General features: G+C 44.1%; 1 protein-coding gene across 4 annotated transcripts; it reads left to right on the top strand.

Annotated features, from left to right (window-relative positions):
- The first annotated feature begins 765 nt into the window (after positions 1 to 765).
- On the top strand, positions 766 to 48,166 carry LOC8037877 (phosphatidylinositol 4-phosphate 5-kinase type-1 alpha). 4 transcript variants are annotated; one of them, XM_029969576.4, is made up of 19 exons: positions 766 to 1,152; positions 3,102 to 3,142; positions 5,220 to 5,378; positions 6,437 to 6,567; positions 7,181 to 7,298; positions 7,899 to 8,051; positions 9,356 to 9,415; positions 11,187 to 11,426; positions 11,732 to 11,812; positions 13,183 to 13,267; positions 14,863 to 14,977; positions 16,212 to 16,344; positions 17,534 to 17,621; positions 23,954 to 24,016; positions 27,158 to 27,277; positions 29,766 to 29,970; positions 30,744 to 30,877; positions 33,252 to 33,340; positions 45,760 to 48,166. In XM_029969576.4, exons 1-19 carry the CDS (start codon positions 1,065 to 1,067, stop codon positions 45,814 to 45,816), a joined length of 2,160 nt encoding a protein of 719 aa, XP_029825436.1. In that variant the 5' UTR covers positions 766 to 1,064; the 3' UTR covers positions 45,817 to 48,166. The 4 variants fall into 4 exon arrangements, with proteins under 4 accessions (XP_029825436.1, XP_029825439.1, XP_029825438.1 ...); XM_029969578.4 differs by having other exon boundaries at positions 830 to 1,152; positions 47,814 to 48,166; XM_029969579.4 differs by lacking the exon at positions 23,954 to 24,016.
- Positions 48,167 to 71,884: the final 23,718 nt, after the last annotated feature.

The raw sequence follows: 71,884 nt of genomic DNA on the forward strand, positions 1-71,884 counted from the left end.
GTTCGCCGCGAGGGGTGCCAAGTTGTGGCAAAATAAAAAGTGGGGAGGATATAGGAAAGGATGAGGCGGGCAGACTTGGAAAGAGCAAAGTGTACGTCGGCCTTTAAGCACATGTCAAGCGTTCTTACGCCGTTCCTACAGAGGACCTTATTTCGAGGCAAATGAGTGCTCCCTCCGCGAATTTATCAACTATACTCCGTACTGAAATTCTCTTTTCGTTTGCATGACCAACAGAATGTACTTTTTTTCTTTTTAACATATCTGTAGTAGCAGTCTACGAACGGCGTTTTCATGTAAGTTTTTCAGTAAAGGAGCGCCGATTTCAAGACGTTTATTTCGTGAAAGCAGTACAGATGAATCTTTACAATGGTGATTATTAAATATCACAGGATTTAAAACACAACGCATACCTGCTTAAAAAATGTCCATCCTTATTTTTGAACAAGGCACGAGCAGATTTATCGAAAGAGTAAAACACATGCGCATCTCAGTTTTGGTTTCGGTCACGCGAAAACCCGACATTCCTGCGTGCCGACAAATACAATGAAATTAAACTACATATGATAAAAACAAGAAAATGGATCATTCCTTACCTTGCTGTTAGCGGGCAAAAAGGAAATTCCACTTGACAAGATGAGAGCTCGCGCAAAAACTCGCACAGCCGCTCAAGAACCCAAAGCAAGGCGGGCCACTGCCCGACTCCGACGATTTCGAGTCAGTTCCCGTTTAATATTTCGTCTAGTGGCGCCACCTGGCCGTTCTAGATTGGAGAAAAAAAAGTAAAAGCGGCCATAGATGGCGTTACCGTTCACATCGCTCGCCTATCGCTCGCTGGCTGCAGAAAGCAGAATTAGGCCTATTAGTACTGTGCGCTGCCTGTTTATGTCTGACGAACTACGCGACTTCAATGCTCGATAAAACCTGACCCGATGTGTGTGCACAACCGAATGTGATTGTTCGGCTGCGAGGCGGTGGGCCGGGTGGACGCAAGATGCGGTATCTGGAGTGAATCATTCCGGGAAGAGAATATTAAAACCGCACTTGGAATTGACAGAAAAATCAAGATGGCCTCCGAGACGTCTTCGGTCGCCGCTGCAGCCACCGAGATTGTCGCCTACGATCCCGGCACGACGGAACTACGGGAAAGCACCGGTACGTGCACCAGATCATTCCCCGGGCCTTGCACCACGGTCCGGGCCCGTAGCCTGGGGTCAAGCGCCCTTCCAGAATGCGGAAACGCCTTCCCCGTTCCCGAGGAACGTCGCGAGTCCCTGATACTTTTCTGTCCGTTTGCGGTTCGTTTTTACCCGCCTCCCAGTCGCCGGTACTTTCTGATCGACGCCTCCTATGGCACCCGATGCCCGCGTACCCGTGCCGACGACCGACCTAGAACGGTCAGCCGACGTTGTGGATACTGCATTCCGTAGCTCACTCTTAACTCGCTCTGTTAAATAGGCCATTTGGGAGGTACGGACTGTGAGCATAACTTCTGCTCTTGCGACCCACGAAATCAAGCAGTGTCTATGTAAAGGCTGCTTGGTGCCCGCTGCCCGTGCAGCTTGCAGTGAGAGTCGGCGTTTGTTTGCTCGAGACGTAACTTGTCCTCAAGACCAGTTTGGCGTTGAGTCATAGGCCTACACACAGCCGTCAGACTACGCGCATACCAACTAATTCAACCGCGTCCCACTTGCTTTGGTTTATGTTTTACGCATGGAAAACTTCGTTAATTGGCTTCGACCTTTTCTCGTTCCGAGCTGCGCTACCTTGGATTCACTCTGAGCTGTGATGTGTGTTGGTGTTGTAGTTTGTATGAACTTTAGACAATTCTTTTCAATGGGCATGCATTTTGCCCTGACCTCCAGATTCCGGCACATTACGTTATCCCCCCTCAGGACACGGTCTGGAAGGGTCTCTGATAAGCAGACACCTCGGTTTGATATCATCGTAGCTCTTGTGAGTGTAACTGCTAGACTATTGTTCTTCAGAAACTGATAAAGAATCAAAGTGAGTAGCGTTTGAGACCGGTCTTGTACCCCATAAGAATTCTAGGTGCCTAACCTTTTTCGCCCATCATGCTCTTTGTGGCATGTATGAGCTTTTCTGCTGTAAAAGCTTGAATATGATTTTTTGCATTATCTCCTGTTGAACCAGCTCTCTTCAGTCACATAAACTGTGCTTCAAAATTTAATGCAGTTTCTTGCCCTCGACTTTCTTTAGTTTTGTAGGCAGACTACACACTATTCTCTGCAGGCAGGAGCTCAGTTTGCCAGATACTAGGTACCTCTACTGCAAGAGCATTCACACAGTGCAAGTGCATCCTGATCCAGAAGAATGCATCAGATTTTTGTTACACTCTAGGTTGAGGGGTGAAAGGGCTGTTGATACATCAAAACAGTGACGGAAACCTTCGACTGGGCAAGAAGCATGAACTACATTTGTCCAAAAGGGTTTCAATGGCACCCATCTATCATAGGATTTTGGATTGTCAACGAATGTGACTACTACAGTCGGTGACAGGTTAAAAAACCAGTAGACGCTAGACCTCCAGCACGCTCTTGTTATCTTATGTTGGTCTTTGGTGGCGCATGCGATGAAGTGCTATTGAAGGCGCAAAGCTCATGCTCAAGGTGGAGAATTTGCTGGGTATTTTCAAATGTTAGTGCTGGTTTGCTGTATGACTGTACTATTGTGAACAGGCATGGTGTAGAATCCACTATGCTTGGTCACGACAGCATAATAAAAACAAATAATGTGCTGCCTGCTTACATCCTACAGCTATTTTCAATGTGGACAAAGAAAGTGTTGGGGGAGCCAGAATTGATGACAAAAGTATTGTTGTCAAGTCTAAAAGACATGGCTGTTAGATTTTTATAAAAGAACGTAAATTTGAAGTGCCAATAGTGTCAAATAGGACCCAGAAACATAAAACTTAAGTTTTTGTCACAAAAAAAAAAATATATTTTTTTTTTTCAATTTTTTAAAAGTTTTTTGGAAGGTAAGGAATAGCATGCAAAGTAGCTACAGGTGTACTTTGCTTTCAGCCCTAGTTTTAGTGCGAAGGAGGACATCTAATGCATCTAACAGTATTTTTTTACCCTCAGTTTCAGAAAAGCCTCCGAAGCCAAAACCACCGCCTATTGATGTAAGTGCCATTCTTGTTTACTTATTGTTTCCAGCCCCTGATGGTGACCTGGCAAGATTTTGCTGATATTAATTTAATTTTATCAACATTAACTGCTGAATGAAACAAGTTCTGGAAAATGCATAGAAATGCTTGATTCCTTGGGCAATTTATAAACTTCATGTTTGCAATACTTTGGGGAAATTGTATGCATAGCCTGCTTTATTGTTTTGTTAAAACATACATTTTTCAATGAAGGGTGTAAAGTCTTAGCTGGTGATCATGTTTCTCCTTTTGTTTGAAAACAGGGCTGTGAAAACATTATTTGAATATTATTTAATATTTTTATGTCTTGTATATCCCAGACACATTAGGTTGACCTTAAAAAGGTCTGTGCTAGTCCAGCAGGCCAGTTTATCCAAGGAGATTTTCACTCCTAACCTTGTCGCTGAAATTTAATTGATATACATCCAAAAACCATGTTTAAATTCCACCCATTGAATGTGATCGTCCAACTAGCACATAGCACACCTTAGAGGAAATTTTCCTTACACGGGTTGAGATGCAGATTTGTGAAGATTACTTGACTCTTAAGTAAGGAATGCTTGATTTTTTTTTTTTTTTTTTCCTTCGAGAGCACTAATTAAATTTCGTATAAAACTGCCAAGGTATGTATGGTTGTTTATTTGTGACAGTCTAAAAAATTGACCATACGTAGTGACCAAAGAACAAACCTCGGAAGAGAGGTTTGAAAATGTTTGGTTGTTGGAGTTGTTAATAAAACTTAAAATTTGTGTTTTTATCTTTTTATTGTAACCAGTAACACTACAAATTCAAAAAAAAAAAACCTGGAAACTCCTCATTTTTAAGTTTAGTGCTAAGGCGAACCTAGCTCCTCTTCTGATTGGAGATTGATGTGCTCCCCAACCAATATAATATACTCTAACCTTGAAGCATGTACATTATACTTTTTTGCATTGACGTTATGGGTTCTGCTTTTAGCCTGGATCAATGAAAACGGTTATTTCTGGTGCAACCCTTGCCGTCATGAGACAAATGAGATGCATTGGAGTTTTTGGTGAGGTGACACCCGATTTGTACGTCTAAAGGAGCTATTGTTCATTTTCTGCCTTTCTTTTGCATGTCCATGTGTAAATAATATTAGTTTAAATTCCTTTTGCACTCCTCTTCCCACACTGGCATTAGCTGGTTTTCTAGGAAACAAGCATGACAGCATTTGACTGAAATATGTGACATGTAATGCATCGGGTTCTTTTTTTTTTTTTTTTTCTTTTGAGTAGGTTTCAATTTATTGCCAACTCTAAAAGGGAGCAGCAGGTGCACCCAAGAAGCATAATTTCTAGAAATTGGTAGAGGACTCCCCCAAGGAAAACTATACTGCTTTAAACATGAAATAATATGTCTAGACATTTGGGGCTGTGCAAGAGGTTGTCTTGGTCACACAACTCATTGGTACAATTGCAAACACCCATGAGACATTGCTTAGCCAAAGAGCTGTCTCTTGTAGTAAAAATTCTGGTGCAAGTGTTGGAGACAAGACCTCTATGATCAAATCACAAGTAACTATATTATTGTCATGGGCAATTTTCTAATTGTCCCATTAGTGCTTTTCGAGTGTAGGAACAGTTATCGTATGACTAGTTTGATTTCTTTCTGGGATAATGCAATCATTGGTAATAATTGCTTTTGGAAGTCATCGGGATTGCATTCCACAACATAATTAAACTTTAAGAGATTGTACGTGTTTGGTCCTATTCTGCTCTTGGGCATGATGGAGAAAAAGAAATAAGACACCCAAGGAGCAAACATTTAGGAACTAGACCACCTAGCTATGAGTTTCCAGTTTATTGAACTCCACATTCACATGGCAAATCACTTGCATGACCTAGTAAAGCGATCAGAAGCATAACGGTTATGCTTGAAGCAATCAGGCCCAGTTCATTTCACCTCTAGCTAATTGCCTTATCTGGGAAGCACATACGAGGCCACCGCCCATAGCTTTTGAAAGGGCCAGTTGTCGGTCCTGTCTCAGCCTGATGGTGTATCTGACGGCTGTCTTGCCTTCTCTCCCGGACAGGTGAGTGCAGCACAGCAATACCAGCAGCCGGACAACAAGACGCCCACCACCAACCAGCCCCAGACACCGGGCAGCTCGGCGTACAAGAGCAAGCTGGACAAGGAGAAGAAGATCGGCCACCGCAGGGTTGATGAGGAGGGCCAAATAACTTATAAAAAGGTACGCTGGCATAAGGGGCTCTGGTCCACTTGGCCCCTTGGGGCAACATTTGTCCTGCTGGTACTGTCGGGACGCCCAAGAGTGGCCAGAGTTAGAATCTAGGGGTCTACGATCACGGTACGACTTCCTGGTAGGGGCATTGTCTGTTTCAACTTCTGTTACGCCCGGGGCATGTTTTTCGGCACTTGTTTGGGGATCATTTTTTGTTTGACCGATTGTAAGTGGTTTTATATTGAGAATTTTATATTTTATCTTTTATATTTTCACTTGTCTGTTTGTCAAGTTTCTGAGAGACTGAACTTCATAACTGGGGTATGCATGTCTGTGGACTGCATGCTTGCACCTCTATGTGAACATTTTCTTTTTCTCATAACTTTCTTCTTTCTTTTTTTGAAGTTTGCAAGATTGAAGTTACCAAGAAATGTAGATTTCTTAGATAGTATTTTGGAAAAATGTGCCATGCTTTAGTAGTATTATCATACACTGTTTTTCACATAATGTTGGGTTTCATTTACCTCCACGCTCAGTGTAGGGGGGAGTTGCATACTGAGCAGGCTAATCGGCGTGCAAATGTGTTTTTGCCGCATATACATTAAAAGTTTCTTTTGTCCATTTTGGGACATAATGTTAGTACAAGGAGAATGGAAGCATGTTTAAATGTTTTGAAGTATTAACAGAGAAAGTATTTTTCTAATGATGGTGAGCCATAACTGATACAACCTTAAGCGGATTCACCCATACTAGCTGACTGAAAGGTCACATGATGCAAGGCCAACTGTGGCAGCACATAAATATGTTCATCAACCTTGCCTGGACAGCCCTTTAGCTGTATAGTGCACACAGCTGAAGATGTACCATACAAGCACAGGATGATTGATTGGTTGTGTCTGTAGATACTGAAAACAAACATACGGATTATTGACAATTTCTTCAGTTCAGTGGCTTTGCGAGAGAACAGTAGTATTTGTGTTTTGTATCTGTGTTTTGGGGGATTACCTCTGTTTTAGTGACATACACGTGCCTAATTAGTTCTTCTTCTGTTTTCTTTTGTTGTGCAGATTCAAACGTCCCAAATTATAGGTTCAATTCAACTAGGCATAGGCTATGCAGTGGGCAGTCTGGCTTCGAAACCAGAACGAGATCTGTTGATGCAGGACTTTGCAATGGTAGAGTCCATCTTTTTCCCAGGGTAAGTAACAAGCTTGATTCTTTCCTACCAGTGAGGAGAGCAGTCTCAAGGCCAACTGTTTAATGTTTTATTTTATTTTCTGTTGTTAAACTGACTCGTCACATTTTTAGAGATGTCCGGTTATACTCCTTGCCTAAAGTTTGGCCTTGTAGTGCAGGTGCACGATGGTGCGCATTCATGACTCGTGCTAGTTTTACCAGAAGGGATACATCTAAAAGCTTGCAGAGGCAGTTTTCTTTCTGAACATTTGTATTCTTATTTGATGAGAGGAGTATCTGTATGCTGCTGATGGCAAATTCATACTGATGGAGTGTTTTCAATCTGCGTGGCTCCCAAATGCACAGTGGAATTGCTTTTTGTTTTCTTAAATCTGAAAGAAAATTTGTAACCAACTCAATGTTTTTTGTTGTTGTTATTTTTTTTGGGGGGGGGGGGGGGGGGGGAGAGAAGGGGTTAATTTTGTAAATCATTATCTTTGTCTTGAAATAGGAATTGAGCAATTCGCAATTCTTTTCCCAAGAAAATGCTTATATCTCACATTGTCCCATTTTTGCTGTTGGGTATATGTGGTCCTTTGCATTGTCTGAGAGATTTCTGCCCTTTTTGTTTTCAGGGAAGGAAGCAATCTCACTCCGGCACATCACTACAGCGACTTCAAATTCAAGGCGTATGCTCCTGTGGCCTTTCGATACTTCAGGGATCTGTTCGGTATCCAGCCGGATGACTTCCTTGTGAGCCCTCTCTTTTTGTCTTCCTTGGCATGGGATCAGCTTCCCGTTTCTCATGGGGCTCCATGGTTATATAATATGCAAACAGGGAGGTAGTGGAATTAATGATTAGGCTGGCAGCATGCAATCAAACCACCATTGGGGGGAATATATCCTTCAAGATAACAAGAACCGAGGTAGATAGCTACGTGAAATTATTTTATTGACATGCCGCCCTGCTGTGAATACTGCATCAGGCATTGCTGAGTGAACTCGTATGCTAAAGTTAATTGATTTGTAGAAACAAGAGTATACCACTATACAAGGCTTATTTCAAAGGGTAATTGTGCAGTTCCTCCCCAGCACTTCTGTTTATCAAATTTTATTTCCAATAGAAAAAAATGATTGAAGATATCAAATTGTTGAGGGTAGCAGTTGCTTCCAGGCACCTGAATTAATAATACTAGTCATTCTTTGCATTTAATGAATACAAGCTAGGACTGAATGTACCCAAAGTCATGTTTGTTGCAGAACTTTTACCGCACCCATTCAATCAGACTTTGACGATGAAGGAGGACAATATGATGGCTTAACATAGTCCCTCCTTGCTTCCCTGCCTTCCAGCTTTCGCTGTGCAACGAGTCTATGCGGGAGCTGACGAATCCCGGTGCCAGTGGGAGCATTTTTTATCTCACCAACGACGACGAGTTCATCATCAAGACGGTGCAGCACAAAGAGGCGGAGTTTCTGCAGAATCTTCTGCCTGGCTACTACATGGTAAGGTGCCATTGCAGCTATGTCTCGTTAATGAGGACACCTCCATGCCCCCTGAAGCACCCATAATAATGAGACAGAAATGCACGTGTTCACCCTGTTCGTCCTTGAAAATGTTGTCCATATAGCGAGGTGTCCATATTATTGGGGTCTGTATTAATCTGTGCCTTCATTTCATTTTTTTTTTTTTTTTTGAGACTGTTTACCATTGTTTATTGATTGCAATGTCCTTTTGCACCATTGGATGGGTTGCACGTGTGATTTGTCTTTTATTAGTCTCATTTTTATTTTTCAGCTTGATAACTGTATCTGACAGACATTAGTTTTACAAAAACAAATGCTTTTTAGAGCTTCTATGATATTAAAATTACCAAAGCATCCGGGGAAAGAGAATGTTTACAGACGACTGCCCCCTTGTCCAAGAAATAACACGTAGCTGCAGCAATGTTATAAAACCCAGTGGTGGTGGAGGCAATTCGGAGATTAAGCCAACATCTGGTGGCGTCTTTCTAAAGGGAAGTGGGTTACCATTATCATGCCTCACTTGTCATAGTATATCTGGGCAGGATTCTAACAAACTAGTGCATTGCCAATTTTCCCATTGGCGTAATGGGAAACAAGGATGAGACTGTGTGCATCGTTTCATTCTTTGCATTGAACTATTGGACGCAGAAGCATATTACTCCATTTGGTACTATGCAGGTTCTGCTTTCTTGGTAGGATGATAGTCAGACGAATTATGTCTGGTTTTCCACGTGGAGGGGCACCGTTGGGCATTATAGTGGTTGCAGGAGGACCTACCTGGAGGGCACTGCTTGGATTCCATTATAGTAGGATGTTGATTGCTACAATTTTGTGTAAGGACGATATGTATGTTTTTTTTTATCGGTTGTCATTGATCATTTTTTGCTATCGGGTGTTGCCTGCTTCAAAAGAACTATTATACTTGACTTTTTTACTTTGTAAGCCAAGTAGTACAAAGCTTTCACTCCTTCTGTTAGAACACTTATAGGGGGAAGGATGTCAGTTGAGGCTCAGCCTATCTCACCTAGCATGGAAAGATTGGAATGCGGCAATCTTGCTAGCACGATTGTAATAAGATTTTTATGCCGAACGCAACTTTTTAGGCATTACCCCATCCAGAATTTAGCATCTGACAGATTGCACTAAAGCCATTTGTATCATTAATTTTGTCCAGTAATTTGAGAGCAGTGTTCTTTGGCCATGTTTCGCAGCACTTTGTTTTTTGCTTGAATTCATACAGCTTATGTAAGGAAGATGCTGAGAATGCCAACCTTATTTTGCAGAACCTCAACCAAAATCCGAGGACACTGCTGCCCAAATTTTTTGGGCTCTACTGCTACCAGGTGAGGACCGTCATACCCCCCTTTCTAGACATTTAAAGCTCACCGTCGCTTGGCATGTTAATTGCACTTAGTTATCAGTTCAGTTAAGACTGCCTCCATTGTGTTGAGGTTCCGTAGTGGCTTCTGGAGTGCAAAGCGTAGGGTTCGAACCCTGGGTGGTTGCTTTTATTAGGAGTCTTCGAGACATTGCTCATAGCCTCAGTTGCTCTGAAACTTAAAACCAAAGTATTTTCATTAGTGCTCAGTGAGGTTTGAAAGGGGCGGTTAATGTAGTGCAGTTTAACATATTTATTTCACTGCGAAAGCATTAACTGTCCCATGGAACAAGCTGACGTCGTCGGTAGGAAGCGCGAAAACGGCACCTAGTTTCCGCGATTTCACCTTCGGTTCCATTGGCTGGCGTGCGTCGACGGGGCTCCCATTGGCCGCTGCGCTCGTCAGTTTCCACGACCGCTCACCCCATGGCGCTGAGCGTGCCCAGGGGAGCACCCGTGCTGACCGGCGATGAAAAGTATGCAGCAGACGACAAAGGGAGCGGACGAGCGGCTTGCATGCTTTCGCATTCATAACTCGTAAGGAATGCTGAGGCGTACCTCGAGCTTTTTGTTTGTGTGTTTGTTCAGACCAGGACTCTCAAAAACGCGGCTCGCGAGCCACGTTCATTTCCGCTCTGCTCTGTTCAAACATTTTGCATTATTTTTTTTGTAGCCAAGTATTGCTTCATCTAAATATTTACTTCTCAGCCCTTTTTCATTTAAATCGTCTGGAATGGCAATACCACTACTAGGTTATACAAGTGCGTGCTCAAGGAGGCACCTCGGCTGCGCTGACTCTTGCACAGCAGGAGCAACGCCCAAAGATAAAGCTTTGAGCTCGGGCTTCTAGCTGTTAAACAATACCCTCAAAATGAAAGTATTTTCTTATAATGCTCCTATAAAAATGCTCAGAAAAGCAAAAACAACCACATGATGAGAATTTTTCTATGCCTGTTGATCCTAGTAAATTGTGTGTCCACCCAAGGATGGTGTGCTTGCTCTCATTCTATTGAAAGCTCCAGTAAAGTGGTATGGTGGTGTTTTAAATCTTTTTATAACATTGCGCACGAACCCAAAGTAATCGTATATGCAAATAAAAGCTACAGAGACAAAACAATGAGCTTACAAAAGCAGAAAGCGTAAGGTTCGTTTTCTAAAATATCTCGGGTATCGCTGGGACAGCCAGCTGCTTTGCAACGTTAAACACCATTAGTGTTTGTTTGTTTATTTTTTTTTTTTTTGGGTGGTGGTGTTTATTTCTTTTAGGGGGGTGGAGTCCCAAAATAGCAAAATATGGTTCCTCGATTCTGTTGGCCCTTGTCCGTTCGGGGTTGTGCTATCTGACCCCTTCACTCTAATGAGTTTGAGATCCCTGGTTTAGACAGTGGGAAGTTAATCACCTTCATTGGGCTTCTGATGGGCCTGCTGTGGATGAGAAATTTAGCCAATGCATGTGCATCATGCAGTAATACACAACTGCAAGCCGATATTATGATCATCCAGATCGAAGTGTGTAGGGGTGGGAATTAAGCCCAAGATCTCTGGGTGCTGCAGCGCAAGCTCTCGCTCCCCGTGCTCCAAACTGCGGTCCATTAACACACTTGGCCACCGATCCTTCTCGGCTTAACATGATGCCCTTTTTTTCCTCTCCTTGTCTTTTCTTCCTTGTGCCCTTACTTTCAGTTTCTTCTAACTCTGTTGGACCTCGTCACGTTGCTTTCTTCCCTGGGTTGCAGTGCGGTGGCAAGAATGTACGGGTGGTGGTGATGAACAACCTGCTGCCCTCGGTGGTGCAGATGCACCAGAAGTATGACCTGAAGGGGTCGACGTACAAGCGCAAGGCCAACAAACACGAGCGGAACAAGCGCTCGCCGACTTACAAAGACCTGGACTTTCTGGAGCAGCACCCAGACGGCATCTTGCTCGAGGCGGACACTTACAACGCCCTCGTCAAGACTATCCAGAGAGACTGCAGGGTGTGTTGCCCCTTTCACTTCTTTTCCTTTTCGAGATGCCTCTGAGTGAACCTTGCACGCTTCTGCATCCGTGACTTGGTTTATAACTAGCAGCATGCATCTGTTATATATGTACCTACTACCCCAATTATACGTACAGGGAGCAATGCGCCCAACGGACGTGATACGATAAATTGGCTTCTGAATTGTTAATACAGTTACCAAGGTCTTTTTATGTTTATGTGCATACTATTATGTTTATATCACGGGGCACTCTCATCATCTTGTGTCGTGGGCCTTGACATACAAGGAACCTTTCTCCGCAGGTTTTGGAAAGTTTCAAAATCATGGACTACAGCCTTCTCGTAGGCATTCATAACCTCGACCAGGCAGCGAGAGAAAGAGCCGTAAGTGGTACCTTCGCTTCTTCCTTCTCTTATACGCTAGTTATACATGAGCACTCAACTGCCATTCAACCTATGAAAGTTGGCTCATCTGCATTTGGCCAGAGTTGCATTAGAGTGCCAACACTGCCGAGTGACTGATGACTGTTAAGCTGAGCTAATCTCACTTACCTTAGGTTAAACTGATTGGACCTTACTGGCATACAGATTCAGCACATGCGGCATCGTTAAAAAATGGCCAGCGTAAGCGAAGCACCCGCCGTTTAGGGATGCTGGGAAAGGCATTTAGAAATAATTGTATCAGGAAATATTGTGGGAGGGTACACGTTTTCTGGTTAGAGCAACTGTAGAAAAGATATTGGCAGGTTACGAGACTATGTCCCAGGGGTTAGCACAACGTTGTGAGCCTAACCTTCGCAGCAACATCTTCTCGTAAATTCTCCAAATCTTGGGAAGCATCCGTCTGGTGCATGGTTTCTTAGGAGGGGGGGGGGGTGAGAGAGAGAGAGTTGGGGGGGGGGGGGGAGTGGGGCCTACTAGCGGGACGGTTATGGTGGTCTCCACACGAAGACGAGAGAGCACCAGAGACTGCAGAGGGATGTGGTGGGTGACATGTGGCTTTTGTTTCTCGTTCTACCATCCTGCACCTGTTGACTGCCACAAGTGGAACTTGAAAATTGGAACTTTAGAAGTAAAGTGCTCCTTGCATGTAGCCCCATTGTGGGTCTGTCTCCAAGATACTGTAATATGTGTAGTCAGTGACAGGTTAAGAATTCAGGGGGAGCTCCTCCCACCTCTTTGCACTCTAGCAGAGCGAATGCTGGAGGGGAGGTGACTGCACTCCTAACCTGTCACTGAATACAAGTTCAATTTTGATATCAATTTCCTCATTTACTCACCATTGCTACGAAGACCTCAGACTCTTCGAGGTTGCAGTCACTAAAGTGGTATAGTTTTAAGTTGCATATCACTTAGTTTCAGCAGTGGGTGTATGGAAGCTTGGGAATTACCTTAAAATGTGAAAGTGAGACTTTGCTGGTGTTGCTTGATGCTAGGTTCAGGTGGTAACTCCGTCCGCCATGCGTATGTGAGCGTGAAAAAGGAATTGGAATGCAAGGACATGCCTTGTAAGGACACGCTTTGACTTACAAGGTTGCAGCAGTTGGCGACACTAAGTATTGTTTATGTAGACGTATTTAAGTGCTGCAGGGACAGTAAATGTGCATTCTAGTTTTACAACTTTCAAGCAGGCAGAGGTGAGTTCTCAGCATTTTCTCACACCATATTGGAAGCATTCTGAAGTTTCGGTACCTGGGAAAATGTTCCGTTGAGCTCCATTCATCCGCATTGATGTTGACTGGCACTGGTTGCAGGAACAGCACTTTCAGGGATCCAAAGACGAAGTGAAACTCAATTCGGCCGGGTCAGAGGAAGATGCGACGAGCTACAGGCCTACAGGTGAGACAGAGGCTCTTCCTTTAGACCACAATTTCTCAAACCAGGTTGCTAGGAACCTGGTTTGAGAAATTGTGCTTCCCCAGAAGTAAAAGGGATTCCCGGCTCCCTAATTTCTTGAATCATCCCTTCCCCTGGGTAAAGCGTTTTTCCAGTTTAAGCACTTTTTTTTTTAGATCTTAGCCACCCATGGATACATAACTACGAGCAGCACACTCCATAGTATGCACGTTATAATTTACATTCTCTGTAAGCTCGTTTACCTTTTTATTGCTTCAATTCCAAGATGGGGAGAGGTTCTTTGGCTAATCTTCGAGAGAGATTGGGGTTTCTCAAGGCCACAAAAGTTTGAGAACTTCTGCCAAATTCTTCACTAGGAGAATGCATTCTATTCTGCTCATTTGCTTTAGTTGCATCAGTGCTCGCCAAATCCCCCTAGCAGTGGGGACGGCCCAGTTCCAAGAGAAAGCATGCACATGGTGCTGTCCATCCTTTTGCGCGGCGCCGAGCTGAATGCTGTCGCCGGCGCACCGAGATACCAGATTCGCCGAGGCGGCAGATACAGCTGCATCTGCTTTCGTGGCGGGTTTCCACCCCTCCCAACTGAAGGGGGGAAAACGCCGATGCTGTTCAGGTCCAGCTGCCCAACTGCGCAAAGCCCGTCAGCGCCAAGGACATTAGATTTTTTGGGAACAGGATGCATCCCCCTAGTGAAGTATTTGGCCCAGCTTTGAATGCCCCAGGTGTTAACCACTTCGTACAAAACTGTTTGTGCATAGAACGTGTGAATCCCAAATCAATAAGATTTGTTTTCACAACACTGGAATACTAATAGCTACAGCTATTCTGTTTTTTTCTTTTCTTGTTGTGGTTTTTTTTTTTTTTTTTCTTTTTTTGGTTTGGGGGGGTTGGTTGGTTGTGTGCTATATGTGGGGTTTCGTGTTTTCAGTTAAATCCGAAGAAATCTGACCAACACTCTCCGGTAAATTTTCCGTCCAATTTGGATTTATCCGAAAAATTTAACTTCAAGGTCACAGTGACAAAAAATAAACAGCAAAAAAAGACTGAGTTTTACAACTAAACTTTATAAGAGCACATGTTTAGTGGTCCCGAGGAGATTCCACTTCAGTTTCCTTTGAAATCTAGAACTACTGACAAAAGGGGTTAGCCTTTTAGCACGTCGAAATTCTTTCTGGACAATGGGTGATGGTACCCAAACGTTATTTATTTTGTTTCTGAAGTTTTTTAAAATTTTACACGGTAAAATAAATTCAGAATTTCAAAGAATTGGGGATTTAACAAAAATAAACTCCGATAAACCCCGAACCCCTGCGAAAAATAAACTTGGAAAAACACCCTCCGAATTTAACGAGAAATAAACTCTGCAAATACGGAATCCTATCTATATGCAACTCATGTTAGGTAGTTGTATTTTTGCTGTTGCGTTGTTATGGTTCTTTTTGCCAAGAAGACGACAGACCATACCTTGTCGAGCCAATTGGCTCCTCTGTCTGCCTCTCTGCATGTGTACTTAAGGAAATAAGCTGATTGAACGATTGATTAATCCTGCCCCCTCCTCTTCCCGGGTGCCCGACCAGGGTCGGGGCTGACCAGGAGCAAGTCCGTAAACCGGCAACGGCTGGCGGCCTTCTCCACCGCCATGGAGTCCATCCAGGCGGACGTGGAGCCCATCGACCATGACGAGGACGTGCCGTGAGTCGTTCGGCTCTGTATTTTCTTCTTTCACCGCCGTGTTCGACTCCTCACCTATTGCAGAACCGCCAGAAGGCGCTTTGCGGCGCGATCAGTTTCGTGGAATCCCATGCCTGCGATAGAAGCGCTCTTGGCGAGTTGCCTGGCACAAAGCCAATGGACCCTATTCAGAAGTGTGTGTCCCCCGATTGCTGCTAGCTGCGTCGATTATCCGAGGTCACCATAGTTTGGGCATGCACTTCAAGCATGCATTGGACGCGAGTGCTGCGTTGACGCTCGGCACATACACTGGTCCACGTGTCTTCGCCACAAGTACTGCGCAGGCGCTCAGCGTGATTCTCGGATCCGGTCGCACGCTTAACGCAGAAAGGGATGCCCAAGATATGCTGGCCGCCAGTTTTGTTCGATAGGCTTTCGAAAGGGGTCTCTCAATAGGCTTTTGAAAAAGGTTGTATTGAGAACAACAAGTTTTATGGTTTTGTTTTAAACAAGCGATTAATTCGTACTGTTGTGCCAACGTCAGATTATGTATAAAACACATAATTTCACGCTGGTATGATGGTTATCCAGATCGAAACAGAAAGGGTGCATTTTTACGGCGCGAGTAGCGGCTTCACACGCTCCTTGCCGAAGTGCTGGGAGTAGCATATTAATCGCTCGTTACTTTGCTTGTCCTCCCAGCAGTATACAAACAATCAATATATGGCTCATTTTGTGGAGAGCTAACTTTATTAGCAAGTGTTAGGTACAGTATACTTCACTTAGGATTTCGCTTTTTGTTTTCATTGAATCCAAAGGTTACGCCCTCCAGTAGCACAACTCAATTATTGACAAAGGGTTGCCTTGAAGTTTCCGCAAATATGTATGAATAGCCTCTAGGAATTGATATTTTTTATTCATCATCTAGACTTGAGAAGAACATCATGCTAATAGAAGAATGTCTTGGGCCTTTCCTACGGTATTCTCGAGTCTTCACCCGTCTGGGTGTCCATAGCATGCTCTCCTCCTTAGGGACAGAGTGACGTATCTGGCTATCCTTTCTGTCACTGCAGAAATGTTATGGGCGATATTCTCAGCTGCTAGTAATTCTCTGATAAGAGCTTCATCATTTGAAGTTCAGAACTCTGACGTCATGGCTCAAGTCCGCCGTAACACTCCCTGTTTGTTTACCGGAGGGCAGGGGCAAGATGATCCGTCTTTTCCTAACAACCTGTGCCCATCCTTTCGCCACCAGAGCCGGTGGCATCCCAGCGAGGAACTCCAAGGGAGAGAGGCTACTTCTTTTCCTTGGAGTCATCGACATTCTGCAAAGCTACCGGCTCAAAAAGAAGCTTGAACACACCTGGAAGTCAATGTTTCACGATGGGGTGAGTCCCTCCAGCTTTCTGTCTCTGGGCTTCTTGCAGCCCTCCATGGGATTGTTTAGTAAAAAGTGAAATTGTTTTTGGCCTGTTAAAGAAACAAACTTTGGTTTATTCTATAGTGTCCTGTGCACATGGAAGAATGAATGTATTTGTGGTGACCATGGGAAGTGCCCTAGTTTTGTACGAAAAATTCTGGAAAATAGAGAAGCACTTCTTTTCTCAATTCTACTCAAATCGGGAACATACCATATTTGGTCGAGTAAAAGCCGCACTGTTTATGTACGAAACCTCCAGGTCTGCTTTCCCATGGAGCACGGGGATGGCAAGTCGCCGTGATCGGCAGAGAAATGGCAGCGATTAAGGGGACAGAGATAACGTCTTCACGCGAAAATGCCATCTGCTCAGATCGCAGTTTTACGGGGAATCACATCTCGACCTTGTTATTCGCTACGTTTTTTATGCAGAACGCGATAATTGACTGTATATGTGTTCTGCAGGAAAGTAAACACAAAATCTTTGTTCGCTAAAAGTGCAGCTATTACTTGATCAAGTAGTGTAATTTTTGGCTAGGGTGCCAGTGATACTACGAAATAAATGTTTGTAAGAACTTTTTTTCGGTGATGCCATTATACATCAGTGGCACAAACTCTAAACCTATTGCAAAATTAAACTACCAGAATCAGGGACACAAAGTTTAACACAGGTACGTGCTGGAAAAAGGGTTGAAAAGATGAATAGGCTGACGTGGAAATCTGAATCATTTTCAAGCCTAGTCAAATCCGATCCACGCGTCGGCGAGAAGTACAGTGCAGACAGGCAAAAGGGAAAAAAAGCTCTGGGTGAAGCAAAAGGAAGAGGGTAGCTGTGGTAGTGCGGCGTCACATCAGCTGCCTCGGGTGGCAGCTTGTGGACGTAACAACCATAAAGAACATAAAGGTAAAACCAGCGTGTAATTAATATGCAGATTCACGTGGGAGTTCCTTAGGGTTGGCAGTCGGTAAAACGCATCAATCACGAATGTGTCGACGAGGTTCTACCGTACACGAGGCGCACGCACTACCGGAAGTATTTTCGTCTTCGCGTTCGACCCAAGTGTGTCGTGCCCTTTGCTCACGTCCATTTTGAAATTCACTTTGTTTTGTTTGCACGGGACTGCCATTTTGACGACGTCCCGTTCTTTGTTCCCCGACAGGATTCTGTTTCAGTGCACAGGCCCAGCTTTTATGCGCAGCGGTTTCAGGACTTCATGGCCAAGAGGGTGTTCAAGAAGATCCCCTCTCGTGAGTCGAGGACTGCCCGTGCCCTCCTCCTTTCTCAGGCACCTTTAGTGCGTGTAGTCTGGCGCGGACCCAACGCCCCTCGCCGTTCGCGCGAGGGATGACGCACTGTGCGCCGCACTGCCCTCTAACCCCGCAGTCACACGGGTGCACGCGGCACCTCCCCTCGCTTAGCCGGCGTCCCCGTGGCGTGCTTTTCCCGCCTGCCCAGCACCGTCTGCACACGCCTCACCTTTTTTCTTCTTTTGCGGCCCGGCTCACCACGTTAATCGCTGCTGCTGTTGGCTTTCCTTAAGCTCGCCAAGATGAACATCCGAATGCGAGGTTTGACAGAAGTCTCTGAGATGCTGACGTGCTGGTCCTGCCTAGGATGCGAAGTCAAACTCCTCTAACTCAGTTAACGAGTGCCATTTGTTCAGTCGATTAACCGACTGAACAAAGTCCTTAATCTTACGAACAATTACTCTTTTCCCGCTTCACAAGAAAACGGAAATAATGGCCTGATACATAAATGGTTAACTTATTGCTCCAGCCCATACAGACAGAGTGGGTGACTTATTGAGCTATTCTGGGAGTATGTAGCGAGAATTTCACTTGCTGCCAGCCATTAGGGTACACCGAACAGATGCCCTGTTTGGGTTGACGAAACAGGCAGATAGGCAATTCTTTTTCGTAAGTGGAATCTCGGCGGGGACGTTGTCCCTATCATAGTGCGTAACCTAGTTTGTCGGGGTTGACATGCCATGATAGAATATGGAGTGGTTTGAGTCTCCTTTTAAACGTGGGTAAGCATAAAAGACAGATGCCTAAGGCTCCCATTACCTTTGTGTGCCTGAAAATGCTATATCCTTCGTTGAATTTCTACCCTAAAGAAGAGCAGTCTTTGCTTTCACATAAAGGGAACTCCAGTTGTTTGCTTGCCCTAAGTCCCAGGAACTCGAAGGCAACTACAAAAGCGAATAAGCTGCTTATTTGTGGAAGTTTGTTCCTGAGGTCCAAGCGGCTATGCAGGAATGAGATGGCCAAAAAAATGCGTATGCTGTAGAAGCAGCTCAAGAATAACGATGCCCCTCATTCTTTGAACGAGTGAAACGTTTCGTAAATGAAGATAGAGCTTAACAATTCAAGAACTTTAATCTCTGTTAAGGTCGATTGATTGAGTGGAAAGCTGAGTATAGTAATTTTTCTAGTCCTAGTTTTTTGTGCATTTCCAGAGGTAATGCACCCTCAATGTTTCGTGAAATATGCCATACTCTCCCCTTCTCTCGGGAAAGCATGCACCATACCAGAACGAAGCCCAGGGTGTCAACCTTAAGGGGCATTTATTTATTCCATATTTTATATAACTAATGACAAACAGGTGCATACCTGCCAAGTCTCCCGTATTACCTGGGAGGCTTTAGAATTTTGACGAATTTGTACGATCGACAAAAATATCTCCCAGAAAACTCAAATTAAACACCCCCCCCCCCTCCTGCCCACACTAAAATGAGTTTTTGCTGTCGAAACAAACGGCTGCAATGATAGCGAGGCCCAGCTGTTTCTAGCTAGCATGAGCAGCGCAATATAAATGAGATGAAGTCGTCTTCATGTACATTTGTTGTCAATATTTCTTTCCTAACCCCCCCCCTTCCCCCCTCCCCCATACACTTTGAAATTCTCCCGGATTTGGTTTCTCCGAATTTGGCAGGTATGGAGGTGCACCTTTAAATTTTATTTTTATTTTTCATATTTTTAGTTGCATCTTTTTAGTCAACTTTGCTTGCCATATTGCAGAACCTCCATGGTGCATCTGAGGACATTATACACTAGTAGAACTGAAGACATTGCATTGTCTCAGTTAAAAGTTATTTGGTGATCATGGAACAAGCAAGAACCCACATAGAAAGATTTAGTCTAAGATGTGAGAGTAACTTGACCAGCTAATGGGCTACTCATACTTACTTGTTGGAATCTAGTTTTTGTTGTTTTTACATCGTCTCTTTTAGCACAGCTTCTGTGGATAGGACAGTTCATTTGGGTGCAAGAAAGATGTGACATCCTCTTCACACGAAGACATTAATTGTGCAGCAAGTTTGTGTAAAATTATCTAGTGTGGCTTATATTAGCTCGGGTATTTGTAAGATAATGGTAACCGTTGCACGCGACAGTGTGGACATAACACCTTTGAGCATGTGTCTGTTGCAAGCAAACAAGACCGTAGTGAGGATCCCGGCATGGCTGTTTGACACACTTGTTGCGTTGAATCCGACGAAACTCTTTTCATTAAGGGCTCAGTACCAGTTTAGCACAGTTTGTGGTTGAGCACAACAATGCCTGTCTCACAGTTGCAATTTCCCTCTGGGGCCAGCTCTTTTTCTTCACCAGCATAGCACAGAGAGTAGCAGCATAGTTCATAGAAGTATCTGAGAACTTTGCTATCTCGTGAAGCCTGAATATTGCTGGTGGCATGGGGAGAGATGCAGTTGGTTGTCGAGGTATGCAAGACACATTCTTCTTTTCGAGGAATACCGCTCTGTAACTTAGTTCATATGAATGTTATATTCTGTTCCAATGAGGCTTCCAGTAATAGCTTTTTTAAAACTTGACGTATCGGGCAGTTTACGCATGCACGGCCATCTCGACATTATTCAAAGGCACGTCCCGTTAGATATTGACCATCTGATATGGCACTCCTCCCAGCTCTCTAAGTTGGTACACTTAAGTAAGGAGCACAAATGGCTCTCGCCCCAGTTATTGAGGTTTCTCTTAAGCATACAGGTGCACCAAAGAGGTTTGTGACCTTTCTAGAACACTACCCAGAGGAACTTAATATCATGTGTCTTTAAACGTCCTCACATGTGCACAGCCTCCATAAAAATGCAGTTTTCTTTTTTTTTTTTTTTTTTCTTAGAACTAGAGTTTATGAATTAAAGTAGCGAGATGAAAATACAAGAGTCTCTGGCGCTATAGTTGCTGACGGAGGGATGCAAAGTTGCTTTGCGGAGCGTCCGGGGATTGTTGGGGCTTTCCATACCACACCTCCACTTCGTGTCCTTCACTGCGGGCATTGTGGCACCTTCTGCGCAACGGCAGGACCCGCCCGCATCCGTGGCTTACGTGCAAGCTCGTCCCCCATTCCTCCCCCCCCCCTTCGTCGGTTTCCGGATGGTGGCACCCGTCTGCTCTTCCCTCTCTGCCTTCGCTCCTGCTCTTCCCAAGACTTTTGCCCCTGTGGCCCTTTCTTTTTCAACCTCTCTCTGTCAAGGGAACCCTGTCAGGAATGCGTGCTCCCAAAACTCTACTCGAGTGTAAACAAATCCCCACAGATTTTATTGTTTCTTTCTTTCTTTTTTTTTTCTTGGTAAAACATTTTGGGTAGGAAAAATGTCAAATATTTTGCTAGCAAGCTTTGTGGCGAGTCTGTCGTTGTAATTGAACTAACTGTAGGGTTGAATGTAGATGTAGAAAACAGGACAGCACATTTTTCTTGTTGCCTCCCATCTGCTGTTTCTATGTTTGAGTTCCTACTCTTTGTTTTGCAGACATGTTAAAAAAATATTTATAGTGTAATATTTTAGAATTGACCTCAAAATTGATTTTTGCTTACTTTTTCCAGTGTTAAAATACCTTAAATATTACTTCTTTTTTTTTTTGGCTGTGGTGTACGATATTTTTTTGCTTCCTCGTGCAGTGTTATTGGAATAAAGTAGCAGAACTTGGAATTGCACCTTTGGTCAGAGCCATTAAGACATTAGGAACTGACGTACGATCACACTGGAAAAAGCATCGGAGACGAAACAAAAATTATCGCCTTCAGATTTATTTATTTTTTATTCTGTATTGGTTTAGATTTTTCGGGGAGCTCACATTTTGGGTATTGCAACAGGAGTAAATTGAGCAAAATATCTCTTTTTCCGAATCTCGAGTGAAGTTCTAGAGAGTGCGTCCTTCGGCCTGTCGTCTGTCTGCTTTCTGGAGACTCTCCTTTTCCTCCCCTCTGCCTTGCAGCTGTCGGAGTGTGTTGTTGTCCCCCCCTTTGCCCCGCTGTGGACAGTCCCCTCCCGCTTTGCGGCTTTGAAGCGTCGCAGCAGAGCTTTCGTCGTGGCGGCTTTGCCGAAGTATTTGTCTGTTGTCCGTCTTAACTTGGCGTTCGGTGTTGCGGCGGGTGTTCTCCTGTGGTGGCCAGTAGGGTAGGATTAAGTGTCTGCATTCTTTTAAAAAAGGACACTACCCAGAAAAAAAAAAAAAAAAGAAGAAATTCTGCAGTGCAAGTTCATTTTGAAAAATGCCATATTTACATCCACCAACATCTAGAAAGTATTCCCAGAAAGTTTAATTTGTTTGCACTACATCGTTTTTTTTTTTTTAATAAATCATTTTTAGTCCACTGATGCTAAAGGAAAATGTAGAGGTTAGAGCACTTTGAAAGCATTTTTCTCCGTTCAACTTATAAATTTTACTTTAGGAAAACTATCCTTTGGTAACAGGACAAAAGGAAAGGCTCACTCATTGTTTTTCCCAACTATAATTTAATGGGCAATGCAACTGTGGCGTTACGGCAAAAAAAAAAAAAATTTTTAATTCGGTGCAATGTTAGCATAAAATAAATTGCTTTTTGGAAATTTTGTTTTCACAGTTGAACTTTCCAGGCATTCTGCTGCATATCTAGTGAAGAAGAATGTTGGATATTGCATTCATTTTCTAACGATAGTTTTCCTAAACCATGTCAGTGTGATCCTGATAAAAACTATAATTTTTTTCAGAATGTATGAACACCGATGAAACTTTGCACCGCTTTCTACCTCACAACTTCCACTATATACACTGAAAATTTTATTCATATTGAGTTAAAGATTAAAAAGTTGATTCTTTTGGGTAGTGTCCTCCCTTCATTATAAATGTTGACTTGCTAAAGCATTGCTAACAAACAGATGAGCTTGTAGTTTTTATGGCAGACTATGAAAAGTAGAAAAATGTGTATCATCACATTTTTGAAGCACTTTGTCTCCGGTCGATTAGTGACACAATTGTGGGTGCTAACTTCCCCGCAGTGCTTGCTTCGGAGCACCAAACTACTATATAGTAACAGCTTTCTTTAATAAACAAACTTGGTATGGGTCTCTCTTTCCTATGCTTACGACTTGTAAACAGGGTGACTATGCTGATAATTTGCATCTTTATAAACTAGCAACCCTGCTGTGCATATCAAGTGTTGCTGGTGCCTGACTAAGCATAACTTGTGAGCATCTTAAATGGAAAATGAAAGCGCAAGGCATTTTTTTACCTCCGTATGCACAACTTGAACACTACAAATACGAGCAAGTGTGAGCTTCGACTCCTTGAACATAACTATTGATGGAGTAAACAGGCTTGTCCTGTTTTACTCATTTTGAAAGTACTATGTGCTCTGGCACATTATTTGTGCAGTATGGATATTGAGTTGATTAAGTTATGGCCACCACATGAGTTATGAAGGTATGCAAGAAAGAGTGATTTCTCACATTAGATTGGTTATAAAATTTAAAGTCGATGTAAGAGATAGATTTCACTCAATGTTTTCCTTATAGAATATGAAATTTCTTGCATGCTTCATGCCCACGAAAACCATGGTAAACTTCTTATATGTTGTCTAGATTTGCATAAGCTTGTATCAGGAATCCAACGTGTATGTGCATATGTGCCACGTTTTTCAGTGCAAGTGTTCTAAAACATATGTGCCAAACAGGAAAATTGTATTACGAGCCACTCGCTGCTCATAGAAATTATATGGCTGTTGGAGCTGTTGGTTTTAGGCAACCTGCCCAGCAGAGTAATTTTGGTATTCGTAAGTAACCAGTTGTTTAACGCGATTATAGCTCGATCTTGTAGCTTGTGTTACTATGATTTAGGTTAGTATCCCAAGTTGGAGAACTTCTGCCTTGCTAGCTTGAGCCGAGTATTTTTATCCGAGCACGTATACACATACATCTATCTACTCCGTGCCCTCTGTTGGTGTGTGGCTTGTTCCTGGTGTGTTCTGCTTACAGCCTACACAGCTTCCTGTGCATCGAGCTTAAAAGGATGTTGTTTTCTGCACAGTTTGCATTCATTCTTTTCAACTTTATATACATTGAAAGTTTCTTCAAACAGACAGGCAGCTAAACATAAAATATTGCGGTGCACCGAAAACTGTGGAGGCTGTAGTCACTCGTCGTGAAATGTCGCTCACAGTGTGGTGCAGTTTCCAGTGTCTTGCTGTATGATTTTAAAAAAAAATCTTTTTTGCCTGTTTTTTTTTTTTTTTTTCTCTTTCTCTCTCTCTTTCTTCCCCTGGCTTTTCTCCTCCTTTTTTCCCCTTCCCTGTCTCCAACTAGTGGACCTCCCCGAAATCAAAGGCCCACATCGCAAATTTAGAGCCCTGGTGTCTAGTGTCTTAGGTAGGCCGCAACACTTTCTCTCTGCCTTCGTGGCTCCCTACCGCTACCGGTCTGGGGGGTGTTGTCTTTGCCCCCCTCCCCTGGCGTGTCTGGTGTCGTAGTTCTTTTGTGCTGCGCATACACCCATTCTCTCTTTTGTCTCGTACCTCCTCCTCCTCCCCAACCCTTCCTGCGCGAGTATGTACCACGTATTGCTTTTCGTCTCGCAGTGTTCGCTCGGCGACTTCACTTTGGCCGCCCGCCGAGCTTGCCGGGCGGGGGTAGTTGTTCCCCTTTGTGCCAAAGAAAGTTGCATTTCACTTGCTTAGGCTCTTGGTCGTGACAAGCTCCCTACCCCCCCCCCCCCCCCTCCCCCCCGAACACCTTGCATGCTCGACCTCTTCTCCGTCTGTGCCCAGATTCTTTGCACAAGGTCGAGCACTTGTACTTTTAGTTGTAGGTTGCTCTTTGGTTGCGTTCACTGGGACACATATTTGACGCTGCACAAAGTTGTGATTCACGTCGCCCTGCTAGCACTAGTGTTAGTGCGTATGTAGGAGCTGGATATCTTTACTTGAAAAGAATGCCTGGCAATGCCTGACGGAGAGACACGCTCCTCTTGTTTTTCCGGAATGAGTAGCGGAAACTTTTGGATGGCATGACAGATGCTTTCTGGCTCTTTTGGTTAGATCTACACTTTCTGCAAGCATGGTGCTTGTTAGATGCATAGTAGTCTCTAGTGTTGCCGGGTTAGTTTTTTTAGATGTCTCTGAGAGTCTAGCCTTGCAGGCTTGTTTCATATATAATGTCCTCTTGTTTGCAGCCTTTTGATTTCTAAAACAGCTGCTAGTCTAACCAGCCTTTGTTTATAAGGCATTATGCTACTTTCATGCTGCAGGTACAGTATTTTGAACGGAGCCTTGGCTTTGCGAAAAAAGAAATAAGCGTGACTCTGGTGCCTTTCGTCTATTCCAAACCCATATCAGTGCTCATTAAATTGGAATATACAACGTCTGGCAGTATTTTGATAACCTTAACTAAAGCGGTACCACAAAGCCCCGAGCAGCGAATGCATAATGCACAGCGCTCTTCGTGGGGAATTTCACTAATTAAATAAAATTGCTTTTCAGGGGAGAATTCCATGAAGGCAGATGCTAGGAGTTGCCCTTAATCTTTATTAAGATAGAAATTACCCTAATTATTTTTTTTTATCAGTGTGCACTTACAGTTGAACGAGCAAAAGTTCAGTTGGTCTGCTATATTTCATTCTTCCGTGTAAAATATTTTTGCACTCTCCTTAGATCTGCAAAATGCTGGCAGTGTGCTAGTCGACTTGCCTTTTCTACAAGGGAGAACGGGAACAATAGTAGGTAAAAGAGTAAACATAAGATTTTTAATCACAGAGCACCGAGTAAAGAGCAGAAAAGAAAGAGACAATCTTGCTTTATGTTCGTCCCTGCTTCTATAGATTCGTGTTGAATTTGTTTGCCCCTGTTTCTATTAACTTTTGCAGTGTACAGTGAGTAAAGACAACTCTTCAAAATCATATTATTTGAAAAAGGAGGATATATTTAAGTGTGTTTTTAACTCGGTGAATTTAAGGGGTTAAGTTGAACCTTGACCTGAACCATAATAGATCAACCTTGATTTTTTTTTTTTTTTTGTGCAAGCACAGACAGGTAGTTTTGTGTCATGTTATGTGAAGTACTAGCATTGTAAAAGATTTTGGCAGTTTATTGAAAAAAAAATCTCACAAAAAGAATGAACAAAAAGAACAAAGTCTTTGCTGTGTTTTTGTTTTTCCCACATTGTTTCGGCAAACACTGTTTTCATGATGATAATATTACCTGGAGAAGGGGAGCTAGGGATTATTATTGTGAGGTGAAATGCTAGGAAACAATATAAATTGCAAATACATGCGTTATGAAAAGCTTTGATGTATTCTCTTAAGTTAAAATTAAAGCTAGCAACCAGTTCCTTATGTTGAACTTTGTTGACATGTGAGCAGATTGGTCACTTCCAATACAACATGACAAACATAACAGGGTTCTGATAGTTCAGACTTTTTGGGCTTTTAAGGTGGCAAATTTGTGTACATTGCACTCGGTGTCAATCACTGCAGTAGACGATTTCATGCATGGCCATTCCCTTGAAATATAGCACAATCAGTATCTTTTTAGAAGTTGTGAAGCCACCCAAAAAGTGCTTTTGTTAGCTTAACATGCAGCATCTCAATGTGCAATACTGTTGTACATTGACAAAGTGTCGGAGCTGGCTATTGGTGATAACTCAAATTTAGATCTAATTTCTCACACCTGGCTTTATTGGATTCACATGCCTAACAATTTTGCAGATGAGCCCATTTTTGAAATACCTAAAGACAACAGTAATTTGCTTGAGCATGAAACGCTTGTTATAGTCTGCTATATTAGAATGTGTTTTAATAGGCAGGATACTAAGTCTGCACACTCCTGGACGGTCTTGGATGAAATCCCATTAGCAGATGGTGGTACTTAAAGAACCCTTTAGTGCCCATTCATTTTCCCATCTAGTCCAAAGTTTACCTTGGCACCATGCCTTTGGAAATTCTGCTCTGCCGTCTCGCGATTTCAGCCGGCATTGTCCAAGGGTGTATCCCACACTTGTGCGTTCTAATCACTTCTGCATGGGAACCAAACCTTGAAAGAAAACCAGAGAGGCTCTCACCCAGAACTCCCGTAGCAACATTAGGATGCCTCTCGAGGCTATGTACCGTATTTTCTGGACTATAGTCGGTGGACTATAGACATTTAAAAGTTGTAATATTGTGCGGTGCAGATTATCTACAGGTGCAGACTATATAAGTTTTATTTTTCTAGATTGTTCATTATAACGGACAGACTTCGTGAATGGCAAGCTTCTTTGCGAGTTAATGAGGCAGGTATTTGGCAAGGTGTGCTGAGCATAAGAATGTTTTACGTGTAGACTATGCATCAGGGGTGGACTATCAAGGCAAAGCTTTTTGTTTTCAACCAAAATGTGCCCCTGCAGACTATATACCAGATGCGGGCAATAGTCCGGGAAATGCGGTACTGTTCCGGAAAGTGTCTCCACTTAATTTATTGTGGCGCCTTCGATGGTCCCATTCTAATTGTTGTGGCCCGCATGTTTGTGCTGGTGCAGCGTTGAAACACTCTCCATCGAAAAGAAAAGGAGCCGTGGGGAGGACGCGCCAGGTTTCCGCCAACGAGCAGGACATCATCAAGGAAGAGACGGAGGCGGATTCGCCACCGAGAGATCAAGGTAACCGGTCTTAATCTGAACTCCATTGATAATGTTTAAGTGTTTGTTCACCTCGCGTCAAATTGCTCAGTCCATGGCACGCTTAATGATAATAATAATAATAATGTGTTTTATTTCTTTTTAGGCTTGAGAAGGATTACTGCCGAATTCACAAACCTGACTGCAATTGAGGGTCCCCTCCACTTCCTTGAGGAAGTGAAGGGGCCCTTCAATTGGAGCGACGTTTGTGAATTCGGCGGTTAGCCTCTGCGGGGTTTTCTCTTGGAGGGTGTCGGCGACGTTTCTTTCATCTGCCCGGTCACAAACATCTCGCTGTGCTTGAAGACTTTCGATTAGGGTTGTTGTTAGGCATGGTATTGCTGCATGGTGTTACTTTAAAGCGGTTCATGCGTTGTAGCAACTTTCTGTTTTGCTTTCATGTTTTGTAGGCGTCCACACTTTTAGAATGTAATACGGAACTGTGTAGTTTTTTCGGGGTTGAAGCCGAAAATTTTAATTATGACGTAGAAAATCTCGCACTTACTAAGATTTGTTTTTGTTTACATTCTGTATTTTGAGGAACTATATGTTGTCTTATTTTATTTTTTGTCATCCATATTTTGATAACTTTTAAATGCCCTTGGAGGTTACATGTATCGGATAGAGCATCTGTTCAATCTGGGCTCTTGGCGTAGTCCTCAAAATTAACAAAGAATTTGCTGCTACTTTTTATTGGTGAACAGTAATAAGTTGAGGAGTGCAAAGCATGTTACTCTCAACTTTCAGACCATTGTGGGTCTAGTCATCGCAGCAGCACAAGCAACAGTCGCATGTCTATAAAGTTGCATGTGAAGTCATCATCACGTAGGTATGTCTACTCTGGAGCCATTTTACAGTGAAACCCGTTTAGAACGAACCCACGTACAGCGAATTATTGTCGATATCGAACTCTTGGAAAATTTCAAGAGAAATGCATCTAAAAAAGTACTTTTTATATTGAACGACATATTGGCTATATCGAACTTTTTCCCCCGGGAAGGCTTTCAGAAACGCACAAACAATCGTCTTCTAGCCTGTCCCTCCCTCCCCACCCCCCCAAAAAAAAGAAAGTAGGTAGGAAAGAAAATTTTAAAAAGCTCAAGCTGCGAACAAGGTTGTCAAAGAGAAGCGATTCAAAGCATGCAAAAAAAAAAAGAAAACATTTTTGCGCTTTGTTGCAAGGTGGAAGCGAAGAGATGAGTAAGAAAGAAAAGCTCTTGCCTTGCAACGAACGCATGGTGGAAGTTCGTTGTAAAGGGTTTTGCTATATCAAACTACTTGCTATATCAAACTAATCATAGCGTTTCCTAAGGTTCGTTGTAAATGGGTTTGACTGTAATACAAGGAAGTTAAACTGCATGGTGACTTTGTCATGTTAATATATTGCTTGAGAATTTTTTCAAATTTATAGTCTTGTTTTTTTTTCTGTCTTGCCTCATCATAAGGATAGTTTGCGTTGTGAATTGAGATAGCTACGCCCCTGCTATCTGGTTTTCTTTCATTTTCACATGAACCTATAAGTGTAGGGTTATCTGGCATATCATGTAGCAGCTACAGTAGCTCTTAAAAACCTAGGTGGTGATGACGACAAGTAAGTTTTCTCCACTGTTCTTTCTCTGAACAGTTCTAAATAACAAGAAAGGCTCGGGCTCAATCCATTCTAATTTCATTCATTCTATATGAAGTAAGTATTTGTTCGAACAGTGGATCTCTTTTAGCTCAATATTGACTCGGGATTGTGTACACGACGATCAACATTTGGGCACCTGCGAAATATGTTACGCATATTTTTATAGATTTATTATTTTAAGGTATATCACGTAGCATGAGCTATAAAATATTATATTCGGTTTCACCTTACAATGGACCGCAGTGGATGTCACAAGTCATCTGAGCCAATCCAGCACTGGGGCTATATCACGTGACTTTGTGCATCGCTGCGCCCCTCCGGACTTTGATGGGTCGTAGCGTCCGCTGTGGTCTATTGTAAGATGAAACTAAGTATGGCTCCTATGCCGGGGGAGCACCCGCTCTACTTTCACTGAAAACTGGGTTAATCTAGACATGGGCGCTTGTACGGTCAAATCAGGCGCTTAATGTATAATGTGCAGGATTCCTAGACTTGGGAAAGGTTAATTGTGGGTACTTGAATGAGCTGGGCGCTTCTACTGTATTTTACGGTAAGTCTATTTGGAGCGCAAGTTTGTCTGCTTCATTTGCAGGGGTTGCAGTGACGTCAGAACGCTGAGCTCTGACTGAAGGATACTGGGTAGTCCTCAAAGCAAGCTGCCTTGAGGTCTGCCTATTATCCTTGAATCAGAGCCACTCACCACAAGACCTGCAAAAGAAACAGACGTCATATTTTCGGCTCATACTCACTTTCTTGTTGCCGGAGTGGTTGGCGCTCCGAAACGGCTGGGACCGATCGCGTCTCCGCATTTCCTTCCGCACGTCCGTGCGCGTGTTACAGGTGCTGAGCTGCCAGTGTTGGAAAAAAACTCGGTGTTCAAGTTCAGTGACGGGGAGACGGTGGCGGGGGAGGGCGTGACCTCGCCCTCGCGTGCGGTCGGAGCCGAGCGGGGCAAGCCCCGGTCCAACGCAGATACCGTCGTGCGAACGGCCGTCCTCCGCTCTGCCGCGGCCACGGTCACCGTGAGGACCTCCGAAACAATCAGGTCGGTCTCCGGTCTCCTCTTTCGGGTTCACGGCCGTGGTGCCCGGAACGTGCCTGCGACTGGTGCGTTCAATGCGTCGTTGTTCGTGCTCCCTCGACTTTTGCCCGAAGAGGTTGCGGAAGTGTCTCGCCGTTGCCTGCCACGATCATGGCAGCGGCATGGCGGCAGAGGCAAAGACGACGGCGACGATTGCGTTCGCTCGTCTTCTTTGCGCCACACTCCGTTCCGTCTTACGACGGGCCGCAAAGGACGCTATTAGCCACGGAGGTAGGAAGCTTCTAAAGGTTACATAAAGCCAGCAGAGGTGTAGCCAGAAGTGCAGAGGGACACGCACGTCCTCAACGATGACCAAAACCAAGAGACGACATTGGATGAAAAGGAGAGTTCACTTGGTGCCAACAGCTAGTTTGGTCGCTCTCGAGCATGCCGAGGGTGACCCAAACAGCCATCGAAGCCGTTCCAGCACTGTACGAGTTTCATGTAACTTTCGAGAGAGATGCAACGACGTTCTTGTAATCACGTAATACGTTCTCAGCTCTGGGTTCGCAAGGACGGCTCATAGCGCCCGCTGCGGTCCGCCATAAGACGAAACGGAGCGTGCCGACCGCCAGGGTGGCACATCCGACAGCCCGACATGTCTGTTCCCTTCTGTGGCCAGATCAGGACCGCTTTCGCTGAATGGGTGGCACGGGGGCACTAAAGGCACCGGTGGAAGGCGTGTTCTGGGCACCATATTGTTGTTTCGTCGCTCCACAGTGCTCGATCTGATGCAGTTCGAGCACTCCCGGCCTGGGTCCGAGCATGCGCACGCTGACGTGGACCCCACCGCACAGCGTCGAGGGGTCCACCCCCACCCACACGGAGGGCACCCCTTCCTTCACCGAGTCCAGCTCCAGCGGAGACATCGGTGAGCGGGGAGCATTCGCTCGAGCCCGTCGTTGCAGCCGGCGCGGAGCGGAGGCGAACTCGCTTGGCTCCGGTCTAGCCACCGATCGGGTCGTTTGGTTCCGAAGCTCCGAACCCACGGATGAGCCGGCGGGTCTTAGCTTCGTACGAAAAGGGGGCAGGCTCTGGCGATGAGGTCGCCTGGGGCCACTAAATAACCTAGAGGTGCGAAAGCTAAACACGGAGGGACGAGGACAAACGCGTGCAGGCTCCCTCCTTTGTGTTCAGCTTCAGTGTTCTTAGTGACTGCGTCAAAACGCTCGTCGAAATCTCCGCCACATGAGCTACGCCGGAGTGCGATGACGCCTCGGTCGTCTTAGCACTTAAAATCGGAGTTGCCGGTTTTTTGCAGCTTTATCTGAAATCACGGGAAACGGTTTTCTGTCCTCTGGGAATGTTAGGAAAGTCTGCGGAAGAGCAAATCGACACCTCCCAAGTTGCCCGACACCGCATCTAAAGCTCGGAAAGTCGTACTTTCGAAACAAAACGATTGCCAATTGCACCTACTAGTGCTTTACACCAAGCGGCTTTGCCTTCAAAAAAGTCGGGAAACGGGGCGCTGACACTCTACACACTTTAGCGAGATAAGTTGGTGGCTTAGTTGGTTCAGCTTAGTTAAACATATAAAATAGTGCAGAAAAAGACAGGGATACGCAGTAAAGGGGGACAAGCGCCAACTTTCAACTATTTTTACTCGAGAAAGAGCAAAACATATATGCGCACGCAAAGCGGCAACACATGGAGCTATCAAGTCAGTGTCTGGTCGTGCAAAAACTGGAGGCGCTATTGGACGAAAAGGAGAGCTGACTTGGCACGAAAACAGCTGTGTGCACCAGGTCAGCTCTCCTTTTTGTCCAGTGTCATTGTCTTTTCCTATTAGATAAGCTTGTGGCATGCATCTGCAAGTTTGATGGCCATTCTTCAAGATATTGTTTTGTCGGAAGAAATCCTTGCTCTGTATTGTTTGTGTTCCTTTTCACTTTCAGTCTGTGTTTTGAAGGAGCATTGAATCTGATGTGCTGTCCGTGGACACGCCAACTGTAGAACTCCGAGCAAGCGCCCACTTAAAATTTGAAGATAATCGCGAAAAAAAGGGGACGGGCGCATGTGAGGTCATTAATTTTACATATATATGTACTGTGCATATTTTTTAGATGTTTCAGATTTTGGGGGTGGGCACATAGTGCGGACTGAACGGGTGCACGGTATTGTACGGTAGTCTCTTTCTGAAGGAGAGACTTTGCCTATTTGCCCTAGCTTCGTAAACCAGGATATCTTGTGGCGGGCTCAAGAGTGGTAGTTGTCGCCAGGATAAACCCAAACAATATTCTTGCAACTTTTGTTTTTGATTTTAAGGCTGTTTTTTTTTTCTAGTTATCTTAATGATATTACCCGGAGTTATGGGAATATTAGAAATTTTGAATGTGATTTAAATCATTTTTATTACATTCTTTGTCAATATAAGTGTTCCCCATTTGTTGTTTATTTTGGAAATTGGCATTGAATATCTAAACAAATATTGAAGACTTGCCTTTTACTTACACTGAGCATATTTAATAAGCTAATATTATGCTGCTTGCACCTGCCAAAAATATTTTATTGGTTTAGGTCTCGATATTGTACAAGTTCGTTTCCTACTGCTTACATGGACAGTAACAATTAGTATGTGTCTACATTTAAGTAATAGATTGTACTAGCTTACTGTAATTGGAACTTAATTTTAATATTTTATTAATAATAAATGTTAATTTTGATATTATAAAATTGAGTGGCGACCACCCATTACCATCTACATTACAAAGTGGCTGCAAATACAACAGTTTACACGTAAAGTGGAAGAATCCTTTGCGCAGCATAATTTATAAAACGTGACCAGCAGTGGCACAGAACAGTGTGCGTGGCGTGCGTGATGACCCAGTGCAGCTTGCACTTCATGAGCAAAAAGCTATGTGTTTACACCTTTCTTTCATGTTAATTTGATATCTGGCTACAGTAATCGTCACATGCTCAAAAAAAGCCGCAGGAAGTGCACAAGCAGCCACGATCAAAAGTGGAGTTATGAACTGGTTTGAAATGGTTGGCACTTGATAGGGGTGCTAACCGGACTGATAATTTGTGCGACTTGCTGAACCGGAACTGAACCAGAATAACAACAGGCTTGACTCCTTACTCGACTCCCCTGTACAAAAATGTGTTAAAGTTCTTTCTTGCCTATAAATTGAAGGAACCAAAAGGATTGTTTGGTGCTAAAGCTAGATTGTTATAGTGAGGAGAGCACGTTGCTGTGTGACTGTGTATTAGGCACAAAGGGTTGCTAAGGCCAAGTGTGGTTTCAGCCTGCCCTACAACTCCCCTGAAGAACTGGATGAACAAAGGGTCCCAGCCATCTCTCGGTGACGCGCAGGGGCTCCACGAGACTGAAATGGTGGGTGACTTTCTGGCTGTCTTTGCTGGTTTTGTTTGGCAGTTTGGGTCTGCTGGGCTTGGTTTGAGGGCAGCTTGTCTTTGTAGCTTCGAGCAGGTTGGAACACCAATACCATTTTAGGCTGTTTCCGTGGCGGAACTGTGCACTGTGGGTATCTGCGGTGGTCCAGGCACAGGTTCCAGCATGTTGTTGTAGTTTGTAGCAATGACCACAGCTGATTGGCTGTGCCATCATCAGGCGGAGCTACAGAACAAGCTTGAAACACGTGCCGAAGACGTTTATGAAGGCACCTAATTGCCGTTTCTGTCGCGAACTGTTTCACGACTGGGTTGAGACTGATACGGGGCCTCTATTGGTTAACGGCCATGGTACTGTTTGTTTTGTTACTGAAAGGATGGTTTTTATGATGCACCCACTACAAATTGCTGGCATGCTTTGGTAACGTGGTTGGGTTGCGCCCCGGCATTGTGCAAAGTGCCCGTGCCGACCCGTGGTGTGACCCACAGCTGCAAGAGGCACGGAAGACACGGTGTGTTTTGTGTTTGGCTTTGCTGACTGTTATGCAATGTGTGGTGACACTGCAGAATTTTTCGTGTATTGATTTCTGAGCATTTAGTTGATGCATGTGCAGGCAATTGGATAGCTGACACCTTTTTATCAAGTAAATTGACCGGTAGTCAGTCGGTTGCTCAATTAACTTGGTGCTTTTTGCTTTTTGTACAAACAGGGGCATGTGAGTATCAAGCCAAAAAAAATAATGTCAGTAGAATTTTGTTTAGTCTATTTCAAGACTCTAGCTGTGAATAGTCAGGAAACAAATAAAAACTTAATTATTTCTTGTTTATTAAATTAAATTTTCAAAAACATCTTCACTTATCAAAAAGAAAAAATTCCAGGCATTTCTTATGGTATTTAGCTTAAAGTAACATTTTGACAGCTTTGTTTTCAGTGTAACTATGTTATTGGTACATCACATCTCAAATTCATTGTCTGTATTGTATGCCTTGTAGTACTAACATCTCTGAGCCCACCTAACATCTCGCACCTTCTTGTTCAACATGCCACGCAATGCTTAGCGGGGGGCCTTCCTTTTCTTCCTCAACCTCACTGGGCGAGCATTAGTTGCAGTAATGCAAGCTGGCGGGTAATGTCTGTTCTCTCCTCCATTTGCTAGCTACAGGGTGGACCACATGTTGTCATGGAAACATCAGTGTGACTCACACCCAGGCCAGTACAACAAACTGTTAAGCTACACACTAAGCTCACTTCCTCAGCTTTCTCGCACCATACTAGAAGCAGAGCTCACTTTTGCCTCACTTGCTGCTGCAGCACCCACTCTTTACTTCCCCTCACTTCTGTATTATAAATAGGGTTCATTGTTTTCGGAGAAATCTGAAATAATCGGGAAAACACTCTCCGGTTAATTTTTCATCAATTGAAAACTTCGAGGTCACGAAAAGAAAATAAAAAAACAAAAAAGAGTGTTTTACAAACAAACTTTACAAGAGCACAGGGTCAGTTGTCCTGAGAAAATGTCACTTTAGTTTCCTTTCAAATCTCGAACTACTGACAAAGGGATGATGAAATAAATGTAAGGGCGCAAACGAGCTGGTGTACATTAAACATGATTCAAAATCCCCGAGGCTGCAGGTAACGACACACAAACTCAAAACTTTTTGAGTGTGTGCATCGTTACCCGCAGTCTCGGGGTTTTTTAATCGTGACAAAGGGGTTTGCCTTTTAGCTCGTCAGGGATCCTTCAGGACAACAGTTCATGGTACCTGGATTTTATTTATTTTGTTTTTGAATATTAAAAATTGGGAACACAGTAAGCTCAAAATTTCAGAGAGTTGGGGAATCTAACAAAAAATAAACTCGGATAAACCAGCGAAAAATAAACTCCGAAAACACAGAACCCTAATATTGATCACTCAAAGTACTAAAATGTTTGTTGGAAGCTTTTTTGAAGATTTTAGTACCTCTGGTTTAACTAAACGTTTCATACATTGTATTGTAATATCCCAGAAGGTAGCCGACCCCTGTTTTCTTCCAATACTTCTGTAAAAAAAGAAAAAAAGTGTTGCAGCAAGATTGTTTATTTCCAGAAACTATGTTAGGTAGGTTTGGAGGGCTGGTACAATGGGATAAGGGGTTGAGTTTTATCAGCAATGGCGTGCGGGTGTTTTTCTGTTTATTTGGTGCATTGCAGATTAGTGCAAGGCAAGTGATTCTTTCTAACTTTACAAGTTGTAGATGTAAAGTTAGCCGACGTTCATTCTTTCAGCCGATTGTCCTCTGGTGGAAGAAGAGGGGTAGGTTGCCATTCGGGATATTACGTAGCCACTGATCTTTAAAATAATGAGAACTCTTATCTGTAGCTATGGAAAGCGATGGTACTTTTTTTTAGACTGACCACCTGAGCATATACCCTCCTCCCCTCCCCTCCCAACAAATCGTCCATTCTGGTTGTCCATCACTCATACTGTGAGTCGTGAGAATGCTGCTATTTTGTTGAGCCGCTTAATGACATAGAAGCAGGCAAGGGAGGTTTCCTCAACCTTACAAGAGAAAAGTTCTGCTGTGTCTGGACGCCGTTCTTGTGGCCTTGTACCTTGGTTAACCGTTGCTGCTTACGCACTACTGCCAATCAAAGGGCAACTCTGCTTCATTTTTGTTTTTGAAAAAACAATGCAGTCCTCTTCAGTATCACCTAGGAAAACCACACGTCAAATATTACGACCTAGTTTTGTCTAAATGTTTCTTAAACGGTCCGGCAAACTTTGCAACTTGCAAAGTTTACGAAATCAGCTGACTCGAGCAGGCGAATTGAGGCGCAACCAACAGCGCAGTCAATGCTGTGACAAAGGGCAAAGCCAACGTAAAGATAAACATCATCACTATTACCCCCTTTTGCTTGTTTTTACTTTTCCGGACAAGCGTAGCGGGTGACGTCCGCAATGCTTTCTCTCAGCGGTGTCCGCGAGATAGGTGTAACACACCTGCGCAGCGCGCTTCTTGGGAGCCGTCCGGCTGCCCCACCATTACCGCTGTCTCTCGCGTCACAACAGCCGTCATCTCAAAGTTTGCAATTATGGTCTTGAAATTTCGTCCAGACTACAGACACTACATGCACAGATTAACGCCACAGTTGAGCGGACATCGTCGAATGTCATAGACACCAAAACATGGTGAAGAGTGCGGTGCAGACGACACTTGCGCCTGGCACATTCCCGCCAATCCCGCCCGTCGTTGTGTAGAGGATCACGTGACATTTCATACCATGTGATAGCCATATTCTTGGCGACCTGAGGCTGATGTTGCCAAATGGGGCCGAAGTTTCGGTTTCGGTTTATGCTCGTGTTTAAATTTTGATTTATAAATATATATCCAACTTTTCGCAAGGCAAATGACGTAGTGTCTTTTACTAGGGCTTTTAATGCGAAATCACTCATTATCCCGAAATCTACGGAATTGAGCAGAGTTGCCCTTTAATATAAATGTCCCACCAGTCTTAGTACTGCCGGGGTGCTTGGAATACCGGTGGGGCGTGTCACTCGGTATCCGCCGTGATTAGGACTTGAAACAAAAGGAATGGGTGGCACAGCAAGCTGCCGGGGCACTTTTAGGTGCCACCGCACATGCACACTGCTCTCATGGACACTGTTCTAGGAGCATTTGGTAGTGTAACACACCTGAGAAAATGCACTAGTACCATCTTGTGTGGTTGTCATGCTCAACCCACATAAAGCCTGGTTGAGGCATAACAGGAGTAAAATGACAACTTCAGCTACGTAATATTCCGAGTCATCGCCCATCCCCTGCCGCATGAAATTCATAAAATAAAGTGGGGTGGGCCATGTCTCGGTTGTTAAGCACAAAAAGTTTGGAAGAAGCGAAATAAACATCCATTTTTCTGTACGTATCTAGCACGGCTGCACAAGAAATACAATAAACTCAAAACTCTAATTAGTTTCATTATTTTATGCAAGAAATGCTCATGAAAGAACATTTTACTATTGCAAAGTCCATTGCTTGCATACACGCGATGAACACTGCCGATCTTCATCCTGCGCGAACGTATGTTACGCAAAAAGCATGTTTCTAACACCGCTATGTTCTCTTCGCTAAAAAGAAAAAATATCAACAAAAAGTAGAAAAACCATTTAGGGGCAACGAGTGATCGAGCGAGTGAGCAGACGAAAGAAACGATGTTGGGGAAGTGGGAAAGCCGGCGATCGCGTTGGGGCAAATACTTTGGGATCTGGCCAAGTCGGGCACCTTCTCAGTCGCAAAGAAGAGGCTCTTGCGCCACTTCTTGTTTGTTGCATACATACGTGCATCTGTTCGACGTGCTATGAACGCGGGTTGAGGCGGCGTTGCTGCATGGCGTGGACGGCACCACGAACACGAAGTTCGAAATGGGATGCTCTGCAAACGTCTGTGTGCAGCGTTCCAGCAAATCTTTATTTACGCGTTGGCTTTGTCTTAAAGGAGTGACAACCTTACCAACCGCAGTGTTGGTAAGGTTGTGCGATGTTTGTGGTGACCTTACTTTCGTAGAGACGGACTGCGATTTTACACTCCGCAGTCACATTACAGGATATGGGGTGTTCGCTGACCTCGCGGTCCCTGAATGGGTTACTGCTAGTGTTATCTTTCAGGACTCTGTTTCCTTTTATTTGAATGAACTTTTTTGTAAGCAAAACAAAGTTTACTTTTGTTATCTCTATCGTTTTTCTCACGCACGTATGTACTACGACCTCGGGGTCGCGTAAATCGGGAAGGAATTGCATAAACAAAGTGAAGTGTCTTTCCCTCCTTCGTTTTACTTTGTCACCGACGTCTTCCAATTGTAAGGTCTGCGGCCGCATCATTTGGGTATGATGAATGATCTTGCAGCCTGCATAGGGTACTTTAGGGCGATCATCCGAGTGTTTTTTTTTTAAATCATTATTCGCCTAAAAAGTGGGATGGGCGATGACTCAGTAATGGGCAATGACTCGGGATATTAAGGTAGCCTATGTTTAAGCTTATCATCAAAGCTTATTCGGGCAGATTCTTTAACTTTGAATTACACCGGATCGACCACATTTGATTGCTCTTGTGAACCATTTCTCCCATGAGGAGAGGCTCACAAAAAGCATGCCATCCCCCCAGTGTTCCAGGCATCATAGCAGTAGCAGCTGCCGTTTGTGCTTGGTGTTCCGATTAACGCCTTTGCCCCCCCCCCCCCAAGCTTTACCCAGCTCTCTTTCTCCTGTCCACAAGCCTGCTGCCTCATATCTGCTGTGTGGTCTCTCTTTCCAGTGATGTGGTCCTTCATGATGCCTCCCTCTCATCTGCCTTTCCTCTCATTTGTCATTGTGGTGTTGATGTTGTACCTTGACCGACTGACTGTGCCGTGGTTGTCGTAGGGCCTTCTCCGCCCCATCTTGCCCTGGATATTGTCTGTCTTCTCTGTTGTTGTTTTCTTTCTTTTTTCTGTTTGCTCCGTTTTGTTTTGTGGACATGCTCTTTTCTCACTGGGGTTCTGTGTACTCGATTAACACATTGTTTTGTGCTTCTTTTAGATGTAACTTCCTTGATTCATTGTTTCTTCTTCTGAGGTCTGGAAGTGGCACATCTGGCTACCATATGTTTTCTTTATTAACTGTATTCATTTGGGTTTCTGATGGCACGACCTAAGACTAATGTGGCTTTTCAACTGAGTACAGTTTCTGGGTAAGGCAGACCTCGGGATCTTGTAATCCTCACATCAGATGATACAGTCGAAACTCAGAATGATGAAGCTTGAGGGTATTGCGAGTCATTTCATTGAAGTGAGAGCTCTACTGAAACGAGAACCATCATTATCTTGCACAATTTTCATACTATTACGCGATGAAAACAAAAAAGGCCATGCTTATTTCACTTAGTGAAAGCAACGGACATCTTTATTTTATGCTGGGAGAAACATATTTGGTCACTACTGAATGGGGAAAAAAAGAGCACCTTCTCTAGTGAAGGTGTTCCCAATGGCTGGCTTGTGTTCTAACTCTCTCTAGCTAGCTGGCAAAACAGTCTGTAATTTCTTATTGCACTGAGGCAAGTCCCTTTATATTGATATTTTCGTGCCTTCAGATGATGTGCAGGAATACTGATGTTTGTTGGTGACTTCCGTGATGGCTGATCATTGATTTTTTTTTTTTATTTAGTTGACACGAGTTGATTGCGTAATTAAATTATAAATGCATGTTTTGACTAATCAGCGGTACCAGGCTACATTCTGACATACTTACGGTGATGGTTTGTTTTTTGTACAATAGGCAGCGAATGAAAACGGTTCGCTGGTTTGTTCTTTCATCACCGGTGGATGAATGAACAGGCACCTCAGTGTGCCTTGCAAATCTGAGGGGAAGTCTAGCCATCATCCGGTGGCCTAAGGTGCCACAATGCCAAACAGTCCTTGTTTATCATTCCATATGAAGGGCACCAGTGTTGTTTCCAGGTGCTTACAATTCACCATATTTCCAGTCATTAATTTCGCCAAAAATTGGTCTACAGTGCAACCCACTTACAGCGATACCACATATAACGTTGTACCGCTTATAACGATCAGTTTCTAGACTGAAAATGATCAGTTTCTAGTCCAGATACAACGATTGAAATTTTGGGTTTTCTCATTATCGTTATAAGTGGGTTACACCGTGCTTTGTTCCCTTCTTGCTGCAATCAGTTGCCTCCTTATGAAGTCATTCAGCTCAAAATCGATTGGCTATGTAGTTAACTGAAATGCACCACATTCCATTAAAGGGGCCCTCCGGAGCTTTCTGCGATCGTCTGTTTATGTTGTTATATTGCATAGTAGGTGCAAGTTAATATGTATACAAAGGGACTATTTTCTCTTGGAAGACAATCCCCCATTCCCTGTCCATCGCTAAAACTTGACCAATGAAAATGCTGCATCTCGCGGTGAATGCGAACATTGTTATTGCAACACTTTTTAAGCTTGTTTTAAATTAGAGTTTGAGAAAAACGTAAACTGATTGTGGTGCTGGAAACATAGTCCGCAATTATCGCTCCAAAACCAGCGAACTATGTTTTCTCCCCGCAAGCTTGTTGCTAGGGGGTGATGCGTCGGTGCGACGGCTCGTCTGCTTCCCGGGGCGTCTGCAGGCGTGCGTTTGCGGGACACGTGTTCCTTCTTCCCGTGGATCTTGACTCCGAAGCCAGCTTTGCGATCCTTCCACGTCAACGAGTCAAACTTTTCCTTGTCATCTGTGGGATGCGACTGCGTATTGCAGTAGTAGCGCGACGGTGCAGTGCGACGAACGACGACTGCCGAGCACAAAGTCCAGGTTCCTTGATGACGGTCCGCGCGTGTTCGAGAGATTCCTCCGCGGGTCGGCGGTCGGCCGCGTTGGTGACGCGCAGTGACGCCGGAATCGTTCGCTTGCTATTGGCTGACCCGTAAAGAGATGCCCCTCCCGTTTTCCGGGGTCATCTCAGAAAGTGGGGCGTGCCGGGGACTTTGATAGCAATTTTAGTAGGGAAATCCGCCGCGCATAACCATAATTTTATGATTTTTAGGATCCTTAGGGCCTGTAGATTGAGTTACCGCCATAAATAGACCATCGCAGAACGCTCCGGAGGGCCCCTTTAAGCTGATTAAGCTCGGTCGGTGGCTGATCATTTAGACTTTTCATGCCGCATTTTTTTTTTATTATTATTAAAAGTTACATTTTATTTTTATGAGTTTTGACTGCTTTCCCCTTGGGAGTGCATAAATAATTTAGTTGGGTATGTCACTTTTAATTCTCAATTGCTGAATCATAGATAGTGTTCCCAGGTGAGAAAGGAAGTGATTTGCTAACCTTGTCCTAGGACATTTGGATGCTCAATGGAGTAAGGGAAACTTGATTCTACGATAAGCTGATTTAACTTTAATTTTGTGGATATTTTGCACCATTTTTTTACTTTATACTTTCACCTATAATTTGTCGCAATCAATGTAAGTGCAACTAAAGCAAACTTTTGACTGTGCTCATGTCAGGTATTCCTTTTCTTTTTCTTTTTGGTTAAAGAATATGACAAACTTAAATTGGGCCAGGCTATGTTCCAATCTTGCATGGCTATTTACAACTTACTATGGCAGGTCATATCCTTTAGACATGTGCCAATCTTCTAAGCTTTCAAATATTAGTTCATTTGAACCTTGAATTTAATTGTAGTATTCAAAATTTTCTTTTTTTAATATTTTGGAACAATGTTTTCAAAATCTGTTATGGCTACCCCCTTGGGTCTCATATTTTTTTTTAATAAATTCGAAAGCATTTCATCAGCACTTCCTGGAACATACATTTCATATTTATTTTTATGAGAAGGAATTTTGATTTCTCATATTTTGGTGCCAAAGAAGCAACACTAATGACTTCCCTTCCAAAGACATTGTCATTTTCTGCTTCTTTCAATCGTTTCAGTTTGACTCCCTGTTGTCCGGCAGAATTAAAGGCCTCTCTTAAAGGTTCACAGTTGCCAGATGCAAGGAGGTGGCAAATTTGTTACCTGCTGTGCATGGCATTACAATGAGCAGCTGCTTTAGATGCATTAAATAAGAAGTCATTCCTGCATGGATATTTATATACCTAGAACCCCATATATTTGGACAAGAGCCTTTTGAAACAGCTGTAAACCAAAACTTTGTGAAGTGCAAGGCAGCATATGCATCATATAAAAAGAGCCAGAAGCACTAGAATGATGTTGTAAAACCAGTCAATAAGCTAAAAGCACTTGTGTTTTGTGCTTCATTCTTCACACAGCTGTTTTTTTTTTTTCAGGAATAAAGCGAGCAGGTTGCAAGTTTGATCATTTTGTTTTAAAGATGAAAAACCTGTAGGCTCAAGGGCGCGTTCGAATATCTTTCATCTTTTGTGCTCTACGTTCTACTTTCCAATAAAACTTGACTGCCTTCTCATTTGGAGGTATTAAAAATGTGTGAGACATGAAAAATAAGTACATTCAGAACACTGATATGAACTTGAAAAGTAGTTACCGTATTTACTCGCACAATGAACGCACTCGCGTACTGAACGCACCCCCCAAGTCGACTCTCAAAATTTCGACTTTTTTTTTTTCACTCGCGTAATAAACGCACCCCCAACTTGGACGTCAAAATTTTGACCCCCTCCCCCCACGCGCGCGAAATGAACGCACTTTTTTATCCTGTTGCAGCGAGGTCGCGAGTGTATGGGCAGCGTGGGCGAACAAAGCGCCTTGCAAAAGGCGTTAAAAAGATTGGCAAAGATCCAACGGAAGCAAAAAAAAAAAACATGGAGAGGAGCTTTTTTTTTTTTTTTTTTTTTTTTTTTTTTTTTTTTTTGCACAGCGCAGTTTGGACTTTGGGTTCGCGTGCCGCCGCGCGCAAGGAGGTAAGAAAGAGAAGCGGAGAAGCTCGAAACAGCTTGCGAAAAGCGGCAAAAAGAAAAAAAAAAACAAAAAAAAAAAAAAAACCACGGAACTAAGAAAAAACAAAAAGCTTTTTTTTTTGCACAGCGCAGTTTGGTTACGGGGGGGTCGCGCGCCGCGCGTAAGGAGGTAAGAAAGAGGAGCGGAGAAGCCCTCTAAGCAAACGAAACGGCTTTCGAAAGGCGGCAAAAAGAAGGAAAAAAACAAACTTATGGAACAGAAAAAAACAAAAGAAAAAAAAGGCTTTTTTTTTTTTTTTTACAGCGCAGTTTGGTTACGGGGAGTGGCGGCGCGCCGCGCGCAAGGAGAAAAGAAAGATAAGCGGAGAGCCCTCGCCTAAGCAACGCCTAAGCAAACAGAACAGCTTGCGAAAGGCGGCAAAAAAAAAAAAAAAACCAAGGAACTAAGAAAAAGAACAGTTTTTTTTTTTTTGCACAGCTTAGTTTGGTTACGGGCGCCGCGCGCAAAGAGAAAAGAAGTTACTTCTATTTTTCAGGATAAAAGGTCGGTTCATTATGCGAGTAAATACGGACGCAAAAATTTTACTTCGCGTAATGAACGCCCCCCCCCCCCAACTTTGTATCGATTTTTCATTAAAAAAAGTGCGTTCATTCTGCGAGTAAATACAATATATGTGAGAAGTCTACATAGTAAAAAAGCAAAAACTCTGTATGTTGGTGAAAGAAGAAATGCTGTGGGAAATAAAAGCAAAGTTTAGAAGTCTAAAAGTAAAATCCGAATTTCTCTAAAAATAAATTCCTAAAGCTCCGCTGAGGGCTCTTAATGGCACCGATGCGCTGCAGGAAGGTGACACTATGGCGCAGCTTTCTCGTTGTGCAATCTTGCTTAAAGGGAAAGAGAACTTTTTAAAGTAGGTTCTGAAATTGTTGTTTTTGTTGCAGCGCTTTTTTTCAAAAAGGACAATTGTTTGCTGAAGTCATTGGAAAAGCAAGTCAGGGTTTCCTTTGCCCCGATGCGATGCGCTGCAAACGCAGTCACAATTTTGGTTTAAGTCTTTATACACAGCACTATGGTAAAACAATGTGATTAGCAATTCCAAAAGCTTAGGTTATGCACCATACATATTGTAGAGTTAAAAAAAAATGTAAAAAAAAAGTGTCTAGCTTTTTCAGTGGAGTTCTAAATCGGCCCTGTTTTAATTTTAAAAAAAAGTTTTGCCTAGGAAAAGATTTTTTTTTTCTTACCATTCACTTGTAAAACTATAAGTTGCTGGCTTTATACTGCAATATCGTTTATTGGCTAAATATTATTCAATACTACCCTTGAAGAGCACTTATTTTTTAACTTAATAAAGAATTTTATATTTGACCAGAAGCAGCTTTTCCATCCTTATTTTATTTAAAAGCTATGAATGTTTTTCTTTTTTTTTGTGAAAGGGTTTATTGAATTTATAGTTGATTAAATCACTAAATGTGCTACTTGCACATGTATTATTACTCTAGTGAGGTCAAGCAAGGTTTAGAACATTTTTTTATACTGGAAATGCACACCTATCTTTTTTGTTTTAAATGAATCATCTAATGAAGAATACTGCCCATCTACTGTAAATGACTTCATTTTTGCAGAAAACTGATTTTCGTGAATTTCACGTTTGGAAAGACATGGCAGAAAATTGATTATTGGAATACATTGCCTCATGTTAGTAAATACTTGCATACCACACTCAACCACAACATTTTGTGCCAGCGAAAAATTCCTGAAACTCGCACTTCGCAAAATTTGCCAAATACTGAGCCCGCAAAGACAAAATTTTTTTTACAGTATCCATATCTGTCTTAGTTCCATTGTATGTTTTCCCTGCATTGTAATTTTTTAATATATATATATATATATACGGTTTATATGTTGGGGTAATTGACACAAACTTCTCCGTTGGTCAAGACTTTAGTGTTCATTTTGTTGTGTATATTGTGTCTTGTGGTTTGTTCAATTGAGTGTTGCATGTGTCTGCTTTGTGTATGGTTGTGTTGCAGTTTATGTTTGTGTTGTTGCGATGCATTTCACAGAAATGTGGCAATAGTCTCATAGTGCCAAGACTATGATTTTTGGTGGCACCCTGACTAGTGTGGCTCGAATATGTCGAAAGTGTGGGCAGTGCTGGTGTTAGCAGGGATGAGTTTGACATGAAAGTCTGTCCCTTCATTAAAGGGATGCAAATTTCTCGCATACGAGGATGAGCTTGTGTATGACTCTTAGTGACAAGATTCATTGTAAAAAGTTCAAGAAAAGGCCTACTTAGAAAGTTCAGAATGGATAGAGAGACTGCCAGTAGAGAACCAGTGAAACTGACGTTTGTGGTTGCAGTACACACGCACAGCCATGTGCAGATTTAGTGGTAGAAGGTCGAAGTGACCAGAAGACTGGTGCTGGGTAACTATATTTCAGAGTTTGCCCGCACATTTACACCGACTGCACACTTGGAGCCACTCGTAGGTTTTGGCCTGCAGAAATGTCCTAAATCGAGAATCTCTTAATGATTTGCTTTCAGCCACTCGTTATGGATGTTACTAAAATAGTTGCTCGTTCCCACTGCAAAACACTGAACTCTTGGATTTCGCATCCCGTTTAACATACCCTAACTTTTCTATTGACGCTGGCCACAGAAAGCGACAACTTCTCGTCGCATTTGGCACAGTTAATTTGTCTTTCCAGAAGTGCAGTAGGAGGCACGAGAATTCGTAATGCCCGTGGGCAATCTGCTAAGTGAGCCTGCCCTAACCTAATACAGTCTGTCACGCGTCGTCGCTTTTGTTTCCTTTGCGTGTCTTCTTTGATGCGTGCGAGTGCCCCACTTTCCCGTGCATGCGTCCCCTCGCGAGCGAACACCACTTGCCTGCGTCGAAGGGCGCAGTGCCTGCCCCGGTGGCTTGAGCACATGCATGCCGCACCAGCACGCGCGCGCCAGAGCGCCGTCACGTAACTCACGCCACTCTCCTCGTTTTCTCTCCCCACAGCTAGTGGCCGCCGCTGCCTCTGTGCATCACGACCTTAATCCCATTAACGAGGATTGAATGGAAAGAGAAACCGCCTTGAAACGGCCGTGCGTGTAGTGTGGTGTCAAGTGGAACGACCAGTCTGCATGTGTGTCTGTGTTTTCTCTTCTTTTTTTTTTTTTTTTTACTTCTTCTCTTTTTTCACTTACCTGGCCCATCGAACAGACTAGGAAGGACTGTTTTACAGAGAGGCACGTGCCGTGTCCGCCCCTCCCCCCCACTCCCACTTCTACCCGGTCAACCTCAGCTCCGACCGCCCTTCAAAATACCGGCCCATTGCCTCCGCCCCTGCCTGCCCCATCACCCCTGCCACCGCCCTTTCATTTTTTCGTTTTTGCTGCAGTTTTTTAAGTGCATCCGATGTTCGGAGTTTGGGGGGTTCTGCTGTGTCCACCCGTCACACTGTGCACCGAAAGTGCTGTCTTCGTTTCTTTTTTATTTTGCTGTAACTCAAAGTTTCGTGCGGGTCTGTGGTTTCATGTCTCATGGACGGCCCTGTTTGTGAGTGTTGTTTGGGAGGTGACGACTTGCAAAATTGAAATACAAAGGTTACTTGAACAGTTGGAGGAGGAGAGGCTTATTTATGTGTTTTGTTACGTGTAGCTCCGCGTGGAAAGGGCGGGATTTGTTCAAACTCCGAAGGCAGCGGGCCACTCCTGTACTCAAGTGCTTCACGGTGTGAGAGGAACTGCGCTTTTTCCTTTCTCCAAGCGTATGTGTTTGTGATGACTTTTAGTGTCTGCATTTCTTTTTGTTGTGCCACCGATAACCTGTTCAGTCTGCTCACCCTGTGCATAATCTGTTGTTACCATCACCACTCCAACTAGTGCTGTTATTCAAATTGAGATGTTGTTAGCCTTCACCATGACCCTCATAACTGTTGTTGTTTCATACAGTTTGTACTATAGTATCTACAGTGAGACTGCTACAAAGGAGAATGGAACAAAGGTGCTAGTGAGCCTCTTTTAGTGTTTTTATTGAATACACATTAAGACTACACTGTTCCACGGTACTTGGACTTAACTGGAGAGAAGCAGCTGCAATGTATAGCGTCCTACTGTTTTGTTTTTGGCCGGCACGTCTTTCGTGTCGGCTCGCTGTGGGTTAGGGACGGGCTTCGTCTGTGCACCGGACACCTCTGCCCTGGGACTGTGCCGCCCTCTAATTTTAAGTGTGAATCTGTAAAAACTTGAGTGCCATTTCCTGAATGTCTCGTCTTATGCCCACACCACATTTTAATTGCTGCTTTTCCTGGCTGCCAGCTTCAGCTTTCTCTGTTGCCTCTACTGTAACTGAAGACTGGCAATTTGAATGCAATCGTCAGTGACAAGGTTCTGGCTCCACTAAGAGTGGAAGATGGTTTTAAACAATAAATGCTCATGCCACTGCTTCACGAGAGCAACACAACTTTTGTCTTGTGCGAAGTCTTATTAACAGGTAGTCGTGCTCTTTTCTCTTATTTTTCTGAATGCTAATCGCAGGTCTAGATTGGGTAAGTAACCTAGAACATTGTGTGTATCCACGTGTTGTGTTGTCCTCGGTTTCGGGCCCCGTTGGATTGTGGTTCATCTCCCGCTTTTGTTGTCCAATCGTAAAGCAACAAATGCTGCCTTTCTTTTTTTTTTTACTTTGTTATTTTGTTTATTTTGCATGAAAAGGCATGTTCGGTTGTTGGGTCCTATTATCGTGCTCAAGAGTTTCTTAAACTCTATTGGAGACACCCATAATTAGAGAAGCATGAGGGGTCATCAGTTAGAACCAACTTGGAATTTGCAAAATCACTTCCTCCTGTAGAACCACTCAAATTATTTTTGGCCTCAGCTTGGAACTTTATTTTTAAATTTTTTTGGTAGAATAGATTTATGCCTGTAGTACATATACTTTTTTTTTCTTGGCCTTTGTGAACGCATGTTTTTTTTGTTTTAATGTGGTTGTGGTGTCTTAACACTTAATATTTAACTGGCTATATTGCTGGGGGAAAAAAGCTAATGCAAACTCTAACATTCTTTTTGCAGACACGTCTCTAGTCTTCCACAGAAAGTGCAACCGACTTTGCAATGACCGGCTTCCAGCCACACCAGGTTTTCCTGCATTCAAGGTTTCAGGTGTCAAGAATAGTTGTATATATTTGTGTGCCCTGTAAAGACAAAAAGGAAAAAAACGTGAAACAATACTGCTTTAGGCCTCAGTCCCAAGTATTCAGGACTGAACACTAACTTATCTCTCTCTCTCTCTCTCTCTCTCTTTCTCTCTCAATCTCTGTCCTTTTTTTTTTTCTTGCATCAACCAATTGCTTTTCACCTGTTATTTTCATCAGGTTATGCAGTTTCATTGTGTACATAACTAAATAAAACTGAGATGCCATGCACTCCGTTTATGGTTCTGCTGCAATCTGTATGGTTCATTCGCTCCTTGAACACAGGGTAGTGATGTCACGATGCCAAGCTCTGACTGGAGTATATTTTCATCTTCAGAGGCGGTAGGTATTACTGAAGGGTGGGATTATGACGTAGAAAAAGTAAACAAAGGATAATCATGAAACAGATCCTAGTATTCCGGTTAAAGCATTTCTAAGATCAACAGGAATGCCTGCTCCTTGCACGGAGGGTGCCCAAGCTGTGGCATTGCCTGTTAGTCTTGTCAATGGCTGCGACGAGATGTTTTGGTGGCGCCATCTTGCGGGCGTCCTTCAGTGACAGATGGTAGGAAGCAAGCAGACGACTCGCTACGTCAATGCACGAAATGGCTGCGTTAGCTCTCATTTACCCCGATTGAAAACGGTTTATTTATTAAAGAAACGTGTATGACGTTTTTGTCAGTGATCTTTTAATAAATAACCATGCCTCAAAGGATTGTCTTTTTTTTTTTTGTATTTAAAAAAATTTTAAAATCTTCAAAAACAAGCCTGGAGCTTCACATTGCAGCTTATGCGGGTGTGCAGGGATAGGGGGGGGAGGGGGCACAACGCCTCTTTCTTTTTTTTTTTTTTTTTTTCTTTTTTTTTGTGTGGAGGTTTTAGAAAAATGTTTTGCATTCACTAGAGTAAAGACGTGCTGTCTTAGCTGGGCACAGGCGCACAGTTCTGTTGCAAAGCGCCGCACACTTGTTTTAGCTCCATTGAGCTTGCCGATACCGACATTTCTATCCAAGTGTGACTGGACAGTTGCTGACGAGCGAATACTCTTCAGCCAACTGACGCTTATCTCCTCCCGGATCGAATATCTGGCAAAAATGTTTGTCGCATCGCGGCTTCAGCTCTAAAGAAAAGCAAAACAATTCATAAAATCTTGAATTGTCGTACAAGACCCGGACCCGGCAGATTCAGGCGATTGATTAGTATGTTCTATTCAATTTTTCCTAAGAATTGTATATAAATTCAAAGTCGCTCGCTGAGAAGCGCATTGCACATAATTAGGCATACCGACGGTAGTAATTCATAGCAGGTATGTATTGGGGGTCCCAAAGAGGGGCGGCCAGGCTCTCTAAACCGACCGCAAAATTCTGTTTCTTAACCTATCGCGCTACGATTTTGTGCAGCGCGGCCCGCAGATGGTGCATTTATTATTATTTTTTTTTTGTGAATTTACTTAAGGAAAAAAAGAAAAAGGCTTAACTTTTATGGAAATGCAGCGAAGTCAACGGTCTTCAAACAATAGGGAGTCCTATTGTTTGAAGACCGATGGCTTCGCTGCATTTCCATAGGGACTAAGGCTTAAAGTGTCGACAAGCGCGTCCTTTGGGGTCCAATCACACGAGCGAATGACGTTTTAGCGAACAGCACTACTATTCGCTAAAAGGTCTTAAGCCTAGTTCACATGCAGCGGTTCTGGCCCTAGAGCGGCGCGATTTCTGCCGTCGCGGCGCTCTGGCCAGCACCAGCAATTCTGCGGCACGAGCGCTGCGACGGCAGAAATCGCGCCGCTTTAGGGCCAAAATCGCTGCATGTGAAACAGGCTTTACGATGAAAGTTGGCGTTCGCTAAAACGTCGTTCGAGCAACTGAGTGCCACACATTCGAAATCGATGCATGAGCATGTTTCAGCAATAAGTTTTCTTTCCAGTTACGTCAAAACATCGGGCGTCCCGACGCTCCCTTTTCTTTTTTTTTTTTTCTTTTTTACTTTGGAACGCGTGAAACGGCGTCTCTTATCGGCTCACCCCCTTAGCAAACCTAAACTTCGACGGCGTCCGATTGGGTTCTTTTTTATATATATATATATATATATATATATATATATATATATATATATATATATAGTTATGATTGCGTTCCCCACCAGAGCAGGCACGCTTCTACAATGTGACAGCTTGAGACGCTCAAGTTTGTACTAGAGTCATTCTAGTTTGTACTATCCAAAACAAATCCTCGCCTAACAACTCCCTTTTCACACCGCCTTCTGGGACACTCGGGAGGTCCTCTTTCGCTGAGCATTAGCAGCAGTTAAAAGGCCGTCGCGATCGTCCGTGGGAAATAGATGACTATGATTCATCAAGCTTGTCTGAGTCAAGTAATGGCCAGCAGATGTTATAAGATTTTCAGCACGAAATTTCAGACGATTCACCTTTCGCATTCGATCTGCCGGCATCGCCCTTCGAGGGAACAAAACAAACGTAACCGTTTTTTTTTTTTTAATTTGAAATTTGAGATTTGAAGTAATATTTTCACTGAAGAGGCTCTCTACCAGCCCCAATGTAAAATATATGCTGTGTATTGAAGTGTTTCTGTAAAATCTAAGCTACCGTGTGAGAACATTGGCATATATCGTGTTGCTTATTTTCTGAATGCGAACAGAAAAATAAGCGAAAAGGCAACGCATATTATTTTGTTAACGATACTTTCGGATGATTGTCCGCTAAAAGAACGAGAGGACTGAGCTTATCCTACGATCCAGTATGTTTCATTATGATTGCCTTTTCTACAAGTGCACGTGTTAACGGTAAAATAACGTGTTTTTTTTTACACGAGTTCCTAGTTCCTCCACTCGACAATAGATAAACCATGTATCAAAACATAATAACCAAAAACAAGCGAATCCCCGATTATTCGACGCGTACCTTCGACACTTCAGAGAAGCAGCATGTCAACTTCAGTGTGGATCGAGCTTGTAGCTCGTCGCACCACTCCCTTTGCAAGTTGGCTCCTCGCCCCACAAAGAGGACCGCTCCTGCGCGACGCCATTTACAAAGAAGACCCACGGGGGACCGTATAACAAATACAGAGCGTGTTTTGGGGGTGACGGGATTTTGTAGCTTTTTACTTGTATTTGTTGTGCTACGTCATAGAGTACACACTGTACTCCTCCGGACGCTTTCGTGGCGAAGGACAAAGATTGGCCCGTTAGAGCCTGCTGCTCAAGTGCGTTTTTTTTTTATTCTTTTTTTTAGGGGGGGGGGAGAGGGGGACCAGCTGAATCAATATGGCGTCCCGTGAATACCCCCTATAACAATACAATGCAATCCACTTATAACGATACCACATATAACGACTTACCGCCTAGAAGTTATAACGATTAGTTTGAACCATGTGCTTCTGCTCTGAGTCTATCTAAAAAAAAAAACGCATGTATAGGGATGGAATATTTTAGGCCCATCGGGCTACAACGATCATAAATGCGCTGATTGGAAGATAAAAAATAAAAGAAATATCGGGCAAAAAGTTAAAAACACGCTTGTCACGCGTGTATGTCATACGGACACGCCTCGAAGATCACCGCAAGTTCTGGCTGTGCGTGCCCTGAAGCCGACCGTTATCGTCATCACCGGCATCAGTCGTCACGGAAAGGAAGGTTACAGCAGGTGCAGCGACAGGCCCCGACGATGTACCCATGGGACTCATAACGACAGTTAGAAAAACAAGTAAATTGAAGTTATGGCATTTGATTACCCAAATAATTATGGGAAAAGAGGTACCCGATGATTGAAAACTAGGTCGAATGAGACTAATATATAAAGGGAGAGAGAACAAAGAACATTTGGTCATATTCCCTAGTAGCACCATATGTTGCCATAACGTGACTGGAATGTCACAAATGTAATGTAACGTTGGGGCACATTTGGGTATGTTATAGCAATGTTTGAAAACTAACGTAACAGAAACATTCTCCTGTAACATTGTTTGACTGTCACTGAATGTCATGTAACGTTACATCACATAGGCAAACGTTCCAGGAATGTTAGAGAAGCAACATTGGAGCAACGTTTAGAAATAACCTCTTGGTAACATTTCCATCCTGACATACGGGCAATGTTATGCAGCGATGTTGGCCTAATGTGACGAAATGTGACGCATCACCACATCACACAGAGGCTGGTCAAGGATACACGAAGATACCAAACTTATAATAGTTCAATGTTGATTCTCTTGTTCAAATATTTTTATTTTTTTACAAACAGAAAGACCGCTCTAATGCTTGTGACGGGCGTGTTTGAAACAAATGTTCAAAATGTACCCTGGAAAGATTACAGAAAATTAAAAAAATATCTGTCCAAAAGGTTTATGATAAAATTGAATTCATTTGTGTGTATGGCATTTCCTTGCTTCCTTCCTGCCCCTTAACGGGTTGGCGAGTCTGCTCAATATTCACGAGCTAGCATGCACCCTCATCATAGCCTTTAGGTTAAGGTCATTCGAATGTCCAGCTTTTGGAACGCATGCTAAAGATAACAAGAGGGTGAAGTCATGGGGTGTTATTGTGTTATCAAAGGTGGAAAACTCACGCTGGTGACGCGACGACCCAAAGACCTCCCGAACATGTATAGGATGGTATGAGAGTCGTAGCCTGTAAATTAATTTGGAACACGTAGCTAGCCGAAATTATCACCAAAAGTGTATTTTAGTTGTGTGCTCTATTGCATTATTTTCGAAGCGTAGCTCTGTTTCTGTGAAAAATACGAACATGATTACCCTACGGCCAGGTCGCAGAGAGCTCTTGGGGTCGACCGACTGCTCTATCCGACCCGAGCTTGCTGCAAAATGATTTCTACTATTTAAAAGAGAAGCGAGGACTAATTTCACGACGGACTCAGGTCAAATCGAGCGACTGGGTGGTTCTTACTCTCGCCTTGTCTCGGTTGTCTGCGCCAGTGCTTGCCATAGAGATTTAGAGAAATCTTGGAGCGTGCAGTATAAGATACACCCTGGTTGAAAATTTGAAATAGTTACATGCAGAAGCTCATATTTCAGTCCAATTTACAGCTCAGCACTCTATTCGGAAAACTCAAAAAGTGGCGGCTCATTGCAGCACACTGCAAGTGAGACGACTGGCGGTAGCCATTGTCTCATAGACAGAGGGGAAAAGGGAGACGGTTGAGGGGGAAGGTGAGCGATGAGATGGGAAGGAGAATAGAGGCAGGAAGAAAGAGGTCAAGTATGAAGGTCGAAGGTCAAAAACACACGCTCACACAAGGAAGAGAGGAGACAAAAGGAAAAGGGGAATGAGGATGAGAGGCTGAGGGAGCATGAAGAGAAAGATGAAGAGAAGTGGGGCAGGGAGGAGCAAGATCAGACGGAGGAGAGAGGAAAGAGGGGACGAAGAGCACACAGAGGGAATATGAGACCAATGGGGGAGAAGGAGTGGAGGGGAATGAGGAGACGGGACGGGGTGAGGCCAGGCAAGACGTAAAACATCGCAGGTCATAGGCCTCGGTTGCATGGACACAAGATCACACCTCCCCGACCACTCAAAATGAAGAGCCATATGCAGCTGCCACCAAAAAGAAAAGGTCAAAGGCCATGAGCATAGAATCACTCAAACGAGAGAGAAGGGGGAAGAGGGGAGGAAAGATGAGTAGGATGGGTAGCGGGAAGAGGAAGGTGGACAAGAGAGTAGAGGAAGAGGGGAGGGAGGAATAAGGAGACCGAGGAGATAGAAGGGGAGATGGCGAGGAGGAGCAGTCAAGGGTCCGAAGTCGAGATCAAAGGTCAAAGGCAACGAATATATAATCCTATAAAGGTGGGGAAGGGGGGGCCACAAACATTAAATCATGCGAGGAAATGAGGAGTGAAAGGTTAGAAAAGGCAACATAGAAGAGATGGGACGGGAATGGGGTGAGATTAAAGAAAAGTGAGTGAGAGGGGGGGGAGGGGCAGGTAGGAAGGAGATCTAGCATCAAGGGCCACGGATACAAGGACGCACTCCGCCGACCACTCAAAATGAAGGGCCCCAAGGGGGGAGGCACTCACTTTATCGAGTGACGTGTTAGCGAATGTCCACGTTTCACCGAATGACACTTCAGTGAAAATTCGGATGCTGCAAAGCGGCGTTTTCGGGTTGGCCAAGTGGGTTCACATTTTTGTAATGAGCCGCCGCAGACTCGCCGCGCGGCGGATGGGTTAACGCGCGCCCCCGTTATGCGCTAAAACGTTGATTCGCTCAAATGCCGCTGTTTGCTAAAACGTCATTCGCTCATCTAATATGGACCCTAATTATAATGAAACGAGTATAATCACACACACATTGTTAGCCCCCGTTCACTTCTCGCCAAAGAGCCGTCGACACGAGAACATATTTGAGCTTGAGGCTTCGAAGCTCGCTCTGCGTGGACCACTCTTTGCCTACATTTGTTATCTGGACACATCACAATGGCACAGCACAGTCGCATAGCTACGGTACTACCGTTTCGATGTTAACAGTTCACTATCGTTACCGATATTGTGGTCGAGGTCATCCACTGATCACTGCAAGACGTTGCAAGATCGCCATCGTCCGCCATGATTGCACACTAGTACGGCATTACGGTTATGGCTGTACGGCTTATACCAATTTCCAATTTCTCCAATTGATGTAATGTTGTATAACTCTTAAAAAAAACTTATTTTAGTAATGTCAGATAAATTTCCACAGTTTATTCCTACTTGAAACTTTATGTTTAGTCGTTTACTCGTTTGCGCACACTGTTGACAAGCCAAGACGCCAAGAGTGCAAGTAACTCAAGCCAAGCAAGGTCGAAGCCAGGTTGACCACGTGACCGTATGTCAACGGACCGTCAAGGCCTGTTTCATCGGACCGCTCTGCCGATCTCTCGGCGTGGAGGAAACGTAAACAAAGGCATGTTTCATTTTCATTGTTACTACTTGTGCTGAACAATGGAGCGGGCGAAGCGTTCGCTATCAGGGCTATCCGATTGCCAAAAAAGACGTAGAGTAGCCGAAAGTGTTCGCAAGGAACTTGAAAGTTGCGGTACGAGCAGTGAGGAGTCGGTGGACACTGAGGAAGCATACCCTCTTTCACCTGGACAACAGGCCGTGGCAGCACATCCAAGTTTTTCCGGAGAGTTTGAATACCAACGAGCTTCCGAGTGTGAATCTGAGTCGAGTGATACGAGTGGTGCACGAAATAACCTAATCTCAGAACACCTGTGTCAAAATCCCCGCTGCGAATTTCCCCCGTTACCTCCCCCTCTTCAAAATCCCCGGCCTTCCAAACCCCCTTTCCTTTATCCCCTCATCAGTTCCCCCGGGCCAGTGGTCCTTAGAAACCATTTGGAAAAGCGCTTTTATGGACACTTCATAAAGCTGAGCTGTGTTATGACCATCCTAGCCAGCCCCAAATTTTCTGACACACTGTGATCTTGCAGAATCTCTCTTGAGAGAGTTTGTTTCTGGAGATGGTACCTTGTATGAGGGGGTTTATGTCTACAACATGCACTCCCTGATCCGCCTGACAAGACGTTCGACGGTTCGGCCCTGTCAACACCTTCTCGGTCTTTCCCTTCGAGAACTTCCTTGGGAAGCTCAAGAAGTTGGTGAGGGGTCCTTCCTTGGCACTGCAGCAGGTTATCAAGAGGCACTCAGAAGTGAATCCCACCACCGTGTCAAGTTCTGTGCAACAGAAGTGTGCTCTGCTCAAGCAACAACCTGAGCCGCCAAGCTTCAAGAAAACCCAGTGCAGTGAGCTTGTTTTAGACCGAGCACATTTCTCTCTGAAGGCGTCCGACAACTGTGTTCAACTGAAGTATGGCAACATTGCTGTTGTTAGGAACTTCATTGAGTCAGATGGGAACCGTAGCATCTGCGGACAGTTTTTCCGAAATCTCGGCAACCTTTATACTTCAAAGCTGCCATCATCAGAGCTAGGAATTTTTAGAGCTATGGGGCTCTCCATGCAGTATTCAGTGGGGAGTGTGCAGGACATCAGGTGGAAGTGCATCTGCTTGCAATATAACCAGGGACATGATTGTAAACCTGAGACTGGGGCAAAAAGGAGAACACAGCAGAAGGTAGAAAAAGAGGAGGCAATGTCTCAAACTCAGCTGCAAAGTTTATTTCGTACACGCCTTATATACCACAACTCCAACGCTGCCTCTACAAAAAAAAAATATATGACAAGGGGACAATGAAATTTGGGTAAACCTCTTATCTCCCTTGACCTCTCCTGCGAAACACTCGCACAAAGGGTCACATTCTAGCATAACCACCGCCATTCAGCGTTGGAGTTGTGGTATATAAGGCGTGTACGAAATAAACTTTGCAGCCGAGTTTGAGACGTTGCCTGCCCTTTTTCTACCTTCTGCTGTGTTCTCTTTTCTGCCCCAGTCTCAGGTTTACAATCATGTTCAACTTACACCAGCTCGCCTGCACTCTGACTATTTTTTCGATAACCAGGGCTATGCTGTTTTTTTTATCTACTTCACTTGCAAGTGTGATCTATGTTTGCAACTATTGTACATTGGTTGTGCTTAATTCGAAAACTGTATTTTTAGTGACTTATGACTGGTCTTTAAGGTAATAACGGCTTTATTTGTTGATTTCAGGAAGTGTACTCTCTTGTACATTTTTTGACGGAAAATGATGTCGCAGTTGTACCTACCTGTTGGGTGTGCAATGGCTGCACGGCATGGCCACCCTACAAATCAAATCGGTTGATGATGGCAATTAGAGAGCGTGAAGAGCCCTCGACTGACTGGGCCACATTCTCCTGTCAGGTGATGGCATCATGTTGCAAGTATAGCAGGGTGTCTAGCAACCGGGAAAACCGGGAATTGTCAGGGAAATTTTAATTACCGGGAAAAATCAGGGATATTGTCAAAAATCAAGCCCAGTCATGGAAAATGAGCCGGAAATGCCATTGAGTGCCCTGAGCGAAGAGTTGAGAACCTTGGGGCAGAGAAATAGGCAATAAATTCTGCTTAGAGCGGAGCGCGGACTCTGCTCACCCAATGTAGAGTGTGCTAGAGCACTGCACGAGCCAGAATTTCTAGACCCGGCCCGGTAGAGGCACGGCCCGGGTTTGGCCCGAGCCTAATAGAATACTTAATTTCTGGGCCCGGCCAGAAGAGACACGGCTCGGGCCCGGCCCGGACCCGACAGAATTTGAGACAGAAGCTTGAGCCCAGCACGAGCCCGACAAAATTTTTGTTTTCTTTAATATAAACCTGAGCTGGCCCAATCCTCACAGATTATATACATGAGCCCGAAAAAGTTCGCAGGCTTTAACCTAAAAGCTGTCTAACCATAAAGCGAGCATATTTGATTTTATGAACAAAAGTTTAGGGTGAAAACAAGCTTGTGGTGGTTAAACATTTGACTGGTGTGCTCAGCTTTCTTGTTTCAGTGACATATGAAGATGCAAAGTACAAAGAAAAAAAATTCGGAAGCGACGTCTGACCTAACATTGAATAATGAAGAGCGGGAGAAGAGAAAAAGGAAGAGACTGCAGCATACTCTTTCTTCATTTGAGGATGAGGACTTCTATGACCAAGATGTATGCACCTAAATTTCTGCAACACCTTTGTATTCGGGATTCATTTGCCCTCCTTTTTCATCAAGCTTGCCTCTTCTGCAGGAACGACGTAACACTCAGCCAGCCCCTCAACTTCCAGAACGTGCACCAGAGCCCAAGCAAAAACGCACATGTGTATGTTTGCTTTTTGTTGCTGCAATTTCTTAACGCTTTCCAGCATTTAGACTTTTTATTTTATGTGATTAGCCTCAGCTTGGTTAGCCGCAATTGTGATAATGAATGGTATCCATATTGTTTATTGAGCACCTGCTGTTTTGGTGTTTCTTTTAGAGCGCAGCTCTTAGACGCCCGTTTCCGGCTTGAGTGGTGTCGCCGTCGCCGTAACCGCGGCGACGTTTCGGCAAGGTGACGTTTCGGCACCATGCCAAATTGTCCTCGCGGGGTCACGTGACCTCACGGTTACGGCGACGCCGCTCAGAGGAAGGTGTGGCAGGGAGGAGGGGTATACCCTTTCCTCGGGACCCTTCACTCCTCCTCTAGAGCTGCACTCTAATTTAGCGTTACAGGGAGTTGTAAACGGCTTTATTTTTTTTATCTAGTCATTTTTAATTTACAAAGCTGCTAGTTGTGGTATGCTTCCTCGCACAAGGACAGTTATAGCCTAAGGGATGGTGAAGTGGATATTTTTAATTTGACGGTGCATATGTTTGCTTTGTATTGCTGCAACCTCATGTTTGCATAATTCTGCTGTACTAGTCATTTTTATTTTACAATTTAATTCATTTTGTTTATTTATCTATGCTTTCTGGTCAAAGGATACATTAGAATGCTTGCTGTTTGTGCACTCTAACCCTAGCACTTTTTATGAACCTGTCCTCTGCTTTATATGTGGAATGGTTTGGGCAGTGTTAGGATTGACCACTTCTTAAAGAAAGGTGGTACATTTTGTTTTACACCACCGAGCACTCTTTGGTGTAAGGTACATTACCATATAGCTGAATGACACAATCAGCTATACACGTTTGCAAGCAGTCATGTTTCCAAAAGTAGTCTAGCCACCATGGGCAGGGAAACGTGCTTTTGCAGGGTACCAATCTGTCAATTAGCTTAGTGATGCTTTAGCAAGCCTTCATAATCGGATTATCTGGGGTGCACCCGAGCTGGAAGATGGCAGCGCGCAAGGGCCCGCCATTTTGCAGACTCTGTCTCATTTTTGTTAGTGAGAGAAAACAAAGGCTTCTTCAGTATCATCTAGGAAAACCACATGTCCAATATTATCTCCATTTAAATTTTTATGAAATGGATCAGCAAACTGCTAACCCTAGCTGACAATGTAGGCGCAAACGACAGCGCAGTTGCTACTACGGCTTCAGTGCACCGAACATCAATTTACTATGTCAGGTGCATTGTTACGTTTTCTTTGTTTTTTCCATGCACAGTCAGTCCTTGACTTGAGCAATGTCTTCTCCAAAAGTTGGTTCAGCGGTGTCCACATGATTGGCACAGACCTGGATGGGCACATTTCTCATGGATCCCCTCCATTAAATAATAATGGCATTGTTTGCACAATGTTCACATACTCAATGGCTTATTTATGTACTATTTAGTAGACCTCGCTGTATACTAATGTTCCCGAGATATTTATTCCTTTGAGAAAACTTGGCTTTAGCGTAGGTTGCAGTGGTGCAGATGTCGTCCGACACGGAGCAGACAACACTCAGGCCCGTCTGTTTGTGTCGTCCTCGCAGGGGTAGCACATCATCATTTGTACCATCGGATTGGTCATGTCTCCTCCGTCTCTGCCATCGTTGCCTGTAGAAGCCGATGTTTCGGGTTTTATTTGGGCTATGTTTAAAGCAAAATTGCATAGGAAATATTCCACCAATGCATGAAAAAAAATAGTTATTTTTATATTTCTTTTTAAATTTCTTTTTTATTTTTATTTGAAGTCTTATAATTCCAAAAGTTTTGGAATTAAGCAGAGTTTCCTCTTAACAACAAATGGCTATAGCTAAACAGGGCACACAAGTGAGGAGCTTTTTTTTCTAAAAAGGCGAAATCCACATGAAGCAAAACAGATAAATTGGTATGTTTGCTTATCAGTATAGCTTTGAGCCATGTGCCGCAGCCACCTCTGCTGTGGTTTTTATAGCGTACTCTGACTGATTTCACTGTAGTAGCATTTGAGATCGATGGACCAACGAATGTAGTTTGAATTCATACAAAAATTTGCTTGGTTTCAGTTTTCTGGATTTGGCTGTTTTAGATGAAAGGAAACCGTGTCCTGGTGAAGCATGTGACAGCAGCCCACATAAGCTCACTACAGTGGAGTTTTGTCCCATGCCTCGCTCCCGAGTTGCCTCTTAACAACAAATGGCTATAGCTAAACAGAGCACACAAGTGAGGAGCTTCTTTTCTAAAAAGGCGAAATCCACATGAAGCAAAACAGATAAATTGGTATGTTTGCTTATCAGTATAGCTTTGAGCCATGTGCCGCAGCCACCTCTGCTGTGGTTTTTATAGCGTACTCTGACCGATTTCACTGTAGTAGCATTTGAGATCGATGGGCCAACGAATGTAGTTTGAATTCATACAAAAATTTGCTTGGTTTCAGTTTTCTGGATTTGGCTGTTTTAGATGAAAGGAAACTGTGTCCTGGTGAAGCATGTGACAGCAGCCCACATAAGCTCACTACAGTGGAGTTTTGTCCCATGCCTCGCTCTTGAGCTATCTGGCTCATTGACAGGGTGTCTAGCACCTTGGAAAAGCTGGAATTGTCAGGAAATTTCGGATCATCTGGAAAAGTCAGGGAATTGTCAGGGAGATAATCAAAAAGTTAGCCAAATCAGGGAAAATGGCCAGGGCGAGTAATGCGGTGGTGTGCGACGAAGCCAGGAGAGTCGTGCATTGTCGTGGCTGTGCTAAATAACATTGCCCGAAACTTTGTAAGTCTTTGACTTCTTGAGCAACATAAAGACCGATTTCAATAAATTGTTTTAAATTGTGAGTGGTGTTCACTTATGAGGTGTTTAGTAGCAGTTCGTACCACATCTCCAAACTTCTGTAATGGACAGGGAATTTAAAACCTGGAAAAGCTGGGGAACTTAAAAGGAGGAATTTGCTAGACACCCTGGCTGATTTCATAGTTACCGATGTCTACCAAGTTATGCTGAAGTAGGGCATGAAATTGTCGATATTTCACTGTGGTAGCTGACGTTGTGTTGTAATTATATACTTTTGAAACAGGAGCTGTGCGCACCTGCTTTAAACAGAAGGCAGAAAACAATGAGCCAGCCATCATCGTGCAGGAAGCCGACGCCAAATGGGCTGCTGCTGAATCGGTCAGGCATGCACCAGCTAGGACCAAGAAAATGGTAATATGATATTTCTAATTTTGTTTAAACTCCCGAAAAATACTTTTGCATCCTAAAACAAGCCCAGATTTCAAACAAAGGCATTAGTCTACTTTACATAAAAACATTTTTAAGTATTAAGAAATTTATTTAGCCAATGAAAGAACACCATGTTATGACATTGTCTGCATTGAGCTTGACATTGTAGAAAATATGAGGCTCATTGACATTGCCCCTGGGTCCAGACAGTTCATCAAACGCCGTTTCATTGAACATTGTTTCATCGAACGCAGTTTTATCGAACGCTGTTTCATTGAACGCCATTTCACCAAAGTTGTTTCATTGAACGTAGCCTATTTGAGCAGTAGAAATATTTTTCTTTTTAGTGCCGGGAGGATAGCAGTGTTTTAATATTTATTGTAACTAATAAACTTATATATATATAAAAGGAAGGAACCTTTTTTTGTCACCTTCTATTCTTTTTTTTTTTAGTAAATGATGACTTCTGTTAATGAGGCCAGTAAGACACGGTAACACTAACGACACTTTTAAAAGCTGTGATCATCAGGTGCAGTGATGAATGCACGTCCATTCAGAAGCGTATATATATCTTCGTCCTTGAAGAGACCTATTCTGCTTCAAGACGAAGCCGTCCTTGAGGCAGTGATCTGTCTCCGTGGCCCACAATACGGGGAAAAGAAAAGACGTGTCTCCTCTCTTTGTTAATTTATTATAACCGACAGAACCGTGGACCTGCCGGATATTCGACATACAGAAATATACTGCATGTCAAAGATCCGACAGGTCCACGGTTCTGTCGGTTACAAAAAATTGACGAAGAGGTCAGGCACGTCTTTTTTAAGAACATCTATGTTCTTAAAAAGAAAGCTATTCTCTTAGGATAAAATGAAAACAAAGTTAAATCTACAAATACAAAATAAAAAAGGCGCTGCGGAAAATAGCTGTTTCCGTCTTAAGAAAGTGCCTTTCACGCATGAATAAATAGAAGGTTGAAGTGGGAAAAAGTGAGTGGCCAAGAGCAGCCGCCTACCTTGCCAGAAAAGAATAAGTCGCGTATCCACTGTCTTCTGTGGGTAGGTCACACTTTGCGGTAAAAGTCTAAACTGGATGAAAAGAATGGCTTGTGCATGCAAAGAAACTGTGGTGAAACTGCTAGGACAGATGTAGGCATTTCTTTTTTTATCTTGATGACACTCTCCGCCCTGAAATAGGCACCCATTTTCTGAATGCAACCAACTTTTTTGTGTTATTTTTTTGCAGGAGCAGTGTGCCTCTTCTCAGGAGTGACTGAGGGGCTGCCACAAGGGGAGAAGGCAAGCATGTTTCTGATTACAAGGATGGACAGTTGGGCTGGGCTAGTTGGTAAGAATTCATGTTGAAAAACGGGGCGAAAACCAGACAAAGGAAAAAGAACACACAGTGCCTTGTCCTGTGTGTTTTCTTATTCGTGCATTTTGCGCTGTTTTTCAGCATGTTTCTGCCTTGATTTTTCTGTTAGTTTTAAATGCTAGTAGTTGGTTACTTTGATCCCAGTTGGAAGCATGGAATTGGTTAACCGTGCTAAATGCATAGAATTTAAAAAAAGAATTCATGCTACCTAAATCATTTAAAATGCTTTTTTTTCTAATGATTTCTTTCTCTTTTTTTTTAAAGCCATCCCATGAGTAGAGTCCATGTTGTTTGAATTTTTTGTGTCAATTTGTAATATGCATATGTTGCCTTTAATTTCTATTCATGCATACATTTTAGCCCCAGCTAGTGGTTTCTTTTATTTAATTTATGTACACATTAGTGTGGTATTTTTAGAAGATTTAAAATTTATGTTCTTTTTCTAGTCATTTTTGGTTTATTGCCTCCGTTATTTATTTATATGTCCTAGCCCAAGATCGGGTGTAGTTTGAGATATATTTAGAATTTTATTTTAAGCTACTTGCTTTATGTTGCTGGGAGTTTTAATATTTTACATTTTTATTTTTATGCAGATCAGCCTTGTAATTTAGTGTGTTCTTTACAATTTTGTAGATCTTATAGCTTGTAAGAAACAGAAGAATTCTCTGGTACTTGTAATGTTGGTTTCGTTTTTGAAATAAATTTATTCCAATAACTTCTTGCTTTCTTCCGGAGTCCTGCTTCTAGGATTTCAAAATGCTGATTCATTAATGGCCTCTAATGCACATCCATTTACTCATATCAGGCACCAGCTCAAAAAATGACTTCATGACAACCATAAATGCAGTTTCCTGGCAGCGCTTGTCAATGTATTTTCGGATAACATTGTTCAGTAATGTCCAAGTAACACATGCAGTAATATCTGGCCAGTGCCAGCATATTGTAAAAATGTTTACTGAAAGTTAACAGAATAAAAGCACTGAGGAAAAACAGATGACCGCTCTTTTATTTAGTTACGACGCTCGTTTTTTGGAAGCAAAGACTCGCGCACAGGTCAAGATTAACTGCAAAAGGAAGGCGTGATCAAAGGAACTTTAGGGAGATAAGGGATGAGTCAGTAACACTCCGCCTTCGGTATCTAGTTGATCTCGACCTGTATGCGACTCTTTGCTCCTCAAAAAATAAACGTTGTTGCGAAATGAAAGAGTGGTCGTTTGTGTATGTTCTTCACACTTTTATTCCTTCACTCTTAAGTAAGCCGTAATGTCAGTGCAACATTTTGGTGTAACATTACTGGATGGTAGAATTCGTGGCCATTAACAACTAGCAACGTTAGCGACGACGTCGATCCGAGTAACATGACTGATCTAGCATCCAGGTAACATAGAGAGCTATGTTACTGCAACATTTTGATGTAACGTTACTGGAAGGTAGAACTGGTGGCCATTAGCAACGTTTGGCAACCATATCTAACAACGTTCCAGTAACATTATTTGGGTAATGTCCAGGTAACGTATGCAGTTACGTTACTGTAACATTGTGGTGTAACGTTACTGGAGTGTAGAATCCGCGGTCGTTAGCAGCGTTCGGCAACGTTACCTGACAACATTCCAGTAACGTTGTAGCTACATTTTGTGCTACTTGGGTTGCCCGATAACGGTAACTTCAGTTCTATACAGATTAGATATGCAGGTAGTAAAGCGAAGACTGGAGGAATGGGCAGAAGATATGGAAATACTGGGTGAGGTCCAAAGTGGGTTCCGAAAAGATAGAAGACTGGAAGGTATCTTATTCGTCATCACTCAATAGATAGAAATAGCAATAAAGAACAAAACTTTGTGGTTAGCTTATTTGGACATCAAGGGAGCGTACGATAATGTGAGCCAAGAAAACCTCTGAAGTCAGCTGAAGGGGTATAATTTAGGTTAGGTTTCTCCATCAGGGGTACACAGACAATAAGGCAGTTATAACACGGAAAGGAGAAATTACACAACCCGCAGCAATCAAAAGAGGGTTCAGGCGGGGCTGTCCACCGTCACCTCGACTCTTCATGACATATCTCAGTGAAATTGAAAAGAAATTAGATCAGAACAACTTAGGGTTTGATGTGAGTTATTTGGAAGGTGGGAGAAATGTAATACAGGTAATACCAGAACTGGTGTATGCGGACGACATAGTATTTATGGCAGGTAACCAGGATACATTACAGGAATACACCCCAAAGTTCCGTGTCGCTGATGCTGTCCCACTGTAACGACCAACACCCGCGACAAACGCTGGACGAGTTCTATCTGTCGCTGGACTTGGAAGCGCAGCAAGCAGTCCCACCGAGGAACATTATTCGGATACGACCTTATCCTCCTCGCCCTCTTGTACCTTCTGTGGCCTCTCTTCCCACCCTTCTACCCTTCCTCCCATTCCTCCCGTGGCTTGCTCCGCCGCTCGACCTTCAGAGAAGTCCTGGGCGGCCGCTGATCTTTCCCGCAGTTCCGGTCCTTTGATTGCTCGTAGTGGTCGCGGGCGCGGCTTGCTTGCTGGCGGTTGTGTTGCGAAAGGGAATTTGCTGTGGCTGGTTTTGCTTACGAAAACTTGGTGCGCGAGGTGGTGCTTTAAAAAGATGGTGAACCGATATTTGGATTTAAAAATAAAATAAAATAAAACAATGCAGGAGATGTAGGCGGGACGCTATAATCCCTACAACACTACTGGCTAGGCGATATCTCCAATGGACGGCCGTATTTTTTGGAAAAAGAGGTCAAGATTGAACCAGGTCCACGAGGCGCGTGACGTGAAGATATCTCGGTTCCTCCTCTCTTCGCTTTGCCCCATCAAGGCGGCGAGGTGAAGAAGACGCGAGGCCGTTCCCTCTCCTTCTCGGACAAACATGACGTGAACATTTCTGTCATATGCGCCTCCTTTTCTTGAAAAATACGGTCATCGGTTCGAGATATCGCTGTATGAGTGATGTTTTGGTGCTTGTAGCATCCCGTTGCATGCTTTTGCAACGTGTTTTGTGGAATCCAGATTTCAGTTCAGCATCCCTTTAAGACGCCGAGGTCTACACCTTTGCATCAGGATGGATACACCCATGTTCGAGGACTAAGACCGCTCACCACGAAGTAGGACACGACGTACCGCGGCAAGCCATTCCGGCAGACGAGAGACTTGTCATCACGTTCTGTGATAATCGGGATGCCGTATTGTCCCCCAAAAAACATCTGCCCTCGATCATTCGGATATGAAGTTATAAACATCCTCAAAATCAGCGTGAAATTCCGTGGCTCTTACCTAGAATCCCTCAAACGACCCAAAAAAGGAACGATTCGGGAATTCTCTTTTCGAAAAAGTTTGGTGTCCATTGTCACGACTGTTCGCGGAAAGTCGCCAACGGCAAAGACAAGCGGAAGCTTTAATCAATGAATAAAGTAATCGTCTCCACTTTCACCATGTTTGTCGGCGTGTTTTACGCCCAAAGAGGAAAACACGAAAACCGCGTCACCAGACTTTGTCTGTTTGTGTATTTTGAAATGTTTTGTTGAACCAACTCGAGTCTCACTAGGAAACAAGTTTCCTTCTCCCCGTCTTCTGCGTCGTGTCCGCCAGGGGGGACGGCGGACTCCGACCAACAGGCTGTGTGTCGTCTGTCGCTCGTTGTCGTGTGTCGCTGAGTTTGTTGCAGTTTGTCGCCAGCGCCGCACGGCGCGGCGTCTCTCTCCGCCTGACATTGCGCAATGCCGCGCGCTCTTTGGCGGCCACCGGCCGAAGATCGCGCCACTGTCCTCATCAGTTGGACTTCAGACTTCACATGTCGCACCCGTACGTTCTGATGTGAAGCAGCGGGAGTGCGAGGAGCGTCGGCGCGCCCAGAAGCGAGAATGGGCACGCCACCAACGTGAAACTGCCGTGGTCGCTGCACCCAGCTCGACATAGCAAATCCCACCAGAGGGCCAGCTTCGCTGGACTGCCCTCTTCACCGGGCGGAAGGGCTCTCAATTTTTTAACCTACTTTCACGACTTTGTCGTTAGACCGCCAGGCGCTACGAACATCTGATTTGCTCGGGAAGGCTGGCGGGCGAACCTGCCGCCACAGCTTTTTGTTCTAGCCGCTAGGTGCCGTCGATTTCGTTGGAGTCGGCTCGGCAATATCCAATTGGGCATGAGGCGGAGGGATGCCGTCGAAGGCCTTTCTCTGACACCCGGGAAAATGACTGGCTCGTACTGGTTAGTACTGGTGGCGTAGTAACGCCATCAGAGGGGCCATGAAGTGATTTTTGAACTTCTTCCTCGTTAGCTCTCCTCCTCAGCTCAAAAGGAAAACGAGAAATAACGTGGTCGTGACGTAGTATTTCACCGGAACCGAAAGTTCTCCCAGCCACCTGAGAGTCCGTTTTCCTTGCGTTTGGTGCAATCGTCGATATATGTTGAGCAACCAACGACAGCCCTCCCGGCTTTCTAACCTACGTGGTCGGCCTTCTGCGACTGACCTTGCAACCAAACCTACCCCCCCCCCCCCCAAAAAAAAAAAAAAAATTGGGTTGTGTGTATGTTCATACAGCCTAGAACTTGGCCTGCCCCAACGGGCGACGAGCCTCCCAGCTGTAGATGAGCAATTTAGCCAGTGCAGTACAACCGCTTAAGCGCGATCCAAACCAACGCTTCTCTTTGCGCCTGTAGGTCGTGCGGCTGCGGATGTGACGTATTTTCGTGACGTCGCGCCACTTCTTCGCTCCTTCCGGGCGCGCACAAAAAAGTTGGATAATTTCAACTTCTTTCTCAACGCGCACAAAAACGCGCGGTGACGTATAGGGCGCTCCTGTGTCCCGGCCAATCGGTGGAGGGCAAGCCAGTTCCGGCTCCGCGTTTCTTCGCCGCCTTCTCAGAGCAAGTGACAAAAGCGCCCGGTGCGCATCCACAATTGGCCCTCTCCTCCCCCCACTTTTATTCTCTTCCAACATAACAACGCGATCTCTCTCTCTCTCGCCGCCTTCTGGCTGCGACAGACTGGCCTGCCCGGCCAGTCTGTTGCGCGCGTGCGCGCTCGCCCGACACTGGCCCGTCCAAACCAAAGCGCACGGTTCTGACTCAGAAAGCGCGCCCGGAAACAGCAAAAACGTCAGGAAATGCGTCACATCCGCAGCCGCACGACCTACAGGCGCAAAAAGAAGCGTTGGTTTGGATCGCGCTTTACACGACCGCACGTCGGTACGTTGCTCATCCAGATCGAGACGGGCAGGGTTTGAGCCCAGGATCCTGGGTTCTACAGCGCGAGCTTTCGCTCCGCTGGTGTGCGCTAGAGCCACTCGATATGGCAGCGTAGCTGCCAGAGTAGCGCCACGCTTTTCCCTGTGCCGCCACTCACCGCGATTGGTCACACGCGGTGCCATAGCAACGAGCTGAGCTGGCTCGGTTTCCTGAGCAACCGAGTGACGACTCGTCACGTGACCTCTTAAGAGCCATGATGTCACCGGTAAGATGGCAGCGCCCAGAGCTGTTGGTTGCGAGTTTGTTCGGTGCGCGGAGTCGTGATGTGCCGCAGCTTGCCGACGCTTTAGGGCTTCTTCGTGCTCTCAGGTATAACGTGAAGATCTGAAAGAATGATACTTTATACCCTTTCTGTGCAAGATCGCTCTGGATATTAGCACCTGTGCGACAGCATCAGTAATATTGCCTTAGCGGTGCTCGGGTTTCTGGATATGTTTGAGGATCGATAAGACATTTGGCATGCAATTTTCGCATTCTCTTAGCTTTATTTGAACGTTGGAGTATCTGAGAATTGATGCGAAATCTATGCGTTGCATGTTGGCCCTTGGGGAATTTGTTTTTGCCCCAGGTAACCACATGATCACAAACTTTTAGCGAGGAAGCTCCTGCGATATTTACGTTTTGTACTAATCAACCAGGGAACCTGGGTTCAATCCCCACCCATGTCCGTTTCGATCTGGATGAGCATCGTACCGGCCTGCGGTTATGTATCACTACTGCGTGGGGCACGTTAAAGACCTATAGACCCCAGGCTAGCGGTTATACTGCATTAGCTAAATTGCTCATCTACAGCGAGTGACTCGTCGCAACTTTAAAATGGCTGACCAACTACACTTTGTATAAATATTCACACAACTCCCAAATATACTAATCAACGATTTTAGGATATGCGCAGCGCAAGTTCGTCTGCTTCTTTAGTAGGAGTTGTGGTGCCGTCAGAACGCCGAGCTCTGATTGGCTCTGAATAAAAAATAATGGGTAGGCCTCAAGGCAGCTTGCTTTTAGGTCTACCCACTATCCTTCAATCGGAGCCACTCAGATCTCGGCGTTCTGACGTCACCACAACCCCTGCAAAAGAAGCAGACGAACTTGCGCTGCGCATAGTTTTTAGGATAAAATTTTCGCATTTTTCTAGCTCTCTTTGAAAGTCTGAATTTCTGAGAATCATAACGAAAGGTATACGGCGCGTGTAGGGCCTAGGGGAAATTGTTTCAGCCCTGGGTTACCGAATAATCACAGGATATTTTAGCGAGGAAGCTCCTGTGATCTTTAACCTTTCTTACTAATCGCCAATTTTCCGAATCGGCAGTTCTGAAGATTTTGATATAACTTGCTTTCGTTGCAATAGCTTGCATTTGATCAAAATGTTTTTTTTTTTTTTTTTTGGTTTTTCAAGGGAAAAAACTGGCGTTTGCTCAAGTGACGTATATGAAATGTCCTGCTATATAACAATGCATCAACACATACTATTCAACTTAGAAGCTCAGAGGTGTGTTCGTCTTTGTAATTAACAAGTTACAGACGTATTTATTTCTTACGAGTGTAATATTTATTTTCTGTAGCTGGGCCCGTTTTGTGCTCCTTAATGTCAGTGTGCTATGACGTTATCATCATGTCTGTATGGTTCTAAATATCCTCTTTACAATGCCTACAAAGGCCAAAATGACGTCAGCCGACCCCAACTCACGCATTGGACACGAAAACTGCATCGTTCGGATGTATGCGCTCGAAAGCCACCAATTCGTCCATGGATATTTGAATTCGCGTTCCTGGCCATTGAGTGTCCTGACAAAACTTACCATCACTTGCGTATGCCAAGTTCTACGGTGTGCTTAAAAACACCGTGAAAGCTTGGGGTCATCGCACCAGTGCCCTAGCATGTAACGACTGCGTGATTTCACAGTTCTCTTTTGAGTTGAGGATTACAGGTAAGGAAGAAGTTTAAAAATAATTTCATGGCCCCTTTAACACGGATATGTGCGCTGCACCAGATAAAAATATTGACTTTTTGAATGCCGGTAAACTTCCAAACGACCATTTGGCCTGTCGGCAAGAACACCTCATATCCGGCGTCCGTCTCTTTTGATGGCGTCAACAATTCCTTAGTGGCCACCATGCCGTCCTTCTTGGTTGAACCCCGTCGACGTCGCTCCTCACCAGTCGGTGAGAAAATCTCATCTTGAAGAGATAATCGAATCGTCTCACTTAAAACAAAAAAAAAAAAAAAAAAAAAAACAGGCACCGTTTCTCTAGAGGTTCTTGCCGTACCGTGATGCCACGCGTCTTAAGCCTAGTTCACATGCAGCGGTTTTGGCCCTAGAGCGGCGCGATTTCTGCCGTCGCGGCGCTCTGGCCAGCACCAGCGGTTGAGCGGCACGAGCGCCGTGACGGCAGAAATCGCGCCGCTTTAGGGCCAAAATCGCTGCATGTGAAACACGCTTTATACCACTTTTCAATGAGCGAATGGAGATATCAACTAGACTACAAAGGTTGCCGCCCGGCGTCGCTAGAAGCACGGCTACCATGGCAACCTCCCAGGCCCAAAATGGAGATCAATATCAGCGCTTCTGACGTCGTGCATCTAGATAATTTTACGTCGTGTCGCTACTCTGGCAGCTCTAGTGTGCGCTAGCCCACTCGGCCACCGATCCCCCCCCCCCCCCCCCCCCCCCCCCGTGTTTGGGGAAAGGGGAGAGGGCATTTCTGGTGACGTGCTGGAGGCCGTGGCCGACTCCTGGTTTAGGGAGCACACGAGGGAACACGAGGGTAGAGAGCCAGGAGCCTGCTTTTCGGTACGAACTTTTGAAAATATAGCGGACCATCTCTTACCTCTTTTCCTTCGAAAGCACTCCGCCTTCTCGCTGTGACTCATCCGCGGTACCCAAGCACGTCAGCCGAACCCAGCTCACGTGTTGGACACGAGCAACGCGTCACTCGGACGTTGGCGAGCTTCCACAAAGGCTAATGCTGGGGAAAAGGACGCAGTAGTATCTAAAATGACAATAACCTGCCCTGCTGTGGTCATGATATGTGAAGTAAACGTAATAAGAGGAAACAAAATTTTAAGTTCGCCCATGCACAACTGCTGCAAAGCGTCTATAAAGAACTTCTCACTGAATTGTCAAACACATTTTCCTTTTTTATGACCTGTACGTTGTCAGAGCTGATTTTACCTGCATACTTCCCTACAATATTTTCTTTTCTGCCTCTGAGGTAGTCTGCTCAGCACTTGTGCGTAGGTATTTACCGTATTTACTCGAGTAATAGTCGCACTGTTTATGAAGAAAACCTGAGGGTTCGCTTTTCCGCGGAGCACGCAGATTGCCAATCACCGCGATCGACGGCATTATTCCAGCCGTGTACGGGATAGAGATAACGTCTTCGTGCGAAGATACCATCTGTGAAGATTGTATATGTATGGAGAATCGTGTTCTCGGTCTGGTTATTCGCTATGTTATTTATGCGCAACGCAATGCTTTCGGGTTCGGTTTGTCCGTTTTGTGTTTAAACTTTTAATGTATAAATAGTTGAATACCTTCTGCGCCCACCGCGTATCAATTTCGGTCAACCTTTGTTCATATTTTAACTAATTACCTCCCTGAATTCAGAAGATGACCAGCCCATGTCCCCCTGCAGTCCCTCATTTGGTATTCTTCCATGTGCTCCCATGCCAATCTGCCGACGCTTCTTTGTCGAATTTCTAATCCTGATTGAACCTTCGATTTCATGCAGCAATGCATTGCCAAAAGACAGCCCTGGCACCACCATGGCCAAGGTGTCCCTCCCTCTCCACACATTCCAGCTAGTACAGCACTGTATCACTGCAAATGATGTTGCGGAAGCGAACGAGCTACCAGTATCTCATGCGGTGATTCCTGCGCATGCCTACAAGGTGCTCAAGCATTTAGTAGTTCGATCGCCACACAAAAATCGGTGTTTGTCACTTTAGCGGGACGAGGCTGTTTACTGTTCTAAAGCAAAAGCCTAAAACAAATGGCATCTGGCACGCGCGTTCGTCAACGCTTTATTTTGGTTATTTACTTCGAATCTTTTATACGGGGAAGGCCTGTGCGTGCGGCGCCGGCGTCTGCAGCATTGACTGTACAGAATTTTTGGTCTACGCGGGGTCTGATCCCGGAGACGATCTGCCAGAACCTAGCCATAGACAGCTTCCTTGTAAAGCACGTGATGGAAATCGCTAATATCTCTACAAGCTTCACATCATCATTATCGTCATCATCATCTAACCACAGTCGCATAGGCACTTGTCTACAAGCGTCTTTTATGTGAACCGGCCAGGTATAGGCAATTGTGTGCAGGCGGCAACGTCTTCTCTGTGGTCCACACTGAGGAGAACAAATACGTATCTATTTATCTTTCT

Source organism: Ixodes scapularis, unplaced genomic scaffold (assembly GCF_016920785.2).
Source record: "Ixodes scapularis isolate PalLabHiFi unplaced genomic scaffold, ASM1692078v2 PGA_scaffold0__279_contigs__length_252992795, whole genome shotgun sequence".
In the NCBI taxonomy this organism is placed as follows: Eukaryota; Metazoa; Arthropoda; class Arachnida; order Ixodida; family Ixodidae; genus Ixodes; species Ixodes scapularis.

What these genes read in the sequence shown, in the direction of transcription:
- LOC8037877 (XM_029969576.4), top strand. Translation starts at nt 1,065, where the DNA reads ATGGCCTCCGAGACGTCTTCGGTCGCCGCTGCAGCCACCGAGATTGTC. An exon ending in TCCAGCCGGATGACTTCCTT is followed by an intron (nt 7,299 to 7,898) that starts GTGAGCCCTCTC and finishes CCTGCCTTCCAG; the next exon opens with CTTTCGCTGTGCAACGAGTC. An exon ending in TTCGCCACCGAGAGATCAAG is followed by an intron (nt 27,278 to 29,765) that starts GTAACCGGTCTT and finishes CGCGTGTTACAG; the next exon opens with GTGCTGAGCTGCCAGTGTTG.